The sequence below is a fragment of the Gordionus sp. m RMFG-2023 genome, chromosome 1, assembly GCF_954871325.1.
Source record: "Gordionus sp. m RMFG-2023 chromosome 1, tfGorSpeb1-WG-v2, whole genome shotgun sequence".
In the NCBI taxonomy this organism is placed as follows: Eukaryota; Metazoa; Nematomorpha; class Gordioida; order Chordodea; family Parachordodidae; genus Gordionus; species Gordionus sp. m RMFG-2023.
In genome coordinates this window covers 47,712,806-47,784,894 of record NC_088775.1, presented here as the reverse complement: position 1 = coordinate 47,784,894, position 72,089 = coordinate 47,712,806, and the positions used below count along the sequence as shown (strand labels likewise).

General features: G+C 27.8%; 4 protein-coding genes across 4 annotated transcripts in view; 3 read left to right on the top strand and 1 right to left on the bottom strand.

The window, feature by feature from the left end:
• Positions 1 to 539, top strand: part of LOC135926571 (uncharacterized) — a 1,026-nt gene extending 487 nt beyond the window's left edge. Inside the window, exon 1 of the mRNA XM_065462496.1 lies at positions 1 to 539. This exon is cut by the window's left edge and continues 487 nt beyond it. Coding sequence (XP_065318568.1) covers positions 1 to 539 — 539 coding nt within the window.
• A 37-nt stretch (positions 540 to 576) lies between these two features.
• On the top strand, positions 577 to 1,761 carry LOC135926563 (uncharacterized). Its single transcript, XM_065462486.1, has one exon. The coding sequence runs from the start codon at positions 577 to 579 to the stop codon at positions 1,759 to 1,761; it is 1,185 nt and encodes a 394-aa protein (XP_065318558.1).
• Positions 1,762 to 2,509: 748 nt separating this feature from the next.
• On the top strand, positions 2,510 to 3,631 carry LOC135926554 (ATP-dependent DNA helicase PIF1-like). Its single transcript, XM_065462477.1, has one exon. It carries the CDS (start codon positions 2,510 to 2,512, stop codon positions 3,629 to 3,631), a length of 1,122 nt encoding a protein of 373 aa, XP_065318549.1.
• Positions 3,632 to 14,616: 10,985 nt separating this feature from the next.
• Positions 14,617 to 49,119, bottom strand: LOC135922828 (protein Pixie-like). The gene is made up of 13 exons (XM_065457311.1): positions 48,981 to 49,119; positions 48,746 to 48,929; positions 48,406 to 48,523; positions 38,822 to 38,959; positions 38,466 to 38,725; positions 38,118 to 38,239; positions 32,950 to 33,102; positions 28,824 to 28,955; positions 21,492 to 21,664; positions 21,251 to 21,393; positions 20,988 to 21,110; positions 17,635 to 17,746; positions 14,617 to 14,887 (listed from the first exon to the last, which is right to left on the bottom strand). Exons 1-13 carry the CDS (start codon positions 49,084 to 49,086, stop codon positions 14,840 to 14,842), a joined length of 1,812 nt encoding a protein of 603 aa, XP_065313383.1. The 5' UTR covers positions 49,087 to 49,119; the 3' UTR covers positions 14,617 to 14,839.
• Between the last annotated feature and the right edge of the window lie 22,970 nt (positions 49,120 to 72,089).

Here is a 72,089-nt window from a genome sequence, read left to right as displayed (position 1 = left end):
CTGAGTTATCCCTTGCAGAACATTCAAATATATTACTGCCAAAGATTAATATGATATTTCGCGGAGATCGTTCTAGCGACCGTAGGCGGTATAATTTTTCTACAATTGATGACGTAGCAATGATTTTTAGCGGAGATCGTTCTAGCGACCGTAGGCGGTATAATTTTCCTACAATTGATGACGTAGCAATGATTTTTACAAATGATGATGGGGAACCTCCCTTTAAGAGAGATATAAAAGTGTATCCTAGATCCAATGGAAATAATTTAGTAATTCTTAACGTATTAAGCCCTAATTTAGACCTAATGGTTTACCCTGTACTATTTCCTCATGGAGATCCAGGTTGGCAGCCTAATATGATTGCTGAAGGCTTTGAAAATTCTGGGCGTTCAAAAATATCCATGCTACAATTTAAAATTGCCCGTTTAGCGGTTAGACAAAATATTTTTAACCCCCTTCTTAATTCCGGGAGGCTAACTCAACAATATATTGTAGATTCCTATCTACAAGTTGAAGCTAATAATCTTAATTTCATATAATCAGTCTAAATTACGCGTTGAGGAATATTCAGGACTAATGGATTATTTAGCCTCCGATTTTTCCAATAATATTAATATACCTATAGGACGGGCACGGGCAGTTATTCTACCATCTTCTTTTCAAGGTTCTCCTAGAAACATGCAAGAGCGTTATCACGACGCAATGTTTATCGTCTTAAAATATGGCAAACCCTATCTTTTTATAACTTTTACTTGCAACCCAACATGGCCCGAAATATCCGAAAATCTTTTTAACGGTCAAACGCCTGCCGATAGACCTGATATAGTTTCTAGAGTTTTTAAAATTAAATTAGCTGCTTTTTTATCTGATATCACTAAAAATAACATGTTCGGGAAAACATTGGCATATGTTTATACAATTGAATTTCAAAAAAGAGGATTACCTCATGCCCATTTGTTGTTCATTATAAGTTCAGAGCATAAAATTGATACCGCTGAGGCTATAGATAAATTTGTATGTGCCGAGATACCAGATAGAACTAACAATTCACAATTATTTAACATTGTTACGCGTTTTATGATTCATGGCCCATGTGGCATTCTTAATCCTCGATCACCTTGCATGGATAATGGCGTATGTACTAAAAATTTTCCTAAAGATTTTATAAATGATACAATAACAAATACTAATGGGTATCCTCTATATAAAAGAAGGGATGTAGGTTCTATATTAATATCCGGTAAACCTGTTGATAATCGTTTTGTTATTCCATACAATACCTACTTACTTTTAAAATACAATGCTCATATCAATGTTGAAATATGCACTTCTGTTAAATCAGTAAAATATATTTTTAAATACGCATATAAAGGTTATGATTGTGCAAATATCGATTTAAATTTAGAATCTCTCCCCCCTAAATATGATGAAATTAAAAGTCATTTAAACACTCGGTATGTTAGCTCATGTGAAGCGATGTGGCGGTTATTAGAGTATCCCATGCATGATCGTTCACATGCCATTATTCGATTAGCTCTCCATATGCCTTTTAAACAATCTGTCTATTTTCAACAGGGCGATGAAAGGGAGGCTTTCAAAAGAGCTAATTTACATAAAACTACACTTACTGCTTGGTTTCTCTTAAATCAATTTTATCCTTACGCCAGACAATATCTATACATTGATATTCCTTATCACTATGTTTTTGTCAATTATATCTGGCAAAAAAGAAAACGTGGCCATCAATCTATCATCTCCTGAATGTTTTCTACCGATATTAAATGTGGAGAACGGTTTTACCTACGCCTACTTCTTCTTCATGTTCCTGGAGCAACAAGCTTCGATTTTTTGAGAACTGTTGATGACATTTTGCTAGATACCTTTAAAGAGGCTGCTCAAAAGGCATTTATTTTCTGATGATAAAGAGTGGGAGCATTGTCTTGAGGAGACATCCTTATTTCAAATGCCTTTTCAATTTAGGCATACTTTTGCCTTTATATGCGTTTTCGGTCAACCTCAAAATCCTGCATTTCTTTGGGATAAATTCAAATCTTGCCTAATTGAGGATTTCTTGCGCACTAATTCTGAGTCACTTGCCATTAATTTAGCTTTACACGATATTTCTAATACCCTTAATGCTCACGGGCTACATTGCAACAATTTTAATCTCCCTATCCCTGAGCCTATTCTTCAACCAAAATTATATGATTCAGTAACGGAGACAGCTAAGGCTTTGGTAATGTTATCCAGTTTAAATCCTTTACAAAAATATGCTTTTGAGCTAATTATCCACGCAATAGAAGATATTTCATGTACCAATAGATATTTTTATCTTGATGGTCCAGGAGGATCAGGAAAAACTTATCTTTACAATACTTAATACATTATCTTAGAGGGCAAAATAAAATTGTATTACCATTTGCTACTACACATACTACTAATTGGTGGAAAAACAATTCATAGTGGTTTTAAACTTCCTATACCTATTTTAGACACATCGGTTTCACGTATGAGACCTTTATCTACACAAGCTAAGGAACTTAAACTTGCCCATTTAACAATTATAGATGATACAAGTATGATGACAAAACATGCTTTACGCTGTATAGATGCCTTACTTAGGGAAATTATGCAAATAAATACCCCCTTCGGTGGCAAAGTTATTTTATTAGGAGGAAATTTTTGGCAAACTTTACCAGTTATACCTAGGGCTTCTAAAACACATATTATCGAATCATGTATTAAATCTTCAAATTTATGGCATGTTTTCCACCAAATTCAATTGACCCATAATATGCGCTCTCTTTCTGAGGAGGAAAGTTATATTAAATGGCTTCTACAAATAGGTGAAGGGAAAACACCTCTATTACCTTCCCCCCTTCCTTCCGACTATATAGAAATTCCCCTATCTATGCTTGGAGATTCTCTAATATCATCCATATATGGTGATTCCCTTTTACTTAATAATATTGATTATTTATCTAGCCGCATAATTCTAACTACAAAAAACGATATTGCATTAACATTAAATAACACTATCATATCAAAACTTCCATCCTCTTTAAGACTTTACTATAGTTCTGATTCATTGGTTTCCGATCACACAGATGAATCTCTCAACTATCCACCTGAATTTCTACATTCCCTAACACCTTCTGGAATGCCACCTCACATACTATCCTTAAAAGTTGGTACAATTATTATTCTTCTTCGCAATATGAATCCCACAAAAGGTTTATGTAATGGCACCCGGTTAATAATCAAAAGTATGCATAATTATTTTTTGGACGCCGAAATAATTACAGGCACCAATAAAGGTTACAGGGTCTTAATTCCTCGCATTGATTTAACTCCGAGTGAATCACAATTATCTTTTATTTTAAAACGTCGCCAATTTCCAATTCTTCCTGCATTTGTTATCACAATAAATAAAAGCCAGGGCCAAACCTTTGATCATGTAGGATTATATTTTAATGAACCCGTATTTTCACACGGACAACTTTACGTTGCCTTAAGTCGTTGCTCTAAAAAAAATATAAAAATTATGATTGTTCCCACGCTTTTGCAAGGACATATGCTTTCAAATGAAAAAATATATACTAAAAATATTGTGTATACCTGTATTTTATAATACCATCCATATTACATACCTTCAGGTATAAGTAAACATACACATATATCTATATCTTATTTCCATGATATTTTATAAAAAAAATTCAAATAACGTTTGAAGATATTCCAAACTTTTATTACTTTTGTCATGGATCTAGGTATATTTTAAAATTGTTTTTCTTTTTATTATATTTTAGACATGCTCTTAATGAAAAAAAATATATATAAATATTGTATATACCTCTATTATATAATACCATCCATATTACCTACCTTCAGGTATAAGTATATATATACTGTATATCTATATCTTATTTCCATTAAGGATATTTAAAAGTAACATTTTTTCAAAAAAAACTCGAATATATTCCAAACATTTATTCCTTTTGCCATGGATCTAAAAGAGGTTATTGTTTTTATATTCCTATTATATTTTAGATTTAAACGAATCAGTGTGTTAAATAAGTCTCTCAGTCATAGCAAAAATAGTCAATATGTGCTTGGTCTATCATTTCATCATCCTCGACATGGAATAGGAAAAAGAACCCCCAAATAATCTTATTTTACAATGGTACTATTTAACTTTTATATATATGGATTTTGATATTCGATTGATTTGGGTTAAGGATTTATTGCGATGATATACCAGACTGATGCTTATTCTACATCCTCAGTTTTGGAAATATCTAATACTTACATTTTGGTAAAATTAATAATATTTTAATTTAACTTTTATAAATACAAATTTTGACATTCAAGGAAGAAAAATTCAAGACATTTTAATTTGGGCTAAGGATTTATTGCGATGATATACCAGACTGATGCTTATTCTACATCCTCAGTTTTGGAAATATCTAATACTTAAATTTTGGTAAAATTATTGATATTGTATATTTTTTATTATTTTCTTTTTTATATGGCTTCAAATGCGAGTGTGTTGAATGATAACTATCAAGTCTTAAGGTATAACATGTATTATACAATTTTTTTTTCACATCTTTGTCTCTTTGATATTTCTACCTTCTTTTTTTCATTCTTTTTTTCATCTCTTTGCTCCCCTAAAACCCATCTCCCACCTTCACGCGGTGGGGAGTGAACAGCAATGCTGACCAACGGGAGCTCTGGTACTCTTAGTTATTATATTCTTCATTTTGCCAATCAATTTATAATTTTCTACCTTTGATATATGAATCAGAAATATGATTCACAAATTTATTTACCTCTTTTTCTCCTAAATTTTAATATATTTATAAAATAGATTATACACAAACTAGCTAATTACCCCTCAACCCCGTCATTCTTGACGGGTTATTAGCTAGTAATATATAATCCTCAAAATAGGATAAATAAAAAGTAATGTGCATAAAAATTAGACAAATACAATTAACTAAAATATCAAGATTTGTAATTAATTTTCAAAATAAATAACATTAAGAAAATGGGATCCAGAATTGTTAATATAAATATTTTGGTCAAATTTTTTTATATTTTCATCATCATATTTAAATAGCAGATACATATGCCAGCAAAATGCTCCATACTTAACATACACCACTATCGGGGTATTGAGAAATGTGGCAACAATTCGCATTTAAATATCCATTGCCCATTCAGCATTCTTATTTGCCTTATCGATTATACACCATTGCTCATAATCTTCACACATATTTTGACCTTGAATATAATATTATATATTTTATCAATTTTTGCAGCATCAGCAAGATCATGTGTGAATAATCAAACCATAGGAGTCTTGTTTTCCTGTAATCTTCATACATCTTATTATTTTTCTTAAAACATGATTGGTTTTTAGAAATAGTAACATATTTAAATTTTTTTTAAAAAATAATGTTCATTAATATAAGATATAATCATTAAAATTTAAGGTAATGGAGGAATCAAAACCATATTTTATGAATATTAGTAAAAAAAATACAACCATAATTTATAAAATAAAATATGAACCCATCATGCAAATTTTTTTATCATTTTTAAATTACCAGTAAAAACAATTCCCATTTGGTTCAATTGTTTCCAACTGTGATGGAGCATTGCACCCTTCCTATTTTATGGAGGACTCTCTTCTCAGCTGACACTAAATTTAAGCGAGAAGCATGATATTTCCTCCAAATATTGGTAGTTGGATTATAAAAATGTTTAAATATATGTTGAAAATTTTAACGAGTGAATCATCTATGGTTAATCACGATTTATAAGAATTACAATTAACTGTAAATAATTACAAAATCTTACAATTTTTTTACTTTGAGTCTGAGTGTACAAAGTCTACTAGGTCCCTTGAAGATCCTTCAAAAGGCATAGAAATTTTTTTATCATCTAATTAAAAGGGTTTATAAATTTGTCTATCCAATTTACTTTGGTAGGAACTATTGGGTCAACAAAGTTTCGGGAATTAAGATCTTGTTCTTGATAGCCAACATCATATGTTGTAATTAAATTATTGTGTCTATGAAATTTTAACATTTTATTTATAAGATTTTCTTTAGAATTATATCTTTTCTATATAATTTAACAATAAAGTCAATGTACTTCTTTGTGAATCCAATACTAAATCCTAATGGTCTAACACTTTTATTTAATTTCTGGGGTAATTGAATTTCTTCACGATATTATTTATACATCCATTTTCCTGGCCAAAAAATATTGGGTAGGAAATCAACCTCGTTAATATATCAGTAACTTTTTATCGACTCGGAAAATGCATATAAATAAGAAAAAAAATATAATTTTTATTTCTTGCTAATAGGCCACTTGGCGTAAGTTTATCAACTCCCTTCAAGAACATGCATTATTCTAAGATTTTTTATTTCTAAAAATTTATGAGAATACTAGGGAAAAAGTTTAATTGTACAGGACAATCTGCATAAATTGAAACGAAAAATGTCTATTGGATCAAAAAGTAATGAAAAAAAAGTATCAAAAAATAAACTTACCTCCAAATGTTTGATTTTTGGAATATTAAAATAATCATATAATGAAATAATCATATAATGAAATAATCATATAATGAAATATTTGTTTTGATATATAAAATACTAATGTATTAAGAAAATTAAATTAAATTTTTTAAAATGTTTTCTGATACCTTGGTCATTAACAGGTTTAAAATGTATTTTTTAGATTAGTTTATATTTCCATGCTTAAATAATCAATGTTGCTGACGATAATTAATCCCCATGATATTAATTCTTGCATAATTTTATAAATTCATAAGTGTTGGCATATTATTTTCAAAAGGACATAGCAGGATTTCTCTAGCCGTTTACCTCTTAGTAATGCCTCTTAAACTATCGCAATGAGTTTTGCCATATGCATTTGCAAAAAATGTCATTCTGCCTTGCTCCCAAAATTTCTATCATGGTTTCTAGAAGTTTATAAAAAATTTGTTTTATTTTGAAATCTAATCAATTCTTTCTTTCAGGAATAGAAATAATTTTGTTTGAATAAATAAAAGGCACAAGTATTGTGGTATAGACAATCTGATACAACCACCAACTTATGTTATTATTTTTATTATATATTCATTTATTTTCATCAATTCAAAAAAAAATATAAATTTGAATAATCTTTTATTTTTGATTTTAGAAATAGTAGCCCAAAATGCAATTTTTAAACTTGAATAATTTTACTTAATTGAATGAAATAGAAACTAATAATCATAAAATTCTATCCCTTTCTGGCCCGACTTTTTATGCTGTGTGAACAATAAAAAAAAATATGTCTTAAAATTTGCTTAAACAAGACACAATCAATACATTTTTAACGATTTTTTATTAAATTAAGTATATATATAATTATTTTTTGGAATCTTTGAGTTATAAGTAAAAAAATATAGAAAATTTACAATTTATTTTGAATAAGAAATAAAACAGTTGCGATTTTTATTTAAACATTTAGATATTTTACAATTTATAAATTCAAATCAGGAATAATCATTTTTGCATTTCTTATAACTTACCTGAATAGATGGTGATGGGAAATGCCGTTATCAAATGTTATGCTTGATTGGATAAAATCTATTCAATTTCTCTTTTTTTCAATTCCAAGTATATCTACTTTCTTTTCTATCATTTTCCTTTCCAGACATCATCAATCCTTTATCTATTTGAGCTCTACTAATAAGGGGTATACGTTTACTATTTTTCTGTTTCATATGCCTCCTATAGAGAGACCACAAATTCACTACACATGAATCTAATAAATGGAAGAAAACTCGTATATGAAACGTTTCCATTTTATAATTTTGCAGTTTAATTAACACATCCTGGAATCCACAATGCCCATACAACCATTAATGTTGAACTATGACCGGAATTCGACATTGAGAAAGGATTTATCTAATACCGATCATATTTTCATTCGTGATTTATACCAATAATTGATATGATGATGACCGATCAACATTAAACGTAAATATTTATTCCCATTTATGAGTTTTGAACTAGTATATTGCTTAAATTCACATCGGCCTTTAAAGGGGAGTATCATTTTATCGATGGATAACCTCCACAATCGAATCTTTCTCAAGTCCATTTTTATTGCACTAATAGTCTTAGTTAGTGTTGTTAAATAGTCGAGTTCTCCCGACTTCGACTCCGAGTCTCAATTAGTCGACTCATTTTTACAACTCGAGTTCTGAACTTGAGTCGTGAACTCAAGTTGCGACTCGAGTTATGAATTTGAGTCGCGACTCGAGTTATGAATTTGAGTCGTGAACTCAACAGGTTAATTTAAATTTTATGAAACTCGATTACTTATATTAGTGTTGTTAATTGTTGGTTGTTTAATACCCAGACCTGGCACTTGGCTCTAAAATCGACTAAATCAGCTGTGGCCCCTGAGCACAGACACATATATTTTAATATTTCTTATTGAACTTATTAAAGTATATAAATAAATATATGGTTATTAGAGATATCAATCGATAGATAATTTAAAAAACTTATTGAATAGGCAACAAGCCAAGCGCTACCTCTCGATGGGTGAAGCTATTACTAGGGGGCGGGGGATTAATTTTATGTATCAAATAAGCCTAGTTCTACCTTAATATGGTGAATAAGAGTATAACCTGGTGGAGAGGGAAATATTTGATATAGTTACTCATATAACTGAACTGCTCATGAAAAACTTTGCTTTAATTATAATATTTTTAACAAAAAATATAAAAATGCAAATTTTATTTTAATGTTAAAATACTATAAAAACTAGGCCAATATCTTCAAGTATTTTTATTGTCATTATAAACGGATGGATAGTGTTGTTAAAAAGTCGAGTCCCTAGTCATTAGTCGACCAACTCAAGTAGTGAACTCAAGTCTATAAACTTAAGTCGACTAGAGGACGAATAGTTCTATGAACTAAGTTGACTAGAGGACGAATAGTTCTATGAATGATAGTTATTATTAATTAATAATGTTCTGTTTTTTTATTTTTTAGACTTTCAACTTGAGTCGTGATGTGAATATGAAATATATTTTAAGTCGACTAAAGGACGAATAGTTCTATGAACTTAAGTCGACTAAAGGACGAAGATTTTAAATTAGTTTGCACTAATTAATAAAACATTTGTTTTTTTATTTTTAACTTTAGACTTTCAATTTAAGTCGTTATACGAGTTTTATACTAAGTCGAATAGAAGACGAATAGTTGGGTCGTTTTTCGACTCAGACATCGGGCCGTTTTTTACGACTTCAACCCAAAGTTGTGGTCATTTTATTCGATCCGATCTAAAATATGGGTCGTTTTTTAAAGGACTATCTAAGGTTTGGGTTGCTTTTTTTCATCTGACCCAATATCCAGATCATTTTTTCGACCAAAAGGCTTTTAGGGTTGACTCCAATAAATTTAATAACATTTAATTATTAAAATTATGGGCGGGTAAGTTATTTAAAGCTTCTTTTAATAATAATATTCTGACTTACTATTATTAATGGAATGGCATTTGTCATCGTTATTTTTTTAAACAGTGATGATGTACCATAAAAAAATGACAATTGTCATAATCGTTATTTTTGAATTTTTTTAAAGCAAATGGGTAAAAATAGATATTGTAAACATGTTAAATTAAAATTTCAATAAAGAAGTACCATAGAAAGGTGACAATTGATTTTTAAAAAGTGCGAGTGATCGCTTAAAAAAATTTAAATGAGGCATTTTGATGAAATAAATAGTAAAGGTATTTCTGAAAATTTCTTGGAAAAACTTGACACAATTGGCAAATATAGTGAGCGTTAAATTCCGTAACGAATTGTGTTCATTTACCAGTATATTCAAAAATTTAATAGCAGAATTAAATGAAATGGACGACGATATCATATGTACAAGTGATAAATGAATATGGAATATTACAATATGATTTGATAATAAAATGTTTAATAGGCGTGTGTGAAATAATTAAAAGTTACAATATGCACAAAAGTGCATACACTAATTTATTATTGGCATAAGAATACATTTTAATTTTGTCATTTGCGGAGGTTAACGAACATTTAGTAAATTAAAAAATTATAAAAAATAGACTGAGCTAATATAGACCAAGAAAAATTAGAAGCATTTTTAATTATAAGTATTAGCGCAGGTTGAACTAGAAGATATTCTTGTTTAGCTCAAAGTTAATGAGAGATTTATTAACGTAAAAATTATATATTATCTTAATTCTTTTAAATCTTATTTATATATATTTACATTATGATCGGTGCCTGATTTCATAAGTGCAAATTTTATTTTCTGTGCAATATTGTATAATTGCAATAATTTTATCTGTAATTGATTTTATATATTGAGTATGTATTCTTTTATATTTAACTAAATCATTTGCACTTATTTTCAAAAATAAGAATAAAAATCTTTATGGAAAAAAAATATTATTAAAAATTTTTTTACAAATAAAAAAAAATTTCTTTAAAAAAAATAAATTATGTTAATGGTGAAAAAAACAAGAAAATTTTATTTTTTTATAACTTTTAAAATTGCTAAAATTTATTTTAAAAGAGATAGATTTATTTTGGGAGAAAGAAACAAGGATAGGGTTTGGTTATTTATTTTCTTAAATAATAATTTTAAAAAATATACAAAAAATTGGTGGTGCCAGCTAGGCGCTAAATTCATTCAAAATTAAAATAAGAAACATAATAATAATATATGTATTGTGATTTGATTTGTGACTAGTGTTGCGTAATCGGCTAATTTTAGCCGACTACAAAATGGCTTAGCCGAGATTTTAGGTGAAAAAATCGGCTAAGCCTAATTAGGTAAAGCCTAAAAATCGGCTAAACCTAAAAATCAGCTAAGCCTAAAAATCGGCTAAGCCTAAAAATTGGCTAAAATAAATTAGTCAAAATTCTGCATCGATTGACGAAAATAGTTAACTTGCAATTGATTTTAAAATAGAAAAAAAAGTTGTTTACCCAAATTTTAAACAAGATTGTCTGGTGAAAATTGGCAAAAAAATAATAATTTCTAACTTAGGATTAGATGTTATGATATAAATTTTGCATATTAATTTCTGACCCGATGAACGGATGTAATAAAATGCCAATTTGCTCCTGTTTTTGGGGAAGAATATATTATTACCATATGTTTTTTCTATGGCATATACTCAGGCAATTTTCTCTAAAATATATTTTTTATAAAATTCTTCAATTCTCCACTCGACATTTTCAAAATTTTTGTGTTAGAAAGAATAGAAGTTAGAACAGTATGTATAATTATTATAAATATATTTTAAATTACTTAATATATTTTATATCGTTATCTAGAATTGCAGTGCTCCACTCGACATTTTCAAAATTTTTGTGTTAGAAGAATAGAACTTTTAAAAGTGGATATTTAATCTCTAATTCTTAATAAAGTTAGTGGATGAATAATATTGATTAAATAATATTTTTCACTACTTACTTTTATACTAATCCATAAAGTATATGTCAAGCAAAAGATTATAAATATAATTGATATATTATTCAACCAGGCGCGTAACCAATGGGGGGGGGAAGGGGGAAATCCCCCCCATCGCAAATTTGACTGTTTTCTTAAATATCATTTTAAGCTAATAAAAATTTTACCCCCCCCCCCTCAATCAAAATTTTACAAATATTTGAATAACGATTTTCCAACATAAATCTTATTTTTTATAAATATATTTTATTAAAATTTCCTTTCCTTGTGAGTACATTAACATTATTCAAAAATATTAATAAAATGGAAAAATTTCATCAAAGAAATTTTAAAAATAACGATTACGACAATTGTCACTTTTCTATGGTACATCTTCACTAAATTTTTATTTAAACATGTTATTATTACTCATTTTAACATATTTTCGTCAACAAAAATCAAAAAACTTTAAAAATAATGATTATGACAATTGTCGCTTATCTAGAGTACATCTTCACCAAATTTTTATTTAAACATGTTATCAATACTTATTTTAAAATATTTTCGTAAAAAACTCTAAGAATAACGATTAAGACAATTGTCACTTTTCATTGGTACATCTTCACTAAATTTATATTTACACATGTTATTAATACTTATTTTAACATATTTTCGTCAAAAAAATTCAAAAAACTTTAAAAATAACGATTATGACAATTGTCACTTTTCATTGTCTTCACTAAATTTATATTTACACACGTTATTAATACTTATTTTAACATATTTTCGTCAAAAAAATTCAAAAATAACGATTATACAATGTCAATTTTCTATGGTACATCTTCACTAAATTTTATTTAAACATGTTATCAATACTTATTTTAACATATTTTCTTCAAAAAAATTCAAAAAACTTATAAAATAACGATTATAACAATTGTCACTTTTCTATGGTACATCTTCCCTAATTTTTATTTAAACATGTTTTTAATACTTTTTTTAACATATTTTCTTCAAAAAAATTAAAAAAACTTATAAAATAACGATTATGACAATTGTCAATTTTCTATGGTACATCTTCACTAAATTTTTATTTAAACATGTTATTAATACTTATTTTAACATATTGTCGTCAAAAAAATTCAAAAAACTTTAAAAATAACGATTATGACAATTGTCACTTTTCATTGGTACATCTTCACTAAATTTATATTTACACATGTTATTAATACTTATTTTAACATATTTTCTTCAAAAAAATTTATAAAAAAACGATTATGACAATTGTCACATTTAAATATTATCCTTTTAACTTTTGTACAATATTAAGAGAAAAATATCTGCTAGATTGCCAAATTAGGATTTAATTCGGGTTCAGGAATTTTAAACTCTATTTAACGGAAATTTTGTTAACATACTAAATCGAAGGAAATAAAGGATTCCTAATCTAAAAATTCTACAATTATATTTAAAAAAAAAGATTAAAGGAAAATAATACATTTAAATTAATTCAATTTATTAGTCACAAATAGTGTTGCGTAATCGGCTAAAAACTACGCCTAAGCCTAATAAGGCTAAGCCTAAAAATCGGCTAAGCCTAATTAGGTAAGATTAAAAATCGGCTAAGCCTAAAAATCGTCTAACTAAGCCTACATAAATCTGCTAAAATTAAATTAGTCAAAATTCTGCATCGATGCTTATAGTATTAATTATTATTTATTTATTTTAGTAAAATAATTTATTTTATTTATATTTAATGTAAATATTTTATTATTATCAACAAATAAACATGATATGATTTAATATTTTTTATTTATATTATTATATTTTGAAATGAAAATAAATTTTTTTTAATTGATGTTATTTTAATAAAAAAAATAATATGCTGCTATATTGTAAAAATGTAATATTCTTTTTTAATTTATTAGTGATTTTCACAATCTTCTTTGTAAATACATACATCTTTTATTGAGGAATTATATTGTAAATTTTATTAGATAAATAAACAATCTTTTAGGTGAAATCTTTTATAATTTTTTTTATCATTTTTTTAAAATTATCTATTTTTTATTAAATGAGGTGGATTTTATGAAACTTTTTTGATGATTTTATATGATCAAATGTTAAGATCTAAACAAGCCCATTAAGAGAAATACGATGGTCAAAAGTTTTATACGAGTAACCATATTTTTTTTACCCCCGCTCCCAAGTCAAACTTATATACACCATATTTAGGTAGAATTAGACTTATTTGATACCAATCCATCATATCAATATTTGGTGACGATAATAATCCTAACCTACGTAGTAATTGCCATAGAGAGGTGGCGCTTGGTTTGCTAATTATTCACTAGTTCTAATTAGCTATCGATTGTTGCCTCTAATAATCATATATTAATATACCTTAATAAGGTCAAGAAAAAACAACTTAAAATATATTGGTTGTGCTTGTGGTTTGTGCTCATCGCTAGTTTAGTCGATTTTTAGGCCACGGATCAAAGTTTTACACTAACAATAAATAACACTTATATAAGCAATTGAGTTTCATAAAATTTAATAAACTATTTATTGAGTTTACGACTCAAGTTCAAAACTCGAGTCGCGACTTGAGTTTACTAATATTTGTATATAATATGAGTAATTCAAATATTTATTAAAATATACCAATAATTAAAATTTATTATTCATGAATTTTTTTTCTATTATCATTCGAATAATTTATTATTCATATTCGTAAATTTGGAATCAAATATAATAATTTTATATGACTAGACCTTTGTTCCTTCTATGAACAAAATATTCAGGCTTGCATAATATTTTTATGGATGAAATATTGAGTTAACCGTTTTTAAAAATAGACTCAAAACGAGCCGCTTAACAACACTAGGATAGAAGATTATATACCCGCATCACTTACATTAAAGAGAAACTTTAAAAAGAGGGGTCTCGGTATTATTGTTTTCTTGTACATTAGATTTAAAAAAGGAAACTAAATTAGCCTACAGATGCTAGACACTAAATTAAGTTAAAAAGAATATAAATTAGATATAAACATAACATTAAAAGGTGAAGATCACCTTAATTGATGTATTTAAATAACATTAAATAGATGACATCGCCATTCATTTATAAAATTGAAACTAATTTGGCATTTAAGTTGAATAAAATAAATTTTGGAAGTAATAGCAATTTATACGATTATTATCAATACATTATTGCGAATTATTACACGAAAATTGTTCATAACAAAACAAAACAATATAATAAATAAACAATATCAGGTGGTCATAATTTATGATCATTCATTCGTGGGAGTTGATATATACGTTTTTGTTTCAATCCTCCAGAAAAAAATAATTGCCAGATTTTTTTTGATCATGGTCCTATTATTTATAAATTTTTTAAAAAAGTAAATCATTCTTGAATAGATGTGAATTAGGCTGGATATCAAATATTATTTAACATATTTTGAATTATAAATTAATCAAATACAACGAATCCAGTGAGGTTAAGATCGTACCCCCCCCCCTCCAGTTATTTAAGCTTTCATATTTGGAGGAAGAAAATTGGATTTCTATTAAGATATTCTATATTTCTTAAATTCTGAATAAATAACCTTTGTAATTTAAAACAAGATTTTTGAAATTTGTGTTGATATTATTTCCTTTTCCATCAAAATTTAAAAAAATTGTGTGTATTTATTTATTTATTGTTAAAACAAAAATTTTACCACGCACTGCTCCCTCCCTTAAAAAATTCATCGGTCCGTGCCTGATATAATTAAAAAGGAGTGTCATATTAATTATTAAATAAAATTGATGAGTCAACCCAATAAAATTGATGAGTCAACCCTTGATTATGAAAATTTACAATATTTTTAGTTAACATAGTATAGGGCTCGGAGCGAGAATAATTGAGCATGAAAATGCTTTTGATTTTTGATAAAATTAAGATTTTCGGCAATTTGTGTAGAAATGATTAACCCTTCACTACAAAGGTGGGGTAAATAATACCCCACGGCTTTTATAATCTTGGTAATTAAAAATCCTGAATAATTTGACCTGGTTTTTATAGAGTTTAATATTTTGATAAGGAACATATCTATCAAATTTCAAGAAAATTGATTTGATATTTTTTTAAATATTTGCAATTCGTTGAGCTTGGGGTAGTATATATCCCACCTTTGTACTTACGAAATTTTTTTTCCAAATATTTTTTTATTATTTAACATTAATATAGAAAATTGAAATTTTAAAATTTTTCAATGTTGTATTGTGACACAAAATTTTAAAATTTTATACTATTTTTTTTTCTTGTAGAGCTAAATACTATAAAAGACGCATATGGAAAATTTAATATCATCAAGTTCTGGAAGTATTGTCTATTTAATATTTATAACATTTTATTTAGATTGTGAGTCAGGTGATGATTAGAGATATACATTTAGCTTATTTGCATTTAGAGAGAATACAACTTTAGTTTCATACATACCAAAAAAGTATAATATAGTGTTGCTTTCTACACACTACATTATGATAACAAAATTGACCAGAAATTATAACTTTTTATAATTTAAAAAAAAATGGAGTTGATACAGTTGATCAACTATCCTCCATGTATTATATATCCAGGAAATCCAATAAATGGCCATTGACCATTTTTTATACTATAGTAAATATATCAATAATAAATGTACTGATAGTTTATAAAGCTCATAATTTATCGAATATAAAAATTTATAAAATTATTAGCAATGGAACTGATAACTCCATATATGAGCAGATCTGAGAACCCTAGTATAAGTAGATTATTATGTAACAACATTGGAAATGTTCTCAATATAACTGATGAAAAACATATTCCATCAAATAAAAAGAGAAGATGTTATGATTGTCCAAGAGTGAAGGACGTAAAAACAACATTTATTTGTTTAAATTGTTCAAAATTAATTTGTAAAGATCATATGCATATATTTTGTCGTGAATGTTAGTACAAAAATTTACATGATATTTGATGTTTAATTTTTTTTAATATTTGATATTTTTTTATAAATTTATATAATTATCTTTATTCAACATTGATTTAATAAAATATATAATAAAATTTGCATTTTTTAAATTTTTTTTGGTGATAAAACTATAATTAAAGGAAAGTCTCAGAAAAAAAATTTATTTCAGCAACTTTAGGAAAATTTGCATAACTTTTTTTAGAAGTAATTATTAATCTAAGATTTTGTATTTATTATTTCCAATAATATTTTAATATATATTCAAAATTTTAGATCTCAAATTTTAATATGTTTGAGATATAGCTAATCAAAATTTGGGGTAAAATAGACATCCTTTGTAGTTAAGGGATTTTTTTCCACCTTTGTAGTGAATGGTTAAAAACCAATCTGGTAATAATTTAAAATATATAAAATAAGTCAATCATTTTGAATCATTGAATTTAAAAAAGTAATAGAATCTTAGGAAAATATTTTTTTAAATTATCAACAGGAAACAAGTTTGCCTCAAACTATTTTTTACTCAGATTTCATTAGGTAAAATAGCAGGTATCTGTATTTTTATTACTTTTTTGGTGCAAAAATAGACTTATCTCGGAGCCCATTAAATCATCTTATTAGGTTCTAACTATACAGATAAAAAACGAAACAAGAAAATATTTAGTTTAAAAAACGCAAACGTCATTAGTTTGGTGAAAAGTTTGAATATTCAAAAAAGAGTATAAATCGAATAATACATTTTCGAATTCGATTTGTTCGATTCGTTTTCATACAAAATTTAATCATAGTAGTGGATTCGAATTATTCGTTTTTAAAAAAAATATTTTTTCTCAGGGTTGGCAAGCCAACGAATTGATCGAAAGTATATTTGACCGGTTAAATACTCATAAATGTTATTTGTAATATTTGTGATTAAATATATCATATAATTATTATGTATTTTTTTTAAAGATCCTGTTTATCAATTTAATTGCATAATATCCACTTCTACTATTAGAAAAATATTTTATTTTAAAAAAACGGTAGAAGTTAAACCCAAGATTTTGTAAATGATAAGATCTCCGAGACCCCAAAGGTAAAATCTAAAGAAAAACGTTATATGGGAACATTTTGATATGATTTTACCTTAACAGAGTTGAGCTTGTTGATCCTAGGCCGAAAATTGTTGGGATCACGACGAAACGTTATATTCAAATTGTGCAAAAATTTATTCATTCCTTGTAATAAGCTTTGAGGGCTATAATTTTATGAAAAATATAGTTATCTAAAAATAAAACTATATTATAGCAAATTATTATATCCTTTCCAACCTGAGACTTTTAACATAAGTGAGATTTTTGGTGTTAAATGAGTGTTTTTAAGCAAAATACTTTCCATTTTAAAGCAATTGTAAAGCATCCCTTTTTGGAACTAAATAGTGTATTTATGTAGTTACGTAATTATTATATTTTATACCAATTTTTCTCTTAAAAATATAGCAGCTCAAAGGTGAAAAAAACATAAATTGAAAAGCCATAATATTAAAGGATTTTCTTAGGCACGCACCTGTAGATTGAGCTGAATTAACGGATTTAGCCATTACCCAACTATAGTCTTAAACCAAATTGTACATTTTATTATACTAAATTAAAGCAGGCAATTCGATATCCTTCTAACTAAATAAACCTATTTTATACTTTTCCAACGATAATTGCAGGTTTTAATTAGGAATTCTAATTTCAAAGCATAATAATGAGTTAATATTAAGTAGGGATTAAAAAGTATATATTAAATACTTTATTTCCAAGATGGAAGACAAGTATATATATAGCGCTGACTGAGGCCGGCTCGCATAGGCTCAATCGAGCCAGTTGTTAATTTTTTTTTTCAATTTGTCAGTTGTTTAAAACAATTTGTGACCAACAAACCGGTTGTAAAAATTATGAAATAAATAATTAATAAAAAAATCGATTTTTCAAAATAGTTTTTGAAAAATAAGATAAATTTAATTTTTTTTAATAGATTTTAATTATAATATATGATTTAGCTACAGTGTTTCCAAATCAATAAAGGAAAAGTTTTCATAAAAGGAGAAGGTCCGATCAAAAAAGGAAAAGGGTCAATAAAAGGGAAAGGTTCAATCAAAAAAGGAAAAGTGTCAATCAAAAAAAGAAAAGTCCCAAAGGTTTAAGAAAAAGTCCGATCAAAAAAGGAAAAGTGAACAGAAAAATAAAAGGTCCAATCAAAAAAGGAAAAGTTTCAATCATAAAAGGAAAAGGTCCGATCAAAAAAGGAAAAGGGTCAATTATAAAAGGAAAAGGTTCAATCAAAATAGGAAAAGTGTCAATCAAAAAAGGAAAAGTGTAAACAAAAAAGGAAAAGTGTAAACAAAAAGGAAAAGATTCAATCAAAAAGGAAAAATGTTAAACAAAAAAGAAAAAGGTCCAATCAGAAAAGAAAAATTCCCAGAAGGAAAGGAAAAGTGTCAATTAAAAAAGGAAAATCGTTATTTTTAAAAAAAAATTTCTTGTCAATTTTCTTAAATTTTTAGTATTCCTTCTTATTTTATTTCTAACCTTTTGCGATTTATTTAATTTATTTTTCTTACTATATCTTTTTTCAATTTATTTTTCTTCTCATTTTTGACTTTTTAAAAATAATTTATAAATTTTCCGTTATTTTCTTTGTCATTACTTTTTTTTCATCATACATACAATATTCTTTTTATGATTTTTCCCCTTATATTGTAATCTTTTACATACATTTCTAACCTTTTCAATCTCTTTAAGTCATTTTAATCTTTATTTTTCGAATCTTTTCTCAATTTTTTTTCTTCTTGATAATTCTTTTTAACAATTAAATTTAATTTTTACTTAATTTTTATTTCTCAATGATAAAAAATTTTTTACATATCGAATTATTTAATTACAATTATTGAATTAAATTAATCGTTTGGTTATAATGTACCATTCTAAAATTCAATATTTTTGAGTAAGTAAATATTTTTTTTGTAATTATTTTTTTAACTATTTTCTTTGATTTATGAATAATTAGACGTAAAATGAGGTAAATGTTATCATTTAAAGGATCTGAGTCTTTTTTGTCATTTCTTCCAATTTTTGAGTATATATTTTAAAAATAAATTTTTTCTTGTTTTAAAAAATAAAATTATGAAGATATGATAAAAACAAGGGGAAAAACATTAACAATGAAACAAAAGCTCGAAGACGCGTTAAAAAAGGATAGATCAAAAATATAGCATCATGTTTTAAAGTAAGCTATAAAACAGTGATAAATATTAAATACTCCCATCTCAAAAATGGAATAAAATATAGTTTGCCATAGAGGTTCGCGATCACGCAAGAAATCAAATCAAGAACAGGAAGAATATATATTAAATTGTATAAATTTAGATTGCACTTTATCCTTAAAAAGGTTATGAGAAATGATTAAAGAAAGATATGATGTGGAAATATCAAAAAATAAGGTATCAAGGTTACTATCATGATTTATCAGTTAAAAAAAATACTGAATCTTATCGAGATTCGCAAAGAATACGTCATGTAAATATATTATAATGATCAGTTATAGTTTATATTCAATTCAATTGCAATTCTAAAAGTATATAAAAAATTTTTAATGATAAAATCACTTATATATAAAATAAGTAATAAAAATATATTATGAAATTTGAGATAAATATTTAAATTAATGTATAGAGGATTTCTTTCTAGAAATACCAAAATTTCCAATTTAAAAGAGATCAGCCTGCTGCGAAGGGGACTGTCAATATCACCAGCATCACTAAAAACAGATTCTGAAGAGATCATCGCACACTTTTATAAACAGAATGTGCAAAAAAAATCAATATGGCAGTAGGTTTATTGATTAATTATTATCATTAAAGAAAATAAAAATGGATTTCTATTTTATTTATAAAAATAAATGGTTTTTTATATGACTTTTTTTAAATTTTATTTTTGTTAAAAGCGCCATTTTTTTATCGGATCGGGAAATTGTATAATATTGGCCGATAACCGATATTTTAAAGTGAGTGAAATATCTGCCCGATTCGATAAAAAACATAGGTACATCCTTAGTTTTGATGATTGATATATTTTTTTGCCAAAGGCAGTGGAGTACACGACGATTACCCTATTGCAAGCTCAAACCAATTAGGGAATAATTTTCAAAATAATTTAAGTACTTGCAATATCTTAACAAAATATTCAAAGAGTAGTTCATTGGGTTAAGTTAAAGTAAAACAACAATTTAAAATATGAATATGATAAGCGATAAAAAAAAATTGAATAATGTACAAATTGTTTCCTATAAAATAAATTAAAACTTATTTAAAAAAATTTTGAGCGATAAAATTAAATTTTTTAGAGTGATACAATGAATTTATATTTACATAAAATTTTTTTTTATTAATGAGCCAGTTGTGAGGCAGCACAACGCTGGGTATATATAATAATATATATACTAATATTTCATACGTATTAGCTTTAGTTTTAATCGACGGTTTTCCTTCAAATACTATAACCCTATCCGCTAGATAAGTTGCCATAATGAAGTCATGTTCTACAACGAAAGCCGTTTTTTTTGCATGAAGTATGAATCTAAAATATCAAAAAATATGCATACGATAATAGTAGGAAATGTGGTCAAATAGCATATTAATTAAGTTAAAATGCTATAATGTAATTTCAAAACATTAAGGAGGATAAACAAATATTATTTACAAGTGTTTTTGAATTACCTTTTAATAACTTTCGAAGCTATCAATCTTTGTTCTGAATCAAGATATGCTGATGGTTCATCGATGAGGTAAACATCTGCTGGTTTGCCCAAGCAGAGGGTTAAGGCTATTCTCTGTAATTCTCCCCCTGACAAATTAGGCACCTATGGGTTTAGAAATCTTTGTTATTATCAGAAACTAAGAAATAAAATATGGATGGAAGAAAGAGAGATGGAAGTGTGAAATAATATAAATTAATTGCCTCTAAATCAATGAGATTATCTATGGCCAACGGTTTCATCACATCCGCTATAAATTGGGGATGAACGTAAGCATCTCTTATCTTCTCGTGCAGGAGATTCCGGACAGTACTTTGATATTTTGGGCTAATTTTCTGGGGTTTGTAACTTATATTGAGTATAGGGACCTCAGCATCTATTATGATAATGCAATTAATTATTTTAATATATAGTTTAAATGTGAAAAATGTCACAAGGAAAATATTTTGATTGAAGTTTAGATATTTTTTATTTGAATTTTAAAAATTGTTTATATCTATTTTATTCTTGTTTGGTATTTTATCGCCGGGGTGGCCTAGTGGTGTATGATGTATGCTTGAAAACCGAAGGTCTCAGGATCAATCCTGGTAAGGAGCTAAAAAAAATTTGGGTTTTTCTTCGATAACGGATGTGTACAGACATATGATAAGATGATTTTCTGAGCTGAGAAATGCCACCCCGGTCACCGACAGGCTTGGGCAGCCGGGTGCGCTAGGATACTTGTCCAATAAACCAAATAAGATGGCCAGCTGAACTCGTGGGTCATTCAAGGATGATAACGATCTCTTGGCCAGCGCTAATGGTGACCTCGGGGGTCGTTCAAGCACAATGTATACCAAGCTAAAATGGAGTTGTTAATGATACTCCATCGGGATTGATACTCCGGTGGGAGATCAAGCTTACAATGGAATCAATAAGAATACTCCGGTGATATCTATCGATATTGATGCTTTGGTGTGAGGAATACGTGGGATATCTATCGATATTGATTTTGTGAGACCAAGATACAATGACCTCGTAACGATATTCCGGTGGGAGATCCAAATGGAATCGATCAGAAAAATAAAAATAGATAGTATGAGTAATAAAGTTGAGAGAGATTGAAGGAGCTTACCACCAAAAAAGGTGAAAGCTAGAAGGGAAAAAAAATTCTTGTTTGGTATTTAAATCTATATCGTAGACACATGATACCAAATAAAAATATTCTTCACAAAAATTATCCAAGGGCCCAAGGAATTGTAGTCGTTTCGTTAGGTCTCAAATCGTCTGAGGGGATAGGTTGGTGGGCTCAAGATTGTTAGGTATCTGAGCGGCTACTGTTAAATATTAATGATATGATTTATTGTAGTGTGGCGTTGTTTCCCTTGAATATATAAACAATTCAACTCGTTTCTGGACCCAAGAGTGAAGCTGGACGATGTCACACCCTAGGCGTAAACCGATGGCAACTCTCAATTGTTCCTCTTATAAGAGATTACCAAATCTAGGGGTGTTAACCTCCCATTTGTTTATTGCATCATCTAACAAATAGTAGGTTAGGGATATGAAACCTGAGATCATAGTTGTTTATTAATCTGGATGATAAAGTTAAAATGTTAAGAGAAGAAATCAGAACCATACCAGGTAATTGGGTATGGCCAGTTAGATGTGATAATTCAATATTTAATTTTTTCAAAAGGATTTGAATTTGTCCAAAATTTTAATTATTAAATTGTTGTTTGTGAAGAACGGGAATATGTGTAAAAATTCTGAAATGTCAAGATATTTACGAATTAAGAAGCACGGGGTAAGATGTGTTCCATGTTAAAAAAGCTCTTGAAAAATTTTTCAAGAAATTATTTAGATTTGATGTTATTTGCGTAATAATCACAAAGATATTCCATTTAAAATTCACATCCTCGATGGAGCGTTTAATCGCCCTTGCTAAAAGAGATAGCGATAACGTCCTAGTGCAGTAGTCTCATTTTCCTGGAGATTAATAGCCAAGATTATCAACATGCATCAAACATGATGCCGTCAATTCCTAAACTCCTACCAGCCAGGTTTTTGGATCAATGAAGGTTATGAAATATCGGCTCATACTTTAAGAATTTACATTGAAAACCCTCCTCCAGACATGATAATATGAACCAACCACCCAATATGTTAGAATACAAAATAATTCCAGAGTTTAACCATTTTAGGTTCACCACTCACAAATAACATAAGTCTGAAAAAATTTATAGGAAAAATTTTTTAAAAGCCTTTCAAACAAAGAAATCTTATCCCTTTTACCAGCACATCAGTGCCTATTTTTAATTCGCAAATGTCTTTACATTCCAAAATTTTTACATATTTCCGTTCTTCATTTTAACTATTACTAAGAAATAAATAGCTTGATTATTGTAAAATAATAAGAAGGGGTACTTTTTCTGGGCGATTGTCCAGAACATTTATTCCTGGCTTCATTTAAACGGTCCATTGATTTTTATAATAACGTTTTTTATAATTCTTAATCTGGTTTAAAATTGCTTAGTAATCCTTTATTTTTTAAAGATTACATTAAATAATATATTTTATTTATTTTAACGATTAGTTTTTATTATAATAATATATTACTCAATTACTAAAATCTTATATTATTTTTTCTGATTTGCCGTTTTCTTCCATGAATTAATATGAATTTTCTAGGTTTTAAATTTGGATTTGTGGTCAGGTAAAAATATCTTTTAGGCGGGCTACATCGTATGCAATGTCCTAGTTCCAATTTATGGAACGCTATGATCTATGAAATTTATAGGATGGGAATAAAACAGATCCCCAATTTCAAGTATTGGCTTAACACTCAGCTTTTTATTTCTTGCCGATACCAAATTATTCAACCCTCGAATGGTTAGTTGAATTACTTTACACTAAAAAATTTATATTTTTTTGAAAATATAATATTTTTCTAATAATTAGTTTCTTAGACAAATTTTTTTTAATTTAACCTAATTTAAGAAAATATCCCTCTTGTGCTTCCTAAAATTATTTTTATTTCTTGAGATATTCGGTATCGACAAATCTCTTACCTTTATTATCTAACTTTTTAAGAATGAAATCAGGTGTGAAGGTAAAAATATTAGCACTTTTTATGTATTTTAAATAAACAAAATTGTGAATTTAAATAACAGTTGGTTTATTTATTGTGTATATTCTGAAACCCATTAGTATCAGAACCGATAAAAAACAGTGTTCGGGTATCTCTGTAATAAAATTTTTTAAAATCACCCCCCCCCCCCATATTATAAACATGTTAATAATATTATATCAATATTTTTGGAATAAAATAAGTTATAAAAGTCACATTAAAATGTTTTAATCAGGGTTGGCAAAGTCGGTCAATTGACAGTCAAATTCTAAAATATTATTAGTGAATAAATATGTATATTGATATAATTAATAAATATATATTCAAAATGTTAATCAATCTAATTAGGGTACAATTTATTTAAATATATATTTGTATAATGAAGGCATAGATTTAATTATAATTTTATATAAAAATATAAGAATTAATATTAAAGTTTGATTTTAAAATATAAAAACAAAATAATTTTTCATTTGTGAACTTTTTTGAATTTTTTTAAAGCAAATAGGTAAAAATATATATTGTAAAGATGTTAAAATAAAATTTCAGTGAAGATGTACCATAGAAAAGTGACAATTGTCATAATCGTTATTTTTTAACTTTTTTTAAAGTAAATAAGTAAAAATATATATTGTAAAGATGTTAAAATAAAATTTCAGTGAAGATGTACCATAAAAAAGTGACAATTGTCATAATCGTTATTTTTTAAAATTTTTTTAAAGTAAATAGGTAAAAATATATATTGTAAAGATGTTAAAATAAAATTTCAGTGAAGTGAAGACGTACCATAGAAAAGTGACAATTGTCATAATCGTTATTTTTTAAACTTTTTTGAATTTTTTTAAAGTAAATAGGTAAAAATATATATTGTAAAGATGTTAAAATAAAATTTCAGTGAAGATGCACCGTAGAAAAATGACAATTGTCATAATCGTTATTTTTTAACCTTTTTGAATTTTTTAAAACAAATAAATAAAAATATGTATTGCAAAGATGTTAAAATAAAATTTCAGTGAAGATGTACCATAGAAAAATGACAATTGTCATAATATTTATTTTTCAACTTTTTTGCTGAAACGAGCTGACTTTAGCCTATGCCCGTTATTACTAACTGCCATAATTGACGTGTATGGTTTAGCAAACCTCACTAGCTCTTAATTGACAAATCATGATTGAAATAATATCTAGATTTCATAAATACTCATAAAACTTATTCAAATTATAGAAGAGTTTATAAACTTTTCAATAAAATTTAAAATATTATATATTTTAATAAAAATTAAAATTCTGTCATTTAAAAATCTTTTGAAAATTTCACAAAATTTTATTTCTAAATAAAATTTTCAGCAATCATTTATTATAGAAAACTTTATTAGGATAAAATTTTAACCTTCTGGTTTATTTAATTTTAAAATGAGATTATATGGTTTTCCAAGCCCCGGGGTTTACCTAACCCTAGTCTCCCCTATACTATTTTATAATTATGTAATTTAACTTCTAATATTTTGCTAAGAAGATTATAATATTGTATAACAAAATATTCAAATAATAGCTTTGAATTAGTGATCTGCATCGGGCCTAATTTTTCAGGCCCGGCCCGAAATATTTTTAAAAAAGTTTACCCCGGTTGGAACGATATTTTTTTTAAAAAAATTTACTGACCCGGCTCGAATTAATTTAAATACAGAAATTGATATTTCTCTAATTAAACGATATTTATTATATGGTATCTAGTTTCTATAAATAAAATAAAATATTTATATTTTACATAAAAAATTAATCATAAAATTGATAAATTTATATAAAAAAATTTCTAAGGCCCACCTGACCCGGCCCGAATTTTCTTTAAAAATATTCGGCCCCACCCAACCCAAATCCAATTTTTTTTAAAGCCGGACCTTGCAAATGGTACCTCTAAAGGTCTCTGATTTAAATCATGATTTAAAATTTTACAATTACAATACTATTCTTAAAATTAATCTTTTTATTATATCAGTATATTCTAAAAATTAATATCTTTTCTTAAATTAAAATAAAAATACCCCCTCTCCCCCTCCCCCCAGCCTTGGTAAAAAAAAAATATTTAAAAAACAATAAATTTTATATCCAAAAAAATAAATATTAAAAATATAAACAATTAAATTAATATTAAAAAAATAACAAAATAAATAAAATATAATATTATCCCGAAACTTTTTATATACACTTTTTCCATATGATCATTTTTAACATATTTATTCATTGTTTATTATATTTTCTATCAAATTTACCTTTCTTATATTAAAGTTTGGAAAATGACTTGTGAAATCTTTATTTAATGTATATTTTATTTACATAATAAAAGATCAAAAAATATTTATTTTACTATTTGTATTGCACATAATATAACGAAAAAATATATCTATATTATATAATAATCTAGTGTAATAATTTATTAAATTAATTGTTCAAAGGAATAGATCGGACTCCCTCTTCGATATATCGTATCGTATGTGAATAGAAGGCTGAGAAATTGAAATTAATGAAATTAAGTAATAGGCTAGTAATTGCCTCAATTATATGAATTCTGTTATTGGGTTTGGGATATATAAAACGATACTGATTTTTCAAAACGCCAAAAAAATTCTCAAGGGGTTTAATTGAGGGGAATAGGGTGGAAGATATACTATATTTTGATGGTTTTCTGTTATTATATGAGCTCGGTAAATGGGCGCACTATCCATTATTATTAGCGAATTGAACGGTAAAATGTATGATAATTCATCCAGGTAAGTTTTGAATTTTATTGATGTAAATGCCCTGTCAATAAACATGTATTTTTTGAAACCATTAATTCCTATGGTGCATAAAACCGATAAGTTTTTCCCCTTTGAAGGAGGGAGTTTGACGGATGGCCTCTTACCCAGAGGTGCCCACCCATAATGGGCAATAACGTGGAAATTGAAGCCTGTTTCATCTAAATAGAATATATTTTGAAATGGCACGTTCATCATATTTAGGCAATATTTTTTACGAATATTTATAACATCTGGGGAATTCCGTCTATCGGGTTCTTTTCCAACCCTTTTCCTGCTCCATCCCATTGATTTAAGGAATCTAGATATTCCCAAATCACTCATTTTGAGATGAGGTGGTAAATTTTCCACTATATTTTTTATCGTCAATCTATTATTATGTTCTAGTAGCTGTATAATTTTAGATTTTAATTCAGAATCATCCTTTTTGTTCCTTCCTCTTTGATGGATTATGTAATCGGGCAAAGGGGCACCGTAGTATTCGGGGAATGGTACATCTTCACTGAAATTTTATTTTAACATCTTTACAATATATATTTTTACCTATTTACTTTAAAAAAATTCAAAAAAGTTCAAAAATAACGATTATGACAATTGTGACTTTTCTGTGGTATCTTCACTAAAATTTTAACTTAACATGTTTACAATATATATTTTTACCTGTTTGCTTTGAAAAAGTTCAAAAATAACGATTATAACAATTGTCACTTTTCTATGGTACATCTTCACTGAAATTATATTTAAACATCTTTACAATATATATTTTTACCTATTTACTTTAAAAAATTCAAAAAAGTTAAAAAATAACGATTATGACAATTGTCACTTTTCATTGGTACATCTTCACTGAAATTTTATTTTAACATCTTTACAATATATATTTTTACCTATTTGCTTTAAAAAAATTCAAAAAAGTTCACAAATAACGATTATGACAATTGTCACTTTTATATGGTACATCTTCACTGAAATTTTATTTTAACACATTTACAATATATATATTTTTACTTATTTACTTTTCAAAAATAACGATTTTGATAATTAATATTTTTCTATGATGGTACTTCACTGAAATTTTATTTTTACATCTTTACAACATATATTTTTAGCTAAAAAATTTAATTCAAAAATAACGATTATGACTTAATTTAGTCGACTTAATTAGTTCTTTTAGTCGACTTAATTAGTTCTTTTAGTCGACTTAATTAGTTAGTTAGTCGTCTGTTAGTCGACTAAATTTACTCGATTAACAACACTAATCATAACCTAAAATTGATTTAAAATATTAAAGAAAATGATAATGTTGAATATAAAACAGAACAAGGCTTTGCCGCATAGAACTAAACGTTAATTATAAAATCAATTTTAAACATATTACAAAATTTAATATTACATAGATTCATTTTACTATTATATATACAAAATAAAGTTAATATTGTTCTAAAAACCATTTATTTGAATTTGACCATATTTGACCGGTCAAATATCGGTAATCTAATCATAATTGGCCGTCCAAATACACAACCCTGGTTTTAACAACTGTCATCGAAAATTCGTGAGAAGCGGGATAAACAAAATAAAATGCCTTAGATGGAACAATACAGAACAATAAAATTTGGCAGGAAAATTACCACCATCGTCGGGTTTCAAATTGCCAGCCAACATACGGATAAGCGTAGTTTTGCCAGTGCCATTTTCGCCTAGCATCACTATGATTTCGGAATCGGTAAAAGCACCTTCCTCAATGTCCAACTCGAAATTTTCTTTTTTCAAATATAATTTTTAAAAGATTTTTTGAAATAAATGTTCATTGATCTTCTAATTTATTTATTTGTGGTATTAATTCTTATAATTTAAAATGTTTACTTGGGGGTAGGGCCTATAATATATTTTTTTTTAAATTATTTTAAAATCTAGTAAGTTAGCAAAGCTAAGCATAGTGTAAAAAAATTAACGTTCTCGGCATTTGTAAGGATAAAAATGTAAATACTCATATCTTGTGTTGATAAATGGCGGGTTCTATAAAACCCCCGACTTAGGGTTTGGACCTAATAAATCAAATAAATGAATTTTGAATACAAACCCGAAGCACAAAGCCCCAGTAAAAACTTTTAGCATACCCGGGGAGTTGTTCCGAGAACACCCAGAGCAAAAATTCAAATATAACCTGTGGTACAAACCCAAAAATAAATAAAATCGAAATCTGGGAAGACTCGCATAATTTAAAAAAAATCTCCTAATTAAATGAAACATTTATTTCTCCATTAAATTTTTAAAATCTCGCATACCTCAAAATTTAAAAGTTTTGTGTCCAATATAAATTGAATAATTGTTCTATTTTTAAGCTAAAACTAATATCAACTAAAAACGTAAATTATAAATGATATAATCCAAATCTTAAAATTTTATATGGAAATTTTTTAAAAGTAAAGTTAAAAAAGACAATGTACAGGCTAGATGCAAAACCTTAAACAAAAAAAATGATAAATGGTTAAACACAAATTTTGTTAAACATACTCTTTTCCGTTTAATGGCGCTTTACTAAGTTTACCTGGGCAAACCTTTTAATGGTCCTGAGCCTCGTTATTGAGTTTCTCATATCATCCGTTATCACTTTTATCCACGTCATTCTGGGTTACTTCTATCAAGGTGCATCTCTTTGTCCTTAGCACATCTCTCTAGCCACTAAGTCCATAACTAGATAACTAATAGATCCTTTGTGTAGTCCTACATTTGCTTCAAACATTCATTATCTATATAATTTGTCAGTAGTGTGTGCTCCCACATATATTGCTATCACTGCTTTAAATTCCAACGGGTTTCATTTCCTGGAGATTTTATTGCGGAAATTTTTTTGATAAGTACCATTTTTTTTCTAAGGAATAACTATCCAGAAAACTTTCGAGAAAATTTTTTTAGGGAATAATTCTTCGCTTACTCGTTAAGTATTTATTATATGAACAGTAACAAATTTCAAGTTATATTTTATCATAATTTATTATTTGTTTATAAATAACTCTCCCCCAAAATCCTACCTTCAGCTTCAACACGGCGGAGGAATGACAACGTCTTCTAGTAGATTTTAGATGTTCCCTGGGGTCCGGGTTTAGAATTGATATCTCTCCTTTCAACGGGGTGTAAAAGTCACTTAAAGGAGTTGATGTTAGGAAGGATATATTGTAAAAAACCTGCTCAAAATTCCCTAATGATTACAACCAAGCATGGGAGGGGTACCGCCTAAAGTACCTTGTGTTCTCATCGGCCTGCAACAACATAAAAGATGGAAAATCTAACGGAGTCACGATTAGTAAAACTAGATATATGATGCCCATAATCGACCTAATATGTGGAGAAATCAGTCTATTAGTGGTAAGAGTTGAATGATGGCAAAACTGGCGTTGGGGTATTTGTTGCAGAGAAATTGGTGGACAAACTAATAGAACTAAGAAGATTAGATAGCTGGATAATGAACAACAAAATAATCTTTAGGAAAGCTATGCAATATTATCTCAGCATATGCTCCTCAGGTTGGAAGTGAAGAAGAGAAAGATATATTTTGGGACAGTATATATGGGGCGACATCGATGCTGGCAAATGAAGAGGGAATTATCCTAGCTGGTATTTGAATTGACATCTGGAGGTAGGTAGTGTGGGCTATGAGGGAGTGCATGGGGATTTCGTTTAGGTACAAGAAATCCCGAAGGAGAGAATTTTGGATTTTGGTGATGATATGTATGATTGTTTGATGTGCAATGTTTAAAAAGATACAGAGAATCTGGTGACTTACAAATCGGGCAGTGCTAAAAGTGCAGCGAATTACTTGTTAGTGAGGAGATGTAATAATAGTAAAAAATGTGAAAGCGATAGCGGGGGAGGAATGAATTGAGCAGCACTGACTAGTTATATATCTTACTTTTAAAGGCGTCAGGCTAAAAAGTTTGTAAATTGAAGGAGTAGAGCGCTATATGTCAATTCAGTAAGACATTCGCTATAAGATAGGCGGAGGTTGCACAAGCATCTGGGATAAATGACAAATGGGAAGCCATGAAGCAAGCATGGTTGAGACAACTGAGGATGTATGTGGATGGACAAAAGGACGGCCTAGACTCAAGGAGACATGGTGGTGGAATTCGGAGGTAGCGAAAGCTGAGGACGAGAAAAGGAGGTGGTTCAAAAAATGGTATAATAGTAAAGAAAATAGTGATAAAGAGATTTATAACAAGGCGAAGAGAAATACCAACAAATTAATAGCGAAAATGCCAAAATATCAAAGGCAGGGGTTTGCAAAAGACATGGAGTGAGGAAAGAAGGGAAAATATATTCCAGATCGCAAAAATGCGACAGGATGTAATAAACGTGAAGTGTCTGAAAAATAGAAATGGAAAATGGTAATTGTAACGGAATTAAGTCTGGAAGACCTATATGGAAAAACTTCTGACTGAAGAGATGATTAATAAAATTAGTTGTGTAAAGGTGGAAGATCCTGGCGTTTGACGAGGAAGGAATTACGAAAGCGTTTGAAGATGAAAAAAAGTTAATTATTTTTTGAGATATTAAAAATTAAATGTGTATTTTCAAATTTTGACGTTTTTAATGATGAGCATATATCAAAAAGTAAGCCGATTTGAAAAGGTGTATATGGTACCATACCAACATACAAATTTTTAAAAAAAATCGATGAAGGTCGGGTTGTGAATCCAGTTTTTTTTGGTTGATTTAATATGGAATATAACACATATTAAAAAATAGTTTGATTTCTCTATATTATCAACATATAGAAAACTAAGATTTTTATCAATTATAATTTCTCATTTCATGTCTGATTTTTTTAATCTTAAAACAATTAATAAAATTTTTAAAAAATCCCCCATTTTTATGCCATTAAGCATTGAGGTAGGTGTCTTTTTTAACCAAATGAAAAGGAATGGTAAGTTGTTTTTGTAACATATTTTTTATAATTAAACTTTCCATATTCATAACGAAACTTATATTAGTGTTTTTAAGGCTCGATTTTAAAAATGGCTAACCCAATATCACAGCCAAAAAATATTATGCAAAACTGGAGATTTTGCTCACGGATAGCAGAAAGATTTGAGCATATATTAACGAAATCTTGCTCTTGCGTAATATTAGCCAAAATCTTAATTCATCATAAAAAATGAATATTAATAATTTTCCTCTTTTTAAAACATAAAGAAACATGAATAATTGATAATAATCTTTTCTTTCTTTTAAAATTAATTACAATATCGCCGTTTATAAAAACTAATACATAATATCAACGCTTATAAATAAATACTTTAATTATTTTTTTTCTATTTATATATAATTTATAATTAAGATATTTGTACCGACGCGTGTCAAAATATATCCACAAAGCATTGAAGTGCGAATTAAGTTATATTTTCAAAAAAAGGCTGGGGAAATATATCGACTAAAATAGCCGTTTTTTAATCAGCTACATTCTAGTAAATGACTAAAAATATAACAATAACCCAATTATATTATATACAATACTTCTAAATTTGGTGGTGCGAGATTTTATAAAACTGAACCTCAAATCGGGGAGTAATTTTTAAGAACAATCATTTTAATATCACTCATAAAAAATAAATTTTGGGACTACAGGCGGAATCTTTTCGCACGAAAGGGGGGGGGGAGGGGTGCACATCTTTTTTTCTTTCAAAAAAATGGAAATATAAAATAATAAAAGGGAAAATATAAAATAAATACAAATCAAGCATTATTTTTTAAAACCTCCCATCTTCTTGAACATGTTGGGGTAGGAATAATGTCTCATGCGTTTGATTTCCTCCTTCGAAGCAGTTTCTGCGACTTTGAATGTTAATGACACCTCTCGGAAGCGGAGATTTTCGGTGGGCACAAATCCGTCCAAAAATATGTTGATTCCTTATTATAAATAATATATTACATGTTTTTTTCATTTTATCCTTGTGTTTATTTTTCTTTCTTTCTGAGGTTCTTAATAAAATACCCTGATTATTTTGGCATACTTTTCTTTCTTATTATTTATTATACAGTTTTCAAGAATACATATTTGCATTTATGTGTCATATTCTATTCAATCATCATAAAACAGTTTTTTGTTATATATCCATCCCCATCACTCTTTAGGAGCCAATGTCAGGAAGAAAGGTCACCCGACCTTTTCTAAAATATCCCGCAGACCTTCACTTTTCTGCAACAAAATGAAAAACCTGCTCAGCTAAGTGGAATTCGGTTACGACCAGTGTATTTAAATTATTTTTTTTAAGATTGGATTTCTAATACCAAAACCTTAACCATATAAAATTATATATACTGTCATATATATGCGATATTTTTATTCATATTAAAGAGGAATAGTGTAGTAATATTATATTTATTAAATGTAGTATTATACATTAATTTTATCGATTTCTTAATAGTATTCGAATTCGTTTTATAGCTACAAAATATTTTGCTTTCGATTAACATAAACTATTATATATTTGTTTTTTATTATATATAATTAAATTTAACTGAAAAACACATATATAAAATTCTTGCAAAATCATTAGTTAAAGAATAATAAAAAGACTTAATTATCAATAGCATTTCTTATCTGAACCCTCGTATATCAAGTTTTGATATTTGTTAATTTAATTTACAATTCACTCATTAAATAGCGCTACTTCTGATCCCCAAATGCTACATGGTGAAGAACAGGGGAAACCGCTTAGTGCAAGTTGACGGAAAGACGATTAGCTGCATGAAAACAATTCCCGCCGAATTATGCACTCACATGGTATAAAGGACGAATAGCTGCTGCATGAAAACAATTATATTGTAAATTATGATTTTACATTCAAAATTCTTTTTATTTATTTTTGATCCAAATACAAACGTTTAAGTTAATAATATATTATAACTTCATATTTTTATTTTTAAAAAAATGAATTTCAAACATTTTACAAATATAAAAGAACTTACAAATTAAAAAGTATAATAGAAAAAAAGGATATATTAATTTCAATCACAAAATCTATGAATGTATTGAATATTGTGTCGAATAATGACTGGCAAACCTGGTATTAAAAATTAAAAAACAAAACAAATCAGGAACGTTTAGTAAAATAATGGTTTCGCCTCCCAAAATATCTCGAATTTTGAGCAATGGAGATCCTAAAATATAATCTTCGTTGGTGATTGATAATGCAAACATAATCAATCTTCAATTAACTCGTAGGTTTCAACTTGTAGAATCAATGATTTTTACTTTTGCCCAGGCCCAATCTAAATTTGAAAACAGGCTTTGGATTAAAAGCTGAAAAATTCGTTTTTAAAAAGATTTTAACGATAAAATCTTATATAATATAATTTATTATTATACAAGATGAGGAGGTGTTTGGTAGTATGTGACTTTTTTAAACGATGGGAGATGATCTAGGTAGATATTTTTTATATGTGCGCGAATAACAATTTACTCAACCCTCTAAAGGTTAGTTAAATAATTTTTCAAGGCAAATTTTAAAAATATTTTTATAATATATGAGTATAAATAAAAATTGTAAGTTAGTTAGATTGCGATTTTTTATTACATATTTTTAAAAAATTGTCATTCTAGGGTTTACCTATTTTTTAGATTTAATCTTTACAAATTATTTTAATACATTTTCTCTTATAATAAATAGAAGATTTATATTATCAGGCTTGTTGGCACCTTTCTTAAAAATCTAATCATAATCTGAAAAGAGAGAAAAATCCCAATTTTTTAAATTTTATTGTCATCATTTGTTAGATTTTTATAAAAAGTCTTCTAATTTTATAAAGATTAAATAAAGTTTTATTTATTTACTTATATTTTAGTTTTACTAATATTTCAAAATTTGTGAAAAAAAAATCTATCAATATGATAAAGAGACACGGTGGCAGGCCAAGATAAAAACTGATAAAAAAAGATTAATTTACATTATATTACAACATGTCTAAAAAGTTTAATAAGTTAGTAAAATTCGCGATATATTTTATAAAAGGTTTTATGTAAAAATCGCGATATATTTATAAAAGGTCATAAGTAGAAATCGCGATATATTTATAAAAGGTTATATGTAGAAATCGCATTATATTATATAAGAGGTCACTCAAATATTATAATTATTTTAATTATATTTTAATTAATATTTTAATTAATATTTTAATTAATCTATTATTTTATTTTACATTTTATTTCACGTCTACAATATTCCCCTCTCTGAGAATCCTATATTTATTTTTCGCGATCGTCGATTTCTTATAGCAAATAAATTTCGTCGTGGTTTGTTATCGCGAATTAGTAGTCGGGTTGATTTGTTGTTTATCGATCTTGTTTGTATGTCAATAAGTGGCATTAATATCTTTTAATACTATCACGATCATCGACTTGGTTATGTGTATCAAAACCATTCAGGTGTTGATTTAAGACATCATAACATCATCGTGGTATTTATTAAGTTATCACAATTTGAGAATAGTTTGTTATTATCATCAAGTTTATATTATATAATTTCAATATTTATGAATATTTCTATTTATTCTAAAAAAATTTAATTTTCTTATTTTATTTTAAATATCATCAAATTACGAATATCTATTAAATCTATATTTTCCAAATTCGAATATCTATTAAAACTTCATTTTAAATATCATTAATTTACGAATATCAACTTAAATTTTTAATTTATTTACATGTTTTATTTTTTAAATTAATTACTTTATTTTACATTTTATTTCACGTCTACAACACAATAAAACAGTCCTTACTTTTTAAGAATAATTTTAGCCATGGAACTAAAAAATAATAGCATTTTACAAAATTATATATATTTATAAAATATAGTTTATTATCAGCTTGGAACGCGGTTCTTAAATAGAGTAGTTCGGAGGGTTCCAAGTTTGAATCACACAACATTTTAAGAAACATGCAAATAAATCATGTGCATTCTTGTTAACCTGGTTATTGGAAACTTTACAATGGGTTCTCCGGTTCCAGCAAATTTTAAAAAAGGGTTCAAGTTCCGAGGGTTTCAGATTCCTATTCTAAACCCTAGTTATTATGTATGTTTTAAGTAGTGCTGTAAACGTTACTTCAAAAAAAGAAACGGTTGTCCGAAAAAAATAAACGCGTTACCGTTACCTTAAGGACGCGTTACTGACTATTTAAAAAAGTAATGGGTTACTCGTTACTTAAAAAATTAAATATTATATATAAAAAAAAATTCCCCCTATATATAATAAAAATAAAATTATGCAAAAAAAATATATAATAAGATATATTTTATAATAATTTTTTTTTATATGTAATTTACAAATAAAATACAACAATAATATATTATAAGATATATTTTTAATATAATTTTTTATTTATCTTAAACTTCAATTGATTTTTAAAATTGATCAAATAAGAAAGAGGGTTTAGCGCTAAACACAGCTTTCGCTGTGCTAAACACATTAACTGGTGCAGAGGATGGAAGGGTTATATTGTATTGGATAAATATAAATTTTAATTGAGAGAATTTATTAAAAATTCAAGAACAATCTTTATTTTGAAATAGGTTTAGTTCATCGTCAAAAAAATCTTTATTAGATCCTCATCTAATTTTTTTAATCTTTATTACGAAATAATCTGTACGTATGTTGTTTTTTTAAAGGAATTAAGCCTGCCTTTTCTTTGTCAAGATCTTTTTTTAAACAGGAAATAAGTACAAGTTCCCTTCCTTTGCTGACGTCTAATTTTACGAGGGACATTCTGATTAATAGCGGGTGAATTATTGCTAATAATATATATTCAATTGAAATAAAATATTATCAAAATAAATTGAGAACAATATTTCAACTGTAAACCTTTTATCTTTGTCTTGCAGAATTGCGTTAATAAGTGGCTTACAAAATAAAATTCTTCAAAGCCATTTTTTTAACATTATAATAGTTAACGTGGGAGTAAACTCAAATGCAATTTTCTTCTCTCTCTAAAATTGAAAGAACCGTAGGAACAGGTTCCATAACCTATAAAATCATATATACATAGCCATACAATATTCATCTATGAACGGCTTGTCATTATCTGAAAATCTCTGTAATTTGAATTTATCACAAGATTCGTCAAATTAGTTGCCATTCTCCTTGAAGATTATATTAATTTCAGGGAGTTATAAAAAGAGTTCCATCCTAATATAACCAGTTTAATCAAATATCCCATTTTTTCCTTAAAAATGGCTGCAGTTTGGAGGATGCCCAAGTTTATTCCACAATTGAGGTATAAAAAATATATAAGTTGGGACACAACTTACATTTATTGTACCCTTATTTCTTCATTGGTGTAAAAAATGTTTCATATTAAAGCCAAGGCAGTCCTTATCATTCATCTTAAGAAAATGTACAATAACAAAATATTCTTTATAAAATAAATTATAATTTTAATAAGAATATAAATTTACATAGATTGAATGATTCAATATTAATTGGATTAACATCTTGACTGAAAATTTAAAATAAAAATGAAGGAATTTAGTGGTTAATGTGAATTAAAAACTAGGCTTAAATTATTTATAAAATTTAAAAAAATAAATTTTATAATATAATAAAATATGTTTTCTCATATTTTTTAAGAACAATTTGAAGTAACGAGTAACATTTTGCGTTACCGTTACTTAAAAAAGAAACGCCTTACCGTTACCTCTAGAAGAAGGTAATGAATGGAGTACCTTTTCTTCAAAAAAGGTAACGCCATTAGTAACGACGTACCTTGCAGCACTAGTTTTAAGTATTTTTTTTAAAATAATTGGTGTTGGCGATATGAGCCAGATATCTGGCAGCATCTGGGTATGGGCAAAAAAGTGATACCGGTGCATCTCTGGAATGAACAAATTTAAAACAAAGAGAAAATAATGTTTTTATATTTATACAACCTTCTCTCACACTAAAGGGCATAGTAACAACACCGTAGGCACCTGGAACACCATATAAACAACATATGAAATCCGAAAGGTAATCCAATATGGAAAGATCGTGTTCAACTACAATTATGTAACTTTAAAAAAAAATACAAGTATATATGAGCAATAAGGAACACTTTATTCGCCTATTCCATCCCGGTAATTTTCATTTCTCACTTTCTATTTTTTTTGTATTTTCTTTCTTCTATTCTATCTCTTCCAAAAATCAAAAACACTACTATTTACATCCTAATAAATAAGAAGTTTGTATAAAATATAAATTTAATTCTTTCTATCCTGTTTTATTTTCCTGTATTTTACTTGGAGTCATGCAGCAGTTCTCTTATAGCTATGGCTGCGTTCAGTCTTTGCTTGACATCCAAGTAACTGGAAGGTTCATCAAACATGTAAATTTCGGCCTTTTGCACACAGACCATGGCAATAGCAAATCTCTGAAGTTCGCCACCAGATAATTCATCAATCTTCCGCTCTTTAATTTTGCCAGTAAGATCTAGTCTATTACACACTTCATTTTGGTTTTTTTTGGTGTCCTTTTTGTCCAATAACTCCTGAACTGTTCCCTTTTGTATTAAAAGTAAAGAAACAAAAAATAAACTTAAGTGTGAAAAGAAAAAATGGAGAAGAAAAAAATGAAATTGTAAAAGAAACAATTTTACTTGAACAGCCTTAGGTATTTGATCTACATATTGTGGCTTAATAATGGCTTTCAAATTATCTTCCAAGATTTTTGTGAAATAATTTTGCAATTCAGAGCCGCGGAAGTATATAAGTAATTCACTCCAATCTGGTGGATTCTAATATTTGATTTAAATTAAAGAATATATTAATATATATTTCTTTCAAAAACTATTTTTTTCTTTCAATGTAAATAAAGTTTTCTTATACATTATTACATTTTTCTTTTTAAAATTAGTGCTTATTTTAACCATATTGGCATCCACTGCGATTGAGCATTGGCATGATACTCAGGTTATGGTATCAGCCAATATTTTTCATTTTTTGCCGATATCATAGACTGCATCAGGGCAGTGAAAGCTTTATACCATCAAGCCAATGTAACACCAAAAAAATTGATTCTGCATAATTCTCTTTTATTACATAGGATTTATTCCTTTGGGGTGCATTATTATTATTGTTAACATGGCTACCATATTATTAATATTCAATCAGGTATCTTATTGCAAGATTTGAAAAATGTCAGATTTTTATATAGGCGAAAGAAGCAATCCATGTCTTTGTCCTACAAGAACAGCAGTCGTATAAAAAAACCAATTGAAATTAGGTAAATAAAAGGTATGAATGGTGGTTAGTGAGCTTGGCTATCTAAGTTAAATAACTATGCCTAAATGATTTTCTAAGAACCTGTAATTAGTTTATGTATTTTTTCCTAGAGATTTTAATTCTTGGAGGGGTACGATGCATTTTTAAAATCATTTGAATATCATATTTATGCTACCTGCACAAGCTACTTCGTCATCGGAAACGACGAAAATATTAAAATTTATATTTATAATCATTCCAATTTACTGCAAGTTATATAATATTTATATTTGAAACAGGAGTTAATCATATATGAATTTATTATTTTATCATTAAAATTTAAAAAATGATAAGTTATTATATTTTTAGATAAAATTATTAATTTTAATGATTAAACCATATTTAATAAGTAAAAGTACAATCAAGGCAACGTTTCACTTTATTTAATCATTTTTTAAAAAATTGCTACACCTCCTGATATGGCTGGGGAAGGATACTACTTTTTTTAAAAAATATTATTGAATAATTTAAATTATATTTTATTTATATAGATAAAAATAAAACTTTTCATTAAACAATAACAAAAAATTAGTCCTTTTTCCAGTGCCTCAGAGGGTGGAGTCCACATTAATAGAGGAAATTATGAATTGCCTGCTAGCATTTGACCTCTTTTTTATGTTAATAAATTTTGTAGTAGGCAGAAAGAACACTTAGAGTTGGGAAATAAAAATCAACAGCTTTTAATTTATGTATCAGGTCAATTCAGCAAAACTTTTATCGCGAATGTCGTTTACCGCCAAGGAATTTTATAGCGGAGGTAATATCGCGGAACCAGTTCCGCGAATTTTTTACGCGAGACATTTATAGCCAATTTATTACCGCGAAACCTTAATCGCGAATTCATTACAGCGAATCCATTTTAGCGAAAGTTTTAACCTAAACCCTTTACCGTGAATGTTTTTGCGGGAAGTCATTATCGCGAAACAATAAATATATTACAAATGCATTTATTTAAAGGAAAACAACATATTGAATATTAATTTACTCACAAAGTCCCTTAAATCATAAATGCGAAATGTTTCATGGATCTTTTGTCACTTATTGTCTATTAAGTAAGCATGTAACCTTTATCTGATATGATAAAAAATTAATTAATCAATATCTTTCTGGGCTCTTCTCACGCATAGTTGACTTGTAAGTATGGAGAATATATTTGGCTAAGGTTTTTACCCCAATAAATTCACCCCTCTCCCAACATAATTAAAATGTGCGGTATGTCATTAAAAGTAAATTTGAACAAATATTTTGAAATGTTTAAATATTTTTCACTAAGAATTTTTGCTGATTTCTCAGATTATTTTTAAAAATCATAAAAGGTTTTGCTAAGTAATTTTTTCAAATTTTCTCAGAATTATTTTATTATTATGACACAGAATAATGATTAATTTGAAAACTCAAAAAAACATGCTTATACACTTAAATAAAATAAATAGTAAATATTTCTGAGCAATATATTATATTTTATAAACAATTCAATTCGAAGAAAATTAAAATTTTTATTTAACAAAATCATCTTTCGGGAAATTATTAAAAATTACTTTAAGTAGTTTTGATTCTGAGTAATTAAGGGAAAAATAATAATATATGCTAAAGAACTATCTTACGTGTTTTGTAGTTAAACATTACGTATTGGCTTTAACTATAGAATTAATGTAATTGTCATAATCGTTATTTTTAAACTTTTTTAAAAATATAAATTTTAAACATGTTAAATATAGATTTTTGAGAAAGATGGACCATAGAAAAGTGACATTTGTCATAATCTTTATCTTTAAACTTTTTTAAAGCAAATGGGTAAAAACATATATTATAACCATGTTAATAAGATTTCAGTGAAGATGTACCATAGAAGTGACAATTGTCAAATGCGTTATTTTTAAACTTTTGAATTTTTTTTGAAGCAAATGAGTAAAAATATCAGAGACCTGCAGAGGTACCATTTGCACGGCCCGGCCCGGTTTTAAATTTTTTTGATCCGGCCCGGCCCGGATATTTTAAAAAAAAATTTTTACGGCCCGGCCCGGATATTTTTTAAAAAAAAATTTCAGGCCCGGCTCGAAATTTTTTAAAATTATATTCGACCTGGTATATACAAAAATTCACCTATGAGGTATTTTACCATATTTTTCAGCGAGTATTATCGCTTATTATTTAAAAAATACATGTAAAAAGCTAATATTTTGAGAATATTATATTGAATTTATAAAAATTATAAAACTGTTATTTATAAAAATGGATATTTTGAGCATATATTATATTTTATATTGCATTTATAAAAATAAAACTAATATTCATAAAAATGGTAATAATATTTGTCATATACTATATTTTATATTACATTTAAAAAAAAAACTAATATTTAATTTATAAAAATGGAAAATATTTTGAGAATATAATATATTGTATTTAATTTACTATTTAATTTATAAAATAAAAATAAATAGCTATTTAAAAAAATGCATGTATAATAAATAGTTTGAAAATATAATCTATTGCACAATATAAATATAATTTATTTTATAATATAAATTTTTAACAAAAGAAGATAATTGTATTATATAATATTGTAAAAAAAAATAATGAAAAATGTTGGATTAAAAACTTTCATGACTCAAGGTAAATATAATAAATGCAATAAATATTTGACAGTTTGCAAAGTAAAAAACCAGCATGATTGACGAAACCCTATACTCAAGAAAGATATTAAAAATTCACAAATATCATGAAGAAAGAGAAGCATATCTACCTTTTCAGGTTGAAGATTACTTCTTCTTTCTTCAAGAATTCTCCCAGTAGTGGAAAAATTCCGCTCACAGCTTGCACTTGAAGCAGGAATTGCCAATACCCGTTTTGCCAATTTTGCTAAAATTGGAAATTCGCTTTGATGAGCCGCCCACCACTCTAACAAATTATCCACCTTAAATGTTTCATCTATTTTTTTATTTATGTAATTATAATATTCATCATCGGGTATTGACATATTACCAGAATTACCATCGCCCTATTTGTCATAAAACGATTCAGTTTGTTTAACAACAGTCGTAATTTGACTGGTCGATGGTATTTCATTTACTTCCTGAGCCTCTTGTAATTTAATATAATCTTTTATATAGTTTTCCGTCATTTTGCGATCTGTCCCTGACTACATACGTAATTGCTTGAATTTGGGACAGAGAAAAAGAGAAATAAAATGATACTTGTGTAAAACAAATTTTTCAATTAAAAAATGCTTTATATTAAGTAAAATCAATTTTATTTCTCCTTTTCGCTTTGAAAGGTATTACAAACTTTAAGAAGTGATATTCCTTTGGTAAAATATATTCTAAAAATTTAGATATGAATTATAAAAAAATATATTAATAATACTTGAATATTGGGGCTTATTTAAGATATTCCTTTATTTGATTGTTTTGGTAAAATATGTTGTAAAAATTTAGATATGAATTATAAAAAAATATATTAATACTTTGAATAAATTTGCAGGAAATTAATAATTAGATCGATCTGTGGGTTGTTAGGTAGTGTTAACCATCACCCAATATTATATTAATCATAACTATAATATAATCTTATAACCATAAACACATAATGTAAAAATTTTTATAAAAAATATTAAGGCCCGGCCCGGATCTTAGGCCCGGCCCAGATATATTAAAAAAAAATTCTTTAGGCCCGGCCCGGGTATATTTAAGTTTAGGGCCGGGCCTGCAGGTCTCTGAAAAATATAAAGTGTAAGCTTGTTAAATTGAAATTTTAGTGAAGATGTATCATAGTAAAATGACATTGTCAGAATTTTTAAGCTATTTTGAGGAAAGGAGCAAGCTTTTAACCTAGGCCGGCCCATCTTAAGCGGGAGAGTAAAATAATTTTATAAAACGGACGAGCGGGCGGGTTAAATAATTATTAAACTCTTCACATATCAAATAAGTTATAAACAGCAAAATAAATTTTAATAAAAATATAATTTATCAATTTTAAAATCAAGACAAATTTTATAGACTTTAAATCAAAAAGTCTGAAATAGCCTTTGTTTTCTCTCATATAAATATCATTAGGTAAAGATCATACTTTACTTATAATATGCGCGAAACCAGAAAGGGGAGGAATTGCACCCCCCCCCTCACCGAAGCAAACATTTTTCGAAATATATAAAAGATTTTCATAATATGTTAATCGCAAAGTAATCTATTTCAAATTATATTCTATTTTAAATATTAACAGAAAGTTAAAAAATTTAAATATTTTTCTTTGTATTAAATTTTATCTCACAAAATATTTAAGTTTATTTTCTTACACTTTTATGAATATAAAAAAATTTTATCAATCAAAAAAAATTCATTTAGATTATCTCTATTAATAACTATGATTAGGAAAATTTCTAGTGTATATAAAATGTTCAGATATCCAAATAGACAGAATTAGAATAAAATTATTTCTAAAGTGCTATAGGAAGAAATAAACTGCAAAAAGCATGCCCGATAAGATGGAACATTCGGCTACTGGATTGTCTAGGGGGATGAATGATAATAGATGATTGACTTATTTTTTGTAAATTATAGTTTTAAGTGACACTTCTTCTGGGTGATATATATAATTATAGATGACCTGGTAAATTTGACAATATTTTCATTTATTTACTTAGGAGTTAGGTAGGACTAATATTTTTACGCAAAAATTTTTAAAAATAAAAATATGATATGAGAAACAACGTCTAAGGATAATAACCCCGGGTGTTTTTCTTATTTCTTAAATTTTCATTTTTTTAAATTTTATAAATAAAAAACTAAAATTATTTTTTTCTTAAATATTAATTCCTACCTTAGAGAACTTGCTAATCTATTATTTTTTTATAGCACTTATATAACCCCGGCTTTCCCTAATCATATTTTTACAAAATAATATTTAATTTTTTAAAATATATTAATTTTTTGATTTAAATAACAAATCATAATATTTTATAAAAAAAATTTAAAATATGTGAATTTAATTTATTTATGCTTTTGGTTATATATGTATGGCGCCACATATCATTTATTTTTACAGTTTTATTTTTTAGAATTAAAAATAAAATATTAATTTATTAAACCTACAATATTATAAATGAAATACTAACAAATCAATTTGTACTCTTTAATAAAAATATAAATATTCGATTCGTATTTTTGGAAGGTATACTTGGTAATAAAAGAACCCTGGATGTAATTTGACCTAGTTAAAGATTTTGTATATAAGGAATATATCTATCAAACTTCAAAATTATTGATTTTATATTTTTTTTTAAATATTTACAATTTGTTGAGCTTAGAGGGTATGGGGTATTGAGTCAACAATTATTTAGCATAATGAAATTATGGCTTAATGATGGGGGCTCCCACTCATATATTTTTGTGAACAGTAATTTTATCACAAATTTTTTGATTTTTAAATCAAAAAGTTAAAGCACCAATTTCTCCTAATTGATAATGATATACTATAGTCTAGAGTGGTAGTTTTTAATAATATTTATGTAAGATCTGCATGGTATAATAACTTAAAGTAATAGCGAATATGGAAATTGTCACTTTTCTTTTTCATCCTTACTGAAATTTTAATTTAAATGCTCACAATTTATATTTTTACCTATTTGCTTTAAAATAATGAATATTACAATTGTCATTTTTCAATGGTTCATCTGCACAGAAATTTTAATTTAACATGCTTAAAATTTATATTTTTACCCATTTGCTTCAAAATCTCCAAAATAATTGAAAAATAATGAATATGATTGTCATTTTCTATGATTCATTTTCACTAAAATCGCAATTTAACATGTTTACAATTTATTTTTTTGCCAATTTTCTAAAAAATAAATTCAAAAAGTTTAAAAATAACGATTATGACATTTGTCACATTTCTATGGGGCATCTTAATTTAACATGTTTACAGTTTATATTTTTACCCATTTACTACAAAAATTTAAAATTAACGATTATGACAATTGTCACTTTTCTATGGTATATTCTCATTTAAATTTATTACAATTTATAATTTTACCTTGCTTCAAAAAAATTTAAAAATAACGATCATGACAATTGTCACCTTTCTATAGTACATCTTCATTTAAATTTTAATTTGACATATTTACAATTTATAATTTCACCCATTTGCTTCAAAAAAATTCAAAAAAGTTTAAAAATAACGAATTGTAATTTTTTTATTATACATCCTAATTTAATTTTAATTTAATAAGTTTACAAATATTATTACCCATTTGCTTCAAAAAAATTCTAAAAAGTTAAAAAATAAGGATTATGACAATGACAATTTTGATGGTACATCCTCATTTAAATTTTAATCTATCATGTTTACAATTTATATTTTTACCCATTGGATTCAAAAAAAAATTTAAAAATGACGATTATGACAATTGTTACTTTTTATGATACATCCTCATTTAAATTTTAATTTAACATGTTTACAATTTATATTTTTACCCATTTGCTTCAAAAAAATTTTAAAAAGTTAAAAATAAGGGTTATGACAATTGTTACTTTTCTATGGTTCAAATTCCCTAAAATATCAATTTAACATGTTTACAATTCATTTTTTTTATCTATTTGCTTCAAAAAAATTCAAAGTTTAAAAATAATGATTATGACAATTGTCACTTTTCTAAAATACATCTTCGCTAAAATACTATTGGCATGTTATTATATATATTTTTAGTCATTTGCGTCAAAATAACTTAAAAAATATGTCACTTTTCTATGGTTCATCTTCACTGATATCTCAATTTACCATGTTTACAATTTAATTTTTACCCCGAGTATATAGTAATGCAAGTTCGGCCTTAAAATTGTTGACTATGGGTCAACTAAGCCTACCAAATGGTTCGGCCAACTAAATGGATCAACTTAAGCTGAATATCGACTAATTTAGTGGCTAAAGTTTTTAGTCGATTTGAATTAGACTAATTAACAAGACTAAATAATTATTGCGATATTGACCTCGTGATATTAAATTCGTTATAATATCTTTGTGATATATTCGCTATATAGTGTTCGCGATAATGACTTCGTTATAAAATTTTCGCGATTATTGATTCGCGATAAAAGTTTCACTGCAATGTATTCGCTTTATAGGTTTTGCTATAAAAAAATTCGCGATATTGTCTTCGTGGAAAAGTATTAGCGATAAAATTCATTCGCGAAAAAGTATTTCGTGATAAAAGTTTCGCTGAATTGACATGGAGCCTTTAATTTAAGCCTCATATTACATTCACATTCAATATTAAGCTTATGCAACTAAAGTCGGCAAAAGAGGAAGAGAAGGATATATTTTGTGATAAAATACTAGAAATCATATCAGGCGTGCCAAATGGGGAGGCAATTGTATGAAGAAAGAGTTCGTTTTTTACAAAATGTTGAAGGAGAGGCTATTAGACCATATAAATGTTTGCATGGAACATACTCTTCAAGAAAGGTCGAAAGAATGGAGATTTATGAATTCGGGGATGCAATTTAGTGGATTATTTAATGGTAAGGAGAAGCGATAGAGGCAATAACAAATGTGAGGGTAATTGCAAGAGAGGAGTATGTTTAAAATAATTATTTTGAGTTCGAGATTTCTTCTATATTTTTTAAATAATGCTGTATGCTACAACTTCCTATGCCTAAATCTAAAAAAAAATTGAAAATTAAACCAGATGGTGGGCTTGTTTTAAAACTCAACAAAACCCATTCGCATAATAGTTTAAATATTTCTTTATCATTTTTTACTTTGAAACATGAGATTTTAATCAACTTTGTTAGATAAGTTAAGGATAGGCTTATAAAGATATTTAAAAATATTTTTTGGAAAGGTTCGGCAAGAAAAAATATTACACAATTTGCAGATCTCTGAGATAGATAATAAAGAGAAATAAATAAATTCTAACTTTTCTTAAAATATCAAGTATAGTAATGACATATAATATAAATGATTGTTTGCTTTAAAGCATTAAGGTAATTTTGAACAGAAAATGCTAGGTGTAAAAATGCCACAATAGTATTAGCCTATATTATGAAAAAAAGGTATTTCAATTGCAAAATGATATAAAATTTAGGAGTAAAATAGGTGTATCCATGTAACTTCAAAATCACTCATATATTATTAGTGAAACTACAATATTAAAAATTAATAGGACTATGCTGATTCACAAATTTTTCACTGATCCAATTCAATCTTATATTACTTAAAACCAATCTGATTCTGATCTGATAATTATATTGATTCTTATTTACCATCTATTTTGAGTTTATAAATATTTTCTATTTTAAAAAAAAACCAACTTTTAATTAATTATTAAGTATAATATTTTTATTCTCCAAAATTAATAATCTCATTAAAAATATTTGCAATGTTTATGGATAAATGAAGTGTTGTTAAACAGTTCCATTTAATCAATCAATTTTAACCAAATATTATTAACTAAGCCTCAAAATTGTACCAATAGAAGTCCAACTGCTACTGTAGGCCAAATAAGGCCCTCAAACAAATCCTCTTTCCTTAGCCATAGATATCCTAAATTTACATTGATGCAATAAGGATGAGATAAATAAGTTAAAATAGAGGTATTTAATATGTTTCTATATGGTACAAATAAAAGTCAAGAAAAAAGATTAATAGTTTAGGTTATTAAAAATGTTTAATATTATAAATGATATAAAATTTTCCTAATATAAGTATATGAACAATCATATAAAATAACCAACTACAATGGTAATTGATACGGTTATTTTTTTTTAGAAAATAAATAATTTGTATAATGGTATTTTATAAAGTCTAATAAATAAGAAGAATCAATCCAATTTCATTTTACCAAAATAATTATTAAAATATTTGTCTTTATTGTAAATACTTAATTTACTTTCTTTGTATCATATATATAATTATTTTAAACCTCATATTTTCCTAAATTGGGTTTGAGTTTACCAGCTAAAATTTTCAAAGCAGTGGATTTTCCAATTCCATTTGTGCCAACAAGTCCTAACACTTCACCAGGTCGGGGAATAGGTAATCTTTTTCATAAGAGAATGTTAAAGGGAAACTTAAAGCAAATTTAACAATACCATTACTTTTCCAACATTATGTTTATTTAGAAATAATAGCATTAAGTTAATGATTTATAAATGTAATTCAGAACAATGAGAAAAAATAAAATATTGTTATATATTTAAACAATATTTCTGATTAAAATAATGAAGAACCATTTTATGTCTATAAACTTTATTAAAATATACCTGTGCAATTTAAATGAATTAGCAGAGTATCTATGAGTAGTATCTTTTTCTAAATCACTGGGAAGATTTATAATAGTTATAGCTTCAAATGGGCATTTTTTGACACATATCCCACATCCAATACAAAGTTCTTCCGAAATATTAGCAATTTTGGACAATGGTGTGACTTCAATGCATAGTTTACCTATTTATCAAAAAGATTAATTATAATTTCAAGAAAATATAAAAAATTCACCCATTTTATTAACTGGGCAAGATCTTTTGCATTCTTGGCGACATTTTTTAGGTTTGCATCTATCTTTATTTACAATAGCTATACGTATCATTTTGGTTTCTGGCATGATGAATCGCTTCAATGTTAAAATTTGCTTTTGCGAAATGAGGAAATCTCATCGAATTATAGAGGGAGTTAAACAAGTTTTAATTCGGTAAACCAGGTTAATATCGAAAACTTTAACAAACTGTTTCATTCAATCATCGTTAAAAAAAAAAGAAAATTCGAAATCAAGTTTAAAATAATATTTGATTGTTTTCTAAGATTTGGCTAAATATTTTTATAATCTTTTGCATAAATTCTTTATGATTATTAAATTTTAGGATCTGCTATCATTATCATCAGGTTAAGATTTCTAGACTGAAGAAATAAATAATTATTGTTATTTCAGGAATATGATTCAACAAAATATTATAATTTGTTCTTCAATTTATGTAGTAAATATTTTTGAAATCTTTTGATTAAATTATTTATGATCTGTATAATTATCATCAAGTTAAGATTTCTAGATTGAAGATGAATAATTATTTATACTTCAGGAATATTGTTCAACAAAATATTATGATTTATTTTATAATTTTCTAATTAGAAGAATTATATTTTTTATGCAATCCATATTATTAGAAAAATATTATGTAATATTTTTAGTAAATCTGCTAAGATGCTGTATACTTATTTGATTTTACAAAACTACGTTGTTAAGAATAAAAATGAAATGTATTAATAGAAGTAATTCTTGAAATATATTTTTATTTTATTCGTTATCATATCGCATTTTCTTTTCTATTAAAATTCATATAATAAATATAATAATGAAAATAAACATTTTACAAAAAATACAAATATAAACTGTAAAGATTCTATCAAATATAACTACGAATAAGAATATCTTGTATTTAATGAATAAGATTCACATGTATGTATTTCTATATAAAACTATATATTAATAATAATTGACAGCCCATCACTTCTTCAACGTCATAATAATAATTGACAGCCCATCATTTCTTTGACGTCATCCCGACACTTCCCCCCTTTACAAACACTTTTTCATTTTTCCATCTCATACTCACCCTCCAGCATCACACCATTCCAATCATTAGTCTAACAATATACCATTCCATTCATTCGACCAAATCCCATCTGCCTCCCATTTGCCCATTACCATTCATCATCATCCCAATCCCACAGGATTGCAAGATCCATATGTATTTCCTCCAGCATCATACCATTCCAAATCCAATCATTCGTCTAACAACATACCATTCCATTCATTCGACCAAATCCCATCTGCCTCCCATTTGCCCATTACCATTCATCATCATCCCAATCCTATATAATTGCAAGATCCATATATATGTATTTTCCTCCAGCATCATACCATTCCAATCATTCGTCTAACAACAAACCATTCCATTCATTCAACCAAATCCCATCTGCCTCCCATTTGCCCATAACCATTCATCATCATTCCAATCCCATATCATTGCAAGATCCATATATATGTATTTCCTCCAGCATCATACCATTCCAATCATTAGACCAACAATATACCATTCCATTCATTCGACCAAATCCCATCTGCCTCCCATTTGCCCATTACCATTCATCATCATCCCAATCCCACAGGATTGCAAGATCCATATATATGTATTTCCTCCAGCATCATACCATTCCAAATCCAATCATTCGTCTAACAACATACCATTCCATTCATTCGACCAAATCCCATCTGCCTCCCATTTGCCCATTACCATTCATCATCATCCCAATCCTATATAATTGCAAGATCCACATATATGTATTTTCCTCCAGCATCATACCATTCCAATCATTTGTCTAACAACAAACCATTCCATTCATTCAACCAAATCCCATCTGCCTCCCATTTGCCCATAACCATTCATCATCATTGCAATCCCATATCATTGCAAGATCCATATATATGTATTTCCTCCAGCATCATACCATTCCAATCATTCGTCTAACAACAAACCATTCCATTCATTCAACCAAATCCCATCTGCCTCCCATTTGCCCATTACCATTCATCATCATCCCAATCCTATATAATTGCAAGATCCACATATATGTATTTTCCTCCAGCATCATACCATTCCAATCATTTGTCTAACAACAAACCATTCCATTCATTCAACCAAATCCCATCTGCCTCCCATTTGCCCATAACCATTCATCATCATTGCAATCCCATATCATTGCAAGATCCATATATATGTATTTCCTCCAGCATCATACCATTCCAATCATTCGTCTAACAACAAACCATTCCATTCATTCGACCAAATCCCATCTGCCTCCCATTTGCCCATTACCATTCATCATCATCCCAATCCTATATAATTGCAAGATCCATATATATGTATTTTCCTCCAGCATCATACCATTCCAATCATTCGTCTAACAACAAACCATTCCATTCATTCAACCAAATCCCATCTGCCTCCCATTTGCCCATTACCATTCATCATCATCCCAATCCCACAGGATTGCAAGATCCATATATATGTATTTCCTCCAGCATCATACCATTCCAAATCCAATCATTCGTCTAACAACATACCATTCCATTCATTCGACCAAATCCCATCTGCCTCCCATTTGCCCATTACCATTCATCATCATCCCAATCCTATATAATTGCAAGATCCACATATATGTATTTTCCTCCAGCATCATACCATTCCAATCATTTGTCTAACAACAAACCATTCCATTCATTCAACCAAATCCCATCTGCCTCCCATTTGCCCATAACCATTCATCATCATTGCAATCCCATATCATTGCAAGATCCATATATATGTATTTCCTCCAGCATCATACCATTCCAATCATTCGTCTAACAACAAACCATTCCATTCATTCAACCAAATCCCATCTGCCTCCCATTTGCCCATTACCATTCATCATCATCCCAATCCCACAGCTTTGCAAGATCCATATATATGTATTTCCTCCAGCATCATACCATTCCAAATCCAATCATTTGTCTAACAACATACCATTCCATTCATTCGACCAAATCCCATCTGCCTCCCATTTCCCATTACAGTTCATCATCATCCCATCTGCCTTTTGCCCATTACCATTCATCATTATCCAAATCCCATTCCCATCACCATCCTAGCTCTTGCAAATCAAATCCACAAATCAAACTTGACCATTGCAAATCAAACTAGACCAATGACAAATCAAACTAGACCAATGACAAATCAAATTTAACCATTGCTAAATCTCATTCAAATAGACCATTACCATTGTTACTCATTTGCCCATTACCATTCTTCCTCACCCACATCTATCACCATTGTCTTCCAAATCATTATCCATCTTGTCTCATTCACAACCTTCTCCATCTCTTCCATTTAATCCTTTCTTTGTATCATTATCATTGTACTTTCCTCATTACTCATCCTCCAATCTCAACAGATAATTTCACCTCCCATCTGGATATTACCCATTAATCATCTAACACCAAATTACCTTTCTATATCCTTCCTTTTTCATTAAAATTTTTTTTTAAAAAAAACTCTTTCCTTTTTCCTTTTTTAATTTTTAATTTTTTTTTTAATTTTCTTTTTATTCCTTTTTTTCCTTTCTTTTATTTTTCTTTTTTTTTTTCATTTTCTTTTTTTTTCTTTAACCATATTTTCTCTTTTTCTTTTTTAAATTTCAAACAAAACAACATCTTGACAATACCAATATCAATTATTTTATACATATAACATTATTTTCACAAACTATACATAAATATATAATCATTTCTTGCTACATCCATTCCAAAAAAATATTTAAAAACACCATATTCTAATTGGTTACCACCAAATAAATTTTCTAAGAATATTTATATTTTTTCAATCACTCATTAACATTAAATAAATATTATCTTCTTTTCTTTTTTTTTTACATTATACATATTAATACTAAAAGGAGTAAATTAAATGATTTAATAGTTTATAGATTAAATTTATATAGATATATATTTAATAATAAAATTATTAGTATTATTTGGAAAGTAGATATATATATTAATATTTATAAAAATTATCTTAATGTGAGTAGTGTTTTTAGGATGATTTTGATTAAATTTTTATATTTTATTAATTTTTATAATATGTATAATTTTCATTGGAATATTTTACATGTATTGTTAAATAGGGATTATTTTGTCTCTAGTTTTATATATATATATGGGGGTGTTTAAGTGAGATTGGTGATAATTGTGTAGATGTGATGATTGGGGTATCAAGAGAATCTATAGAGACACGGAAAGTAAGGGAGGAAGGAGGGTTAAAATGGGGAAGGGTTGGAAGAAGTTAAGTCTTGTTGAGGAGTCCAAAGTCTTGGAGAAAGTATTGAGTCCTAGGGGCATAGTCCGGGGTCTAAAGTCCATTAGTAATTTGACTGGGGGGAGTAAGTTGCATGGGTTATTTTTGAGTCCACAAGGGGAGTCCAAACAGAGGGGTCAGGTGGGTGAGACAGAAAGGGTGGTTGGGGAGGGGTCAAATGTAAGATCCGGGGTTGGGGAGAAAATTAGTAGATGTCCACATGGGGTTTTAAACATGGAAGGGATTCAGGTAGAATTTTTAATTGATACTGGAGCGACAGTGAGTTTAATGGCAATAGGGGATATGTTGAAGTATTGGCAGGAGAAGAAGTTAGAGAAATTAGATAAGGTGTTGTATCTATTGAATGGGAAGACAGTTGAAAGTAGGGGAGAGTTGACAATGCAAATACCAGGGGTTAATAGTGTTATTCGATTTTGTATAGTAGATAAATTGGAGAAGATTATTTTGGGGTGGGATAATTTATGGTGGGTAGGGCCATTGTATAATTGGTGGGGTGAATTTAAGGGGATTGAGAAAGAGATGAGTAAGAAGGAGATGGTAGAGGAGGTTCAAGTAATGCAGAAGGAAGGGGAAAATGGATTGATGATGGATGATATAAGGCCGGAGAGTAGAGAAGGGGATGGAATGTTTGAGAGGGAAATAAAGGAGATTTTGGAGAAGTATAAGATAATATTTGAGAAAGGGTTAGGGATGAAAGATTTTGAAGTTAGTATGAATATAAAGAAGGATTACAAGCCTAGATTTTTACCTTCAAGTAGAATTCCTTTTCAATGGCGCAAGGAGATTAATAACGAGTTAAATAGGTGGAAAGAGGAAGGGATAATAATACCTGTGGTACATAGTGAGTGGGCTACTCCATTAGTACCTGTTCGTAAGGCAGATGGTAAGTTACGTTTGTGTGCTGATTTTAGGATAAATTAGAATCCGGGTTTAGTTGAGGTGAGATATCCTTTGCCAAGGGTAGAGGAAATCCTAGATAGTTTGGGAGGGGTTAGATGGTTTTCAAAGGTGGATTTTAGTAATGCCTATTTGCAATTAAAGGTGAATAAGGAAATGAATGATAAGTTAACGATTAATACACCGAAGGGGTTATTTAATTTTTTGCGATTACCTTTTGGATTAAATTTATCGGCCCAGGTGTTTCAGAAGACCATGTCGGAAGTGTTTGCTAGAATCCAAGGGATATTTTATTATTTATATGATGTGTTGATAGTGGGCAAAACAAGGGAAGAATATAATAATAGATTGAGAATAGCTTTAGCAAGGATTTTAGAGAAATGGTTAAGAGCTAATGTAAGGAAAAGTATCTTTGGAGTATAAGAGATAGAATATTTAAGACATGATATAAGAAAATATGAAATTAGACCCATGAATATGAATGTTGATAGTATATTGAAGATGCGAGTGCCGAAAAACAAATTGGAGTTGCAGTCATTTCTGGGGATGATTAATTATCATCATCGTTTTATTGAAGATTTTACGAGGGTGGCGATCCCATTGTATGAGTTAATTAAGAAGAATAGTAAGTTTGACTGGGGAGATAGGCAGGAAAGGAGTTTTCAAAATTTGAAGCAAGAGTTAGTAAGAGTCTCTTACTGGTGAGTTTTAATGAAGAATATGAGGTAATATTAACCGCGGATGCTTCTAATGAGGGGGTTGGAGGGGTATTGTTGCATATAATAGAGTGGAGGGAACGACCAATATTGTATTTTTCAAGAGCTCTAAGTAAAGCAGAAAGGAATTATTCCGTCATAGAGAAAGAGGCATTAGTGTTAAAGATAGGGTTAATAAAATGTAGAGAATATTTAAAAGGCAGAAGTTTTGTAGCATACACTGATCATAAGCGTTGGTGGGGTTAATTAAGAAGGACAACTGGGAATTGTTGTTATCAGAACGTTTGCAGCAATGGTTGTTATTAGTTTGGTCATTTAACATGGAATTGCGGTATAGGAAAGGGAAGGAGAATTTTATGCCTGATGTTATGTCCGGGCTATGTGTGGGAGAGTCAATGGTAGGAGATGGGGACGGTAGAGAGGAGAAGATAAATGTAATAGGGGTTAAGAGAGAGAAAGATTATGTGAAGTGGGGTGAGTTAGTGGAGGCAACGAAACAGGACATGGAATTAAGTAGAGTGGTGAGCAGTTTAAAGGGGGAGTGTGAATGTGATATAAGAGATAGGAGGTATGAGTTATTGAAGGAAGATTTAAGTTTGGTGGATGGGAATGTAGTAAGAGGGTATCGGATGGTCATACCGATGTCTTTGAGAGAGTTTGTATTGGAAATGTTGCATATGGGGCATCAGGGGGTGAGTAAAATGAAGAAAGATGCGAGAGAGTATATATGGTGGCCCAGTATTAATGCGGAGATTGTAGGGTTAGTGCATAAGTGTGAAACGTGTAATGAGTGGAAAGCTGTGCCGGGTAGGAATAAGAGAGATAGATGGGAGAAGGCTCAGAGGTCTGGTGAGAGGGTACATGTCGATTTCTTTGAGTTGGATAGAAAGTTTATTATGGGATTATTGAAACGATTGTTTCTGATGGAGGTCCTACTTAGGGTAAAGGATTCAAAGAATTCTGTGAGAGGTTAGGAATAATACATTTTATGTCTCCACCTAATTATCCCCGCTCAAATGGTCAAGCAGAACGGATGGTGGGAATAGTTAAGGGATGGTTGAAAAGGGAGAAATATGGAGAGGGAAAGGTGTGGTTAGCACAATTATTTTATAATAATTCATTAAAACAAAACAACATCTTGACAATACCAATATCAATTATTTTATACATATAACATTGTTTTCAAAAACTATACATTAATATAAAATCATTTCTTGCTACATCCATTCCAAAAAAATATTTAAAAACACCATATTCTAATTGGTTACCACCAAATAAATTTTTTAAGAATATATATATTTTTTCAATCACTCATTAACATTAAATATATAAATTTAAACTATAAACTAAATCATTTAATTTACTCCTTTCCTTCAGTCATGTCCCTACCCTCTCATGAATTCCCGGGCAATCCTTAATCAAATGATTCTCCTTACCACACTTAAAACATCTTCTATACCCTTCCATATTTCTCACTTCACCTACTACATTGCATTACTGATATGACCCTCTCTGCCACATCTAAAACAATGTATTCCCTTTACTACCTTCTATCCCAGCTCCATCTCCGCCCTTCTTTCCAGCCGGAATCCTACATTACAATTCCCCTCACATACTCTCTTCACACTTATTCTTCCCATCCAAAACCCCACATAATACACTATTAAAACTATTACTAACACCATTATTGCTAATACATGTAACTGACTAACAGTATAATAGATAAATTTTGCCATTTCCACCCTATTACTATAATAAAGAAACTAAAAACTTAATTAAATATATTCTAAAGTTCTGATTTGATAATAACAAAATCACTGTTAAAACTATCAATGTATAAATAATATAACACATTAATCTTAACAAATTAACCTAATTTAACCTGAATTCTTCTAAATATGCGCAAGGTCCATAGTTTCGGCACCACTGTAAATATTCTATCAAATATAACTACGAATAAGAATATCTTGTATTTAATGAATAAGATTCACATGTAATGAATAAGAATATCTTGTATTTAATGAATAAGATTCACATATATGTATTTCTATATAAAACTATATATTAATAATAATTGACAGCCCATCACTTCTTCAACGTCATAATAATAATTGACAGCCCATCACTTCTTCAACGTCATCACGACATAAACAATTAAATACATGATATTTTTCCCCATTTTCTGATATCGATCTTGACTTGTAGTTTATAACTTTTGTGTAATACTTCCTTCCGCTTCTTGATTTGTATCATTTTCCTCCCTTTCATTTTATGTCTCTTCTGTTCTTTCTTCTACATACTCTTCAATTAATATATATTCGGTTCCTTTTCTTAATTGATTTGTATGACATATAATCGTTTTACCCTCTATACTTACTTCATATCGTAGAATGCTTTTAATAATAGCCTTTTCCCATTTTTTTTCTTTATTATTTTAAATGCGTGACCTTTTTCATTTATCTAATTTTCAAATGTAGTATTCTAATTTCTCCTTCCCCCTATCGAATTTTGGTCTAACAATCTCTAGGTTTAATTTTTAGTAGTATTTTGGCAGGACTTTGTTCATTTTCTGCCACTAGTGTATTTCGGTAATTGTAGAGTAAAATAGCTAAACTGGTTTCTAACCATAATTATATTCCGTTTTTTTTCTCAAAAATCATTGAATTCTTTGAATTGTGGCAGATAATCAGAAACGATTATTTTAGGAAATCTGAATCTGGCAAAGATATTATTTCTCATTATTTTTATCGTGCTTTCGGTTGTAGTACTAGTCATGGGAACTATCTCTGGCCAGCGACTGCTAGCATTTATCACTACCAATCAGTAGTGACTTTGCAATAGATCAGCATAATCAATATGCTCGGTGTCATGCTTTTGGGGCTTTTGGTCATTTTTGAATTGATGTCTTTTGAGGCAAATTGTGTTGTTTCTGGCATTCTCCACCCTTGTTTCTATATCATGAATTATATTAGGATATCACACATAATGTTTTGCTCTCAGTGGCGTCACTAAAAGGGGCGCAGGGGCTCGAGCCCCCTTAAAAATTTGAATAGCCCCCTGAAGCTAAAATTTTTTTTTTAATTGCTCCTTAATATCCCCTTGAACTAAAAATAAATTTTATTTGCCCCCTGAACGATTTCTTTTATAATTCTATTGAGTAAATATATATTTAATTTTATTATTTAAAAATTAATAAAACTATCTTAATTTTTATTAAATGAATACTATTTTAATTATTAGATTAGATTAATACATATAAATTATACGTTCACTCAGTCAGCTTGCAATCAAATTCTGTGTTAAAAATATATCAATATCACTCAATAAATATTAATTTAGCATTAACAGTTGAAGCTTAATTGACTATTATTATTTAAGTTACTATAAACCTTAATTAAATAAATATAATCATTTATTAATTGAAAATTAACAAATTTAATATTGTAATTAGCCGAGTTCAAAATCACTAATCAACTACATTTTGATTTTTAAATTTAATTATCATGTCTCTTCTTAAAATTATTTTCAAAGTCCAAATCCAAATGAGTATAAGATATTTATTTATAAAAAGTAAGTAGATAAATATAATCCTATATAATATATAATTATTTATAAAATATTAGGTAAAATGCCACTTTTACAGACATATTTGACAGTTATATAATATTTAAACGTAATTTTATATATTTTTTTATCATTAAACTCAGAATTAAATTTCTTATCCAAAAATGTTTAGATGTATTTTTTTATGTTTCCGGTTCGAAAGATATATTAGTCGCGAAAACATTTAGAACGAAAAGGCTAAAATTTTAAACGTAATTTTAAGTATTTTTATATCATCAAACTCTGAATTAAATTTCCTATCCAAAAATGCTTAGATGTATTTTTTTATGTTTCTGATTCGAAAAATATATTTTTTGTGGTGTAAACATTCAAAAGGAAAAGGCTAGCATTTTAATTGTAATTTTAAATTTTATTTTATCATTGAATTCTGAATTAAATTTCCTGTCCAAAAATGCTAGATGTATTTTTTTATGTTTCTGATTCGAAAAATATATTTTTTGTGGTGTAAACATTCAAAGGGAAAAGGTTAACATTATATACGTAATTTTAAGTAATTTTATATCATTAAACTCAGAATTAAATTTCTTATCCAAAAATGTTTAGATGTATTTTTTTATGTTTCCGGTTCGAAAGATATATTAGTCGCGAAAACATTTAGAACGAAAAGGCTAAAATTTTAAACGTAATTTTAAGTATTTTTATATCATCAAACTCTGAATTAAATTTCCTATCCAAAAATGCTTAGATGTATTTTTTTATGTTTCTGATTCGAAAAATATATTTTTTGTGGTGTAAACATTCAGAAGGAAAAGGCTAGCATTTTAATTGTAATTTTAAATTTTATTTTATCATTGAATTCTGAATTAAATTTCCTATCCAAAAATGCTAGGTGTATTTTTTTATGTTTCTGATTCGAAAATATATTTTTTGTGGTGTAAACATTCAAAGGGAAAAGGTTAACATTATATACGTAATTTTAAGTATTTTTATATCATTAAACTCAGAATTAAATTTCTTATCCAAAAATGTTTAGATGCATTTTTTTATGTTTCCGGTTCGAAAAAATATATTAGTCGCGAAAACATTTAGAACGAAAAGGTTAACATTTTAAACGTAATTTTAAGTATTTTTATATCATTAAACTCTGAATTAAATTTCCTATCCAAAAATGCTTAGATGTATTTTTTTATGTTCTGATTCGAAAAATATGTTTTTTTGTGGTGTAAACATTCAATATTTAAAATTTTAATAATAAATGCTTTTGATAATAAATATAAGTAACAATTTGCATTCAATTATTTAACGCCATCTATTTATTAAATATATTGTTAAAATTAAACTTCTTATTATTCATCCCACGATGGATGTAATAAATTCGATATCTTTTCTTCTCTTTTTTTACGTGTTTTTAAGAAAGCTATTTTTTTCTTCTTTGAAAAACAGTTTTGAGTTAAATTTTTAATTCGAATATATTTTTGATATTATTACAATCTACTATTATTTTAAGATATAATCTACCAACTAGAGGTGATGCGACAATAATATATAAAATCTTAATTACTTTTATCATATCACTCTGGTTCAGGGGCAGACTGGCCATAAGACCAGGTGGGCATTTTGCCCACGAGGCCGCGAGAAATGTCGATTTTTGAGGCCGATCAGAGGAAAATATCAAAAAAGAGGCCGATTAGAAAAAAAAATATATTATTTGGTTCACATTATTAACTATTATCATTTATTTATTTTTAATGATATCTCTATGATTTGAATATCACATTCCTTGACAATTGTCATGTCGTTTACTATAATTTAATGCATAAAATACCAGTAACGTCGCTTGACGCTATACATCATTACCTCGTTTTTTCTTTGCTTTTTTTCAAATGAAGTAAAAACGCTTCCGTTTGAGTAGAGTGAAAGCTAAGTTTTGATTAATTAATTATATTACATTTTTATACATTGATTTATTGTAGAAATAATATAGCCAACATTTCTTGTTCTTAATTCATTGAAATCAAATAAAATCCAGGTCGGTGAATCAGATTAAAGGATGGATGCTTGGGTGAAACAGAATAATTCATCTGGCCAAAATAAGTTGAGAAAGCTGCAAAAAATTTCTCGATCTAGAAAAGGCCTTCGATAGAATCCCAGAGAACTTATCTGGTGGGCGCTACGCCACAAAAGGTTCCCAAAAAATATATAAGAATAATACAGGATATTTATATGGGCCATACAACAGTCCGTAGCACAACAGGTATTTCAGCAGGCTTCACAATAGCCGAAGGAATTCATCAAGGATCGGTTCTCAGCCCACTTCTCTTCATTACAGTAATAGATGTATTAGCACAATCTATACCTCAAACAGTCCCGTGGAATATGATATTTGCAGATGATATTGTGATACTTGCCGAATCTAAGGATGAAATGAAAGAAAGATTAGTGAATTGGATACATATCCTAAAAAAGCACGGACTAAAAGTAAATAGAGAAATGACGGAATATATGGTGATAGGAGGAGATGAAACAGAGAGTATTGATATAAATGAATGGCAGATATCGGCAATTGAAAGCTGCAAATATTTGGGCTCCACTTTACAAACAAACGGCAAAAAGAGATAAAGAGTAAAATTAATCAAGGGTGGTTAAAAGTGCTATTTGACAAAAGAATCCCACACAAATTAAAGGGAAAAATTTACAGTTCCATAATACAACCAACTATTCTATATAGTTCGGAAACATGGCCAACCAAGGAATCAGACGAGAGAAGTCTACAAACTATGGAGATGAGAATGCTGAGGATGATTGCTGAGGTAACAAGAAAGGATAAAGTGAGCAGTACAAGAATACTAAGTAGTTTAAAGGTAGACAAGTTAATGGTAAACAGACTTAAGCGGTATGGGCACACAATGAGAAGGCCTATGAACTACATAGGAAATAAGGTTGAGAGCTTGGAAGTGATGAGCAAACGTAAAAGAGGAAGGCCAAAACTTCAATGGGGCCATAAAGTTAGAGCCAATATAAAGAAGTATAAATTAGATAAAAGAGATTGTATGAATAACATAAAGTGGAGAGAGATGTTGAAGGAGCTTACCACCAGAAAAGGTGAAAGCTAAAGAGAAAAAAAAGAAGGAAATTATGTCAGTTTCTAAAGGAAGGGGATGCCAGAAAAATAATTTAATGATATACCCCCTTTTAAAATTTTTAACTATTTAAAATTTAGATTCCAAATCTTATATTGCTGAGGATATTCAGCAGATAGAATAATTTTTAATTTCCTCTTAAAATGTGTGGAAAATCCTATGAGGTTGGGAAGTATGATTTCAGGATTTCTATCTTGAAGAAATAAATAGTAAAGATATATATATTGCGTGTTAAATTACGTAACGAATAATGTTCATTTGCCAGTGTATTCAAAGATATGGTAGCAGAATAAATGAAACGGAAGATGATCGTATGAACAAGTGAGGAGTCAAATGAAGAAGAAGGAATATTACAATATCATAATAATTCAGAGTGTGATAATAAGTGTAACAAATGTTTAATATGCGCGTATGAAATTTTTAAAAGATGTAATATGCATACAAGTGACACTAATTTATTGGCATATGAATACATTTTAACTTTGTTATTTACGCAAATTAATTGCGTGAAAACATTTAGTAAATTAAAAATTACAAAAATAAGCTGAGATCTAATATTGACCAAAAAAAATTAGAAGCGTTTTTAATGATGTCAGTTGAATGAGAACCATTGGCGCAGATTGAACTAGAAGATATTCCTGTATATTTGCGTAAAGGTTCAAAATTAATGAGAGATTTATTAACGTAAAAATTATATATTTCCTTAATTCTTTTATGAATATTATTAATATCTATTCACAATATGATCGGTGCCTGATTTTATAAGTGCAGCAATTTTATACGCTGTAATATTGTATAACTGCAATAATTATATGTGTAAAATTAATAGATTTGATATATTAAGTATGTATTTTTTTATATTTAACATGTGATGTATGATTTGATTTCATAGTGCAATATCGTTATAAATCTAATATAAAAAAATATATATGTGCAATGAATATTATTTTATATTGGTAGTGAATATGATTTTAGATGTGCATTTTTTAAAAATAAATTATAAATACTATTCTTTTATTTACTAAAAATGTAAATCTTTTGAACTTATTTTCAAAAATAAGAAGTAATAAAAATCATGTAAATCGAAGAAGCCATATAAGGGAAGGGGGCGAAGCCCCCATATAAATGAGGCCGCTATAAAAAAATGCCCACGAGGCCGTAGCGTCGCCAGTCCGCCCCTGCTCTGGTTCTTATTTTATAGTTACAAAATGTTTCATTTCTAATATGGCTTCTTTGCCGTGTAAATAAATCAAAAGTTCAATAAATTTGCATAATTTCTTCTAAAGATTTTTACTGTTTTTGTTTTATCAATTTTTCTAACATAATAAATTCTGATATGGGTTACAATCGTGAGTGGTATGGCTATGACTGCAAATTAACCAGCATCTATTATTTGTGTGGCTATGTAATTTAAGATTATTACTAAAGCTGCTGAGAGCATATGTAGATAAGCAATAATTGTCAACTGTGTGGTCGTTTATATATCATTAAAAATGGAAGATAATCTTTTAGAAATTTAATATCTCACAAAAATTTCCTCGATTATTTATCTAGCTTCTATCATGTCATCTAAGAGGAAGCTCTAGCCACCATATAGTTTTATGATTAAGATTGGCCCATTATATTCTCTTCTTCAAGAATTGTTGACTTGGTAAAGCCTATAAATTTTTTTTTATTAGTCCATTCTATAAAACGTTGCCTAAAATGGTAACAGAGAGTTATATTAGTTTCATGCCCTTTTGTCAATGTAACTTGCTAAGAATTATATCGCCTTATATGGCATGTGTATGAATTAATTAACCTTTTTTTCACTTGTAATTCTTTAAACAAAATATTTTTTATATCAGAAATCGAAAATATACTGTAACAAATAGATTTTGTATTAAAAAATATAATTTTTAGAAATGTCTTGTATTAATTAATTATTTATATGCTAGTTTATTTTGTATGCAATATTATAAATGACAAAATATGAAATTCAGAATAATTGTCTAGAGTTAGCATATTTTAAAAATCGGCCAAAGGCCAGCAAATTGGCGGGTGGGGGGGAAGTCCCCCATAATTTTTTTTAGCTGAGCCCCCTAAGATTGTAAAGGCTAGCGATGCCCCTGTTTGCTCTCATCTTCATTTTTACTATTCCAATATGACTTTAATGTTAGTAATCTAACATGTTGTAATGGTATTGTTGTATTATTATCATTTTAGTTCTCGACCGTAAACAAACTCTCTCTTTTGTGATTTTCTCTCTTTTTGGGATTCTCCTTTAAACATGTATTATACTTTATTGGCCATCCGTCTAATATCTGTATACATTAGAGAGTACATCATCTTGCATTGTTTTTCATCCAATTTCGCTTGCATTTAAAGGTGTTTATTTTCCAACCTGTATTTAGTATAGTGTTTATTCCTTTGATATTGTGGTTCGCTGTATAGATAATCTAGATAGCATGTCAGCATTGGCTAGTTGTCGATTGCTTTGAATTTTATTTTATATTTGTTACCTGCTAATAAAAAAGCCTATCTTTTTATTATGGCAGTTGATGTTGTTTATTCTTGGATAAAATAAACTCATTAATGGCTTGTGGTCTGTTTGTAATGTGAACTTGTTTTCATATATAAATTCTTTGAATTTTGTAACCCCAAATATGATGGCAAGAGCTTCTCTTTCTATTTAGCGATAATTTTTTTCAGCTGCATTTAGCGTTCTTGAGATGTATGCAATTGGTCTCTCCTTACCCCCTTCTATATGTGATATTACTGCCCCATGGGTAATTTTGGATCATAATTTGTGATATTGGAGTACTACTTATTTCTTGCTTCATTTTTTTAACGGGTCTTTGCATTCGTTAGTCCATCTCCAAACTACTGCTTTTTCTAATAATTTGTATTAACCAATGTCATTGAGTCAAACCCATCAGGATTAAGAGTGAAAACTATTTTTTGAGTCAAAATATATTTAAATGAGCTTTTACCCAATATCAAAATTATTTGTAAATATATTACTGATTACATAAGACTAACATTTAACATTAAAAAATTTCAAGCCAGGTCCAAGCTCATAATATTTGGAAAAAATTTCCAAGCGTCCAAGACCTTATAATTTTTAAAAAAATTTCTCAAGCCTAGCTCAACCCATAATAATTTTGAAATTTTTTTCCTAGCCCGGCCCATAATAATTTGTAAAAGATATTCCCATGTCAGGTGCAAGCAAATATTAATCTTGAGGAATATTTTCCAAGCCCAGTCCAACCCATATTAATTTTCAAAACTTTCCCAAACCCGGAGATAGTTAAATTTCTAAATAATTTATCATCACATGAAGGAGAAATCTCGGATTTACCAATTAGTGGGTTAACTCCTTTTATCGAAAGATAAGGGCTATCTATATCTTTATGTTAAGTACAAAAAAATGCTGTCTATTTAAATTACACAAATGCCATTCAATACTAATGAAACTTATATGCAATTTATTTATATATTATTTTATAGAAATTTGTTTTTCTTGCCATATAAATTTAGGAAATTTTTTTAAAAAATGATGAGGATTAATTATTATTTTGTGTATCTGTTAAAATTAAGAGCAAATCCTTTATGACATTTTAATTTTTGATGGAAAAAGCGACAAAATAAATCTGGGCAGTCGTCTGCAGAAATAATTAATGTATAATATCATCCCATTTAGGGTTGTAGGTGAAAGTAATAATGACGGATTACCAAAGCAGTGTACAACACCCATTGTATCCTGATAAAGCTGAGGCCTTGGGTTACTGGTAAAAGAAGAACGCAAAATGATATTTCTGCCAAAGTGTCAGTTTGGGTATCCCCCTCTAAAATAGAATCATGAACAACATTGTCAACTCAACCATAAAACGGTCGTAAGTATTGTTATAAAGGCCATGACAAAACTAACGCATATTTTTGCATTAATAATGTTAATGAAATTGACCGCCATACACATTCACGTTTGAACATCCCTCTAAATATTCATGAAAGTTCCTCAGGGAATCGGATAAAGTATTATTTATATTAACTCCTAGTTAGGTGAATGATAGTGGAATTAAATGCTTATATTTGTTAAAAATTAGGTAGAGGTGGCATAGGAATTGTGGTAGTGGTGGTAGAAATATCATTTGGAGGCAACTGAGTGAATATAAAATAAACATATAGATATAAAACATTAGATAAAAAACAAAATAAACCTCCAGAGGAGTTCACAGTTCCTTATTATCTTGGCCACCAGTAACTCTAGAACGGGTAAGGCGTTTGTTGAATTGCCATTTTTTTCTTTGCTTATCTTTAATAATAGATACATCATGTTTTGTAACAATGTGAGAGATTAAGATTGGGTTAGCCTAGACAAATAAAGAAATCAGCCACAAATATAAATAAACTATTGTTGAAATTAAACAAACATTAATATACTGTAAACTTGTAGAGGATATTAGAAGTGGCTATAATAAAAAAAAAATTTGGGGGTGGGGACTTATCAAGCCTATCATGTTCTTCTAAAGGCTTATTTTGCATTTGTTCATTATTAATGACTGATATATCAATATTTGAACAATTATAAAGAGGAAATAAGATGGGGATAGTTAACTAAAGTAAAAACAAAACAATTCTCGAGTTAATTTTATAAGGTAGGATTAAAATAAAATACCATTCGGAGAGTCCAATTGGCAAATAAAAAAAAAATAGGAACCTTGTGAATAGATATAGAATAATTTAAATAATATAAATACCGTAGTATGTATTTTGTTTTGGAATAAATGTAAAATCCTAATGATAGAAAACCCCATTTTGTCTTTATTGAGTTATACAAAAAAATTAGTAAGAATAAAAAGGAGTATTGTTAAAAAGGTAGGATCCTTAAGAATAAATATATAATTTTAATTGAATAATAAAAATATTGTAATAGATATATCGATTTTTTGGATAGATATAAAATCCTATATAAAATTATTTATAATAAAAATAATGTACTTATTTTTTGGTGAGTTATACAAAATAATCAGCATGGAGAATAGAGCAATTGTGGATCTGACAAAAGGCAAGCTTTTAAAAAAGTAGGATCCTTAAAAATTGATATATTAATTTAGTTAAATACTAAAAATAATGTACTTTGGATATTTTTCTGTTAGTTAGACAAAATATTCATCAGAGATAAAAGGACATATTGTGCGGCCTGACAAAATGGATAGCTTTAAAAATACGTAGGATGCTTAAAATAGATATATAAATTTATTTAAATTATAAAAAATATCAAGTATTGTAAATGGAAAGAAAATAGGGAAATTAAAAGGGAAAGGAGGCTAAAGAGAAAGAAATAGGAAATTAAAAAGTTTGAGAAAGGTGAAGATAATAAAAGAAATTAATAGGGAAGGAAAGGAAAATAGAATAGTTTTTTTAAATTTTTTATCTGATTTTTCACATATTATTTGTGACTATTGTTAAAATAATTAATGTTAGAGACATCTTCATAATGATATATATGTTGTCGGCGTAGCATAGCCAGTCTACATTACGTAGGTTACTGGTATTTGTGATGTCACTAAGTAGATTGAAAAGGGGGGGGGGGTGCCACATCCTTGTTTTATACCACATTTTTGTTTAAAAAAAGGTAGGGTTAATCTTTTGTGTTTTGAAACTATTTTCATAAATATTTATAATAATTTTGAATGTGTGTAGCTGGAATGGGAAAGTTTAAATTATTGATGTTATACTTTTTGTAAACTAAAGGTGTATGATGATTGTTTGATTTGTAAAAACTCATATTTATATATTAATGGGCTGAATTAATAATTGAATGATATTTATTTTTTGATATCAACCCTTGTAAAAACTCATTTTAATAAATAAAAAATAATAATTTACCAGGATAATAGTTGCTTAATCAGCATCTGTACAATCATTAAGAGAGGTTAAGACAGGGCTTGTTATCTAAAATAAAAACATAAGAATAATTTTAAAAATATTAATGTATTAAACCTGAAGAGGAATCAATATTAGGTTCAACTCTCTAGAAAGAGTGGGAATATCATCAGAAGCTAAAATTGATGTATTCTAAATGTAAAATATAAGCATTTATAATTTAATTTACTTGAAAGAATTGAATGATATTTATTTTTTGATATTAGCCCTTGTAAAAACTCATTTTTTCGAAAATAAGGGTGTATGATTGTTTGATTTGTAAAAACTCATTTTTATAAATAAAAAATATTATTTACCCTTTCTTCTCAAAACGAATATTGGTTGAATTAATAATTGAATGATATTTAATTTTTGATATCATAAATTAAAAATATTATTTACCAGGATTATAGTTGCTTTTTATTTGAGTCTTGCTTTCTTGGATTTTCTTCTCAAAATATTTCACCTATAAAAAAAGTAAATAAATAAATATTTTTATAAATTATAAATATTATTTACCAGGATATAATAGTTGCTTTTTATTTGAGTCTTGCTTTTATAAAAAATAAATAAATTAATAAAAATAAATAAATACGTAGCGATGACATGACGTAGCGATGATATGACGTCACAATGACGTAGTGATGACATCGGAAAATTATAATATAGATATATATTAAAGAAATGTCAATCATTTTTGTAGTTTTATGAAAATATTTATCGATGATGGAAATATTATTACTTTTTGTTTTTTGAAAATTTTGAAATAAAAAAAATATATTTGAAAAAGTAGTTTGTGTAAATTTTAACATTAAAGAACATGAAAGTAAAACTATTATTCTTTTACGTTATCATAGACGAGAAGACATGCAACACGCTTATAGACTAATTCATGGCAAGCAATATATAGATGGTAATGGGAGATTATTCACATTAAAAGCGATGCATTATCAACGATATTAAATATTGTATTTTGATATATATATATAATAAATTATAATTATAAATGATATAGTATGATATAATAAAATAATAATGAAACCGTTAGTAAATGTTAAAAACAATTTCATTGAGTGTCCAAATTATAATAATAATATTGAAGTTTTTTTTAAAAAAATTTGACGCTATTTTTAGAGACCCTTAATTTTCAGACGCGGAGAAGGGGTATGCGTTTACTCAAAAATTTTCTAAAGAGGAATACCTGAAACTGGAGGCGATATGTACTCCAACAGAGTTTAGCAATCCGTTAATCTTACTCGAAAGATTTAGACTATTAAATCGTATATAACATATTTAAAAGAGTTTAGTGAAATTATTCAAGAAAAAAATGAGACATTCAGTGATTGGGTGAGTAGATTATGTTTATTAAGTAATAAATGCAAATTCAGTGATTATATTAGAGCGATTGAGAGAATAAAAAAATTTTCAATTAATAAAGATATACGACAGAAAATTTTACGTATAGAAAGTGTAAATATACCAGAGATATTAAAAATAGGAAAGGAAATTGAGGAACAAGAAGTGTTTGATAAAATAATTAATAAAATAGATAACATAAAAATAGTAGGGACACTACGGAAATAAAACAAATAGAAATGCAGAGACAATAAAATGGATTAGGATAGAAGGATGATGAAATACGATGATCACAATAAGGGGATGAATGCGCAAACAAATAACGTGAACATATATCAATGGAAACCAAGATATGATAACTATCAGAGAAACAATTATCAAGGGAACAATTTCAATCCACGATTTCAAAACAATTTCAATCCGCGATATCAAAACAATTTCAATTCGCGACATCCGAATAATTATGAATCGAGATATCAAAACAATTACAATTCAAGAGATTACATTAATGAAAGGGGATATATTGGGCCAAGATCGTATAATAATTTTGCAAGATTTAACAATAAAAATAATAATTATAATAACAATTACAATAAATATAGATATAATAATGATGATAATTATAAATATAATGAAAATAATTACAGATATTATAGACAACAAAACGAATCGAGATATATACCAAGATACAATAATAATCAAAACTATAATCAATCATACAATAACAGATATCGAGGCAATAATAATAATCAATTTAGATTTTCGAGCAATAAATACCGTCGATATATTAGAAATAAAAGAAGATAATGATGATAAAGTAGAAAAAAAGGAACACAATTTATTTAACGTAGATGTAAACAATATGGATGATGATGACAAGGCAAATGACGCTTACAAAGTTACAATATACCTCAATGATATACCAATAGCCATGCAGATCGATACGGGTTTGAGGTATACTATATTGCCGATTAATATTGCAAGAAAGATTGGAAACAAAGTCTTAAATAAATCGGATACAAAACTCACTGGATATGATGGAAAAAGGATAGAGTTGTTAGGAATCGTTCAAATAAAAGTGAAATATGAAGAGAAAACTCAAAACTTAAATGCATATGTAGTTCAAAGTGACAAGATTGCACTTCTGGGAAGGACATGGATAAAGGTTTTCGGGAACGAGTAAATTTGTAAATATAATCGAGGAAAATAATAATGTTACGATAGAAAAGTTGATAAAACAATGCAACTTAAAAATTAATAAAAAACCAATATATCGAAGTGATGTTAAATTGCACTTGAAACAAGATGCATAACCAAAGATTATACCACCAAGACGTGTTCCATATAAAAGACTTGATCTAATAACAAAAGAATTACAAAAATGGATTGATGATAAGATAAGAACCAGTAGATGAATTACGATGGGCAAGTCCACTCACTCCAGTTTATAAAAGTGATGAAACACCAAGGCTCTGTGCTGATTTTAAAAATACGATAAACCCTGTCTTAGAGGACTTTAAATATCTGATACCGCGTATTAATGATTTAATTTCAAAATTATCGAAGGGAAAAAAATTTGCAAAAATTGATTTCAAAAACGCATTCCTTCAAATACCAATACATAAAGAATCTAGAGATCTACTGACAATATCAACGCACAAAGGTTATTATAGATTTACGAGACTCCCTTTAGGTTTAAAAACGTCATCAGCAATATTTCAGTGCACCATGGATAGAATTTTCGGAGACATGAAGAATATCATATTTTACTTAGATGATTACTGATAACTGGTGATAATGATGAAATACATGTGAACAACATAAAAAAGTCTTCGACAAAATAACAAAATATGGACTTACACCGAACTTCAACAAGAGTGTGTTTATGAAGAAAGAGATTAGACTGGGACATGATATAGACGAAAAAGGCATACATCCGAAAAAAGACAAAATCAAAGCTATTACAAACATGCCAAAACCGACAACAAAAGAGGAGTTAGCAAAGTTTTAAAGCATGGCCAGCTATTACAGAAAATTTTTGTGTAACTTAGCAGATTTAGCAGATCCATTATATAAAATAGTTAACAAAGAAAAGTGGATATGGGAAGATGCACATCAGAAGTTTTGATGATTTGAAAACGTTGATTAGTCAGCCAACTTTAAATTTTTACAACCCTGAATTACCTATAATATTGCTACTGACCCTTCGAAAAAAGGTTTAGGCGCAGTATTATTTCACATTGAAGGCGATGGTAAAGAGGAACCTATAGCATTTGCGTCGAGAACTTTATTGAAAGCTGAAACAAATTATACAAATATTGAAAGAGAGGCATTATCTATAATATATGCTGTGAAAAAATTTCAAGAATATTTGATTGGGACTAAATTTACGATAATAACAGATCACTAACCACTAATATATATTTTTTCAAAAACACTTAAAAAATTCTTCAATATCAATGCGATTACAAAAATGGAATTTAGCAATGAGAGCTTATGATTACATAATAATACACAGACCGGGGAAACAAAATTTAGTGCCAGATTGTTTATCAAGATTACCATTAACAAATACAGAAAGCGTGATATAGAATATAGAAAAAAAAATGATGATAAATTATGGGACATTCCAATAAACTTCAATAGAATAGTTAAAGAAACAAATAAGGATGAAGAATTAATGAAAATAATTGATAATATTAGGAGTAACAAACCGATAAAAAATAAAACTTACAAAAATATGGAAATGGAATTGAGCTTGATAAAAGACTGTCTTTTTAAGGAAAACAGAATAATAATACCGATAAACATGAGAAAGGAAATCTTACGTGAATTACACAAGGGACATCTAGGAGCAGGCAATACGAAATTGTTAGCAAAAGATTATTTGTGGTGGCCTGGTATAAACACAGAGATAGATCAAGAGGTGAAAAATTGTGATTCGTGCAATAAATATACCGATAACCCATACAACATACAAAACACATGGGAAAAGACAACTAAAATTTTTGAACGCGTACATATAGATTTTGCACAAATTGGAAATAACAATTTTATGGTATTTGTTGACGCCTATAGCAAATTTCCAATAATAACAAGTATGAAGAACTTAAAAAC

What these genes read in the sequence shown, in the direction of transcription:
- LOC135926563 (XM_065462486.1), top strand. Translation starts at nt 577, where the DNA reads ATGGATTATTTAGCCTCCGATTTTTCCAATAATATTAATATACCTATA.
- LOC135926554 (XM_065462477.1), top strand. Translation starts at nt 2,510, where the DNA reads ATGAGACCTTTATCTACACAAGCTAAGGAACTTAAACTTGCCCATTTA.
- LOC135922828 (XM_065457311.1), bottom strand. Translation starts at nt 49,086, where the DNA reads ATGCCAGAAACCAAAATGATACGTATAGCTATTGTAAATAAAGATAGA. An exon ending in CCAATTTAGGAAAATATGAG is followed by an intron (nt 38,960 to 48,405) that starts GTTTAAAATAAT and finishes ATCAAATATTAG; the next exon opens with AATCCACCAGATTGGAGTGA. An exon ending in ATAATCTCATTGATTTAGAG is followed by an intron (nt 21,394 to 21,491) that starts GCAATTAATTTA and finishes CTAAACCCATAG; the next exon opens with GTGCCTAATTTGTCAGGGGG.